Here is a 57,580-nt window from a genome sequence, read left to right on the forward strand (position 1 = left end):
GGGCATTTTTACTGGGATTAAATGTCAGGAAGTGTGAAAAACTGAGTTTAAATGTATTTGGCTAAGGGGTATGCATCTTCCTACTTCAACTGTATAGAGGTAGATATGTATTGGGCTATGGTGACTAGTCATCACGATATATGATAAACAGAGTAGCAGCATATACTGTATGTCTGTATGTGAGTGGGTGAGTAGAGTCAGTATAAATGTATATGCATATTATGTGTGTGTGTGAGGAAATGGAGTGACTGTGTGTAGGGCCCTGTGAGTGTGATTTTCTTTTTTACATATATAGGTCAACTCAGATAGTCCATGTAGCCATTTTGTTAGCTATATAGCAGTCTTATGGCTTGGGGATAGAAGCAGTTCAGGAGCTTGTTGGTGTCAGACTTGATGCACTGGTACCGCTTGCTGTGCAGAAGCAGAGAGAACAGTTTATGACTTGGGTGGTTGGAGTCTAACTTTTTTGGGCCTTCCTTTCACACTGCCTGATATAGAGGTCCTGGATGGCAGGAAGCTCAGCCCATGATGTTCTGGGCTGTCGCACCACCCTCTATAGCACCATGCGATCGAGGGCGGTGCTGTTGCCTTACCAAGCAGGGATGCAGCCAGTCAAGATGCTGTCAACGGTACAGCTGTAGAACTGTTTTTTAGGTTTGTCCCGAAAAGGCAGGTTTCAAACACAAACCTTCACAGTAAGGTACATTCCAGTTACCCTACACACCCTTGTATGTGTGCATCACTTTATGTGTGCCTCGTCTGCCGGGGCCATCCTTCCAAATATCGTCTCTTTAATTTCCCGAGGGTAAAGCATGACAAATATACATGCGGATCACTTAGAGGAACCGTTGACATAAAAACACAGCTAGATACTAAAAACAGGCTAGAGCCTTTATTGCAAAAGACATAAGATAGTAATTATACAGTGATAGTGTGATACAAAAATAGAACAACTTTTCACAATGATAAAGTGTAGCACCATGTGATGGAAATCCAACCCCTGGCATGGAGAAGATAGTCCATGTAGGATAATGTACATGTGGACCCATTAAAGTGAGACTCAGCCATATAACTTTTGCCATGAACCATGAACCTCAGATATTGCAGATAAGCGCATGTGCATGGGTGCATTTCACACTGCTGCAACGTGATAGCTGCGAGACCAAAACAGCGAGAAGTTTAGCCTCACACTGTTTGTTGTTGCGGAAGTTGGCCTTCAAAATACATATATTATTTTACAAACATGTAGAAACTTTTACGCCATATATACAAACATGTGTACCAGAACTAAAACATTCCTGGGTCTCATTTCATATTCACTCATGTCAGAGGAACAACCACTGCCCTCAGGTAGCTAAGTGACTACTAAGGGTTGTTATAGTATTGGGCAACTAGTCTCTTCTGAGAAGAGAAAATCAGTGGGGTTATCGCACGCGCTGAGACATGTGCAGTGGGGTTATCGCACGCGCTGAGACATGTGCAGTGGGGTTATCGCACGCGCTGAGACATGTGCAGTGGGGTTATCGCACGCGCTGAGACATGTGCAGTGGGGTTATCGCACGCGCTGAGACATGTGCAGTGGGGTTATCGCACGAGCTGAGACATGTGCAGTGGGGTTATCGCACGAGCTGAGACATGTGCAGTGGGGTTATCGCACGAGCTGAGACATGTGCAGTGGGGTTATCGCACGAGCTGAGACATGTGCAGTGGGGTTATCGTACGAGCTGAGACATGTGCAGTGGGGTTATCGTACACTCTGAGACATGTGCAGTGGGGTTATCGTACACTCTGAGACATGTGCAGTGGGGTTATCGTACACTCTGAGACATGTGCAGTGGGGTTATCGTACACTCTGAGACATGTGCAGTGGGGTTATCGTACACTCTGAGACATGTGCAGTGGGGCTATCGTACACTCTGAGACATGTGCAGTGGGGCTATCGTACACTCTGAGACATGTGCAGTGGGGCTATCGTACACTCTGAGACAATAACTTCCGGCGCCGACTGAGATGGCCGCCTCGCTTCGCGTTCCTAGGAAACTATGCAGTTTTTTTACGTGTTATTTCTTACATTAGTACCCCAGGTCATCTTAGGTTTCATTACATACAGTCGAGAAGAACTACTGAATATAAGATCAGCGTCAACTCACCATCAGTACGACCAAGAATATGTTTTCCGCGACGCGGATCCTGTGTTCTGCCTTACAAACAGGACAACGGAATGGATCGCTTGCAGCGACCCAAGGAAACGACTACGAAAAAGAGGGAAACGCGGCGGTGTTCTGGTCAGACTCCGAAAAAGGGCACATCGCGCACCACTTCCCAGTATTCTTCTTGCCAATGTCCAGTCTCTCGACAACAAGGTTGATGAAATCCGAGCAAGGGTGGCATTCCAGAGGGACATCAGAGACTGTAACGTTCTTTGCTTTACGGAAACATGGCTTACTGGGAAGACGCTATCCAGGGCGGTGCAGCCAACGGGTTTCTCCACGCATCGCGCGGACAGAAACAAACATCTCTCTGGTAAGAAGAGTGGCGGGGGCGTATGCCTCATGACTAACGGGACATGGTGTGATGAAGGAAACATACAGGAACTCAAATCCTTCTGTTCACCTGATTTAGAATTCCTCACAATCAAATGTAGACCGCATTATCTTTCAAGAGAATTCTCTTCGATTATAATCACAGCCGTATATATCCCCCCCAAGCAGACACATCGATGGCTCTGAACGAACTTTATTTAACTCTTTGCAAACTGGAAAACATTTATCCGGAGGCTGCATTCATTGTAGCTGGGGATTTTAACAAAGCCAATCTGAAAACAAGACTCCCTAAATTTTATCAGCATATCGATTGCGCAACCAGGGGTGGTAAAACCTTGGATCATTGTTACTCTAACTTCCGCAACGCATATAAGGCCCTGCCCCGCCCCTTTCGGAAAAGCTGACCACGACTCCATTTTGCTGATCCCTGCCTACAGGCAGAAATTAAAACAAGAGGCTCCCACGCTGAGGTCTGTCCAACGCTGGTCAGACCAAGCTGACTCTACACTCCAAGACTGCTTCCATCACGTGGACTGGGACATGTTTCGTATTGCGTCAGATGGGAATATTGACGAATACGCTGATTCGGTGTGCGAGTTCATTAGAACGTGCTGCCGAAGATGTCGTTCCCATAGCAACGATAAAAACATTCCCTAACCAGAAACCGTGGATTGATGGCAGCATTCGCGTGAAACTGAAAGCGCGAACCACTGCTTTTAATCAGGGCAAGGTGTCTGGCAACATGACTGAATACAAACAGTGCAGCTATTCCTCCGCAAGGCTATTAAACAAGCTAAGCGTCAGTACAGAGACAAAGTGGAATCTCAATTCAACGGCTCAGACACAAGAGGCATGTGGCAGGGTCTACAGTCAATCACGGACTACAAGATGAAATCCAGCCCAGTCACGGACCAGGATGTCTTGCTCCCAGGCAGACTAAATAACTTTTTTGCCCGCTTTGAGGACAATACAGTGCCACTGACACGGCCTGCAACGGAAACATGCGGTCTCTCCTTCACTGCAGCCGAGGTGAGTAAGACATTTAAACGTGTTAACCCTCGCAAGGCTGCAGGCCCAGACGGCATCCCCAGCCGCGCCTCAGAGCATGCGCAGACCAGCTGGCCGGTGTGTTTACGGACATATTCAATCAATCCCTATACCAGTCTGCTGTTCCCACATGCTTCAAGAGGGCCACCATTGTTCCTGTTCCCAAGAAAGCTAAGGTAACTGAGCTAAACGACTACCGCCCGTAGCACTCACTTCCGTCATCATGAAGTGCTTTGAGAGACTAGTCAAGGACCATATCACCTCCACCCTACCTGACACCCTAGACCCACTCCAATTTGCTTACCGCCCAAATAGGTCCACAGACGATGCAATCTCAACCACACTGCACACTGCCCTAACCCACCTGGACAAGAGGAATACCTATGTGAGAATGCTGTTCATCGACTACAGCTCGGCATTCAACACCATAGTACCCTCCAAGCTCGTCATCAAGCTCGAGACCCTGGGTCTCGACCCCGCCCTGTGCAACTGGGTACTGGACTTCCTGACGGGCCGCCCCCAGGTGGTGAGGGTAGGCAACAACATCTCCTCCCCGCTGATCCTCAACACGGGGGCCCCACAAGGGTGCGTTCTGAGCCCTCTCCTGTACTCCCTGTTCACCCACGACTGCGTGGCCACGCACGCTCCAACTCAATCATCAAGTTTGCGGACGACACAACAGTGGTAGGCTTGATTACCAACAACGACGAGACGGCCTACAGGGAGGAGGTGAGGGCCCTCGGAGTGTGGTGTCAGGAAAATAACCTCACACTCAACGTCAACAAAACTAAGGAGATGATTGTGGACTTCAGGAAACAGCAGAGGGAACACCCCCTATCCACATCGATGGAACAGTAGTGGAGAGGGTAGCTAGTTTTAAGTTCCTCGGCATACACATCACAGACAAACTGAATTGGTCCACTCACACTGACAGCGTCGTGAAGAAGGCGCAGCAGCGCCTATTCAACCTCAGGAGGCTGAAGAAATTCGGCTTGTCACCAAAAGCACTCACAAACTTCTACAGATGCACAATCGAGAGCATCCTGGCGGGCTGTATCACCGCCTGGTACGGCAACTGCTCCGCCTCAACCGTAAGGCTCTCCAGAGGGTAGTGAGGACTGCACAACGCATCACCGGGGGCAAACTACCTGCCCTCCAGGACACCTACACCACCCGTTGTTACAGGAAGGCCATAAAGATCATCAAGGACATCAACCACCCGAACCACTGCCTGTTCACCCCGCTATCATCCAGAAGGCGAGGTCAGTACAGGTGCATCAAAGCTGGGACCGAGAGACTGAAAAACAGCTTCTATCTCAAGGCCATCAGACTGTTAAACAGCCACCACTAACAGTGAGTGGCTGCTGCCAACACACTGTCATTGACACTGACCCAACTCCAGCCATTTTAATAATGGGAATTGATGGGAATTATGTAAATATATCACTAGCCACTTTAAACAATGCTACCTTATATAATGTTACTTACCCTACATTATTCATCTCATATGCATATGTATATACTGTACTCTACATCATCGACTGCATCCTTATGTAACACATGTATCACTAGCCACTTTAACTATGCCACTTTGTTTACTTTGTCTACACACTCATCTCATATGTATATACTGTACTCGATACCATCTACTGTATGCTGCTCTGTACCATCACTCATTCATATATCCTTATGTACATATTCCTTATCCCCTTACACTGTGTATAAGACAGTAGTTTTGGAATTGTTAGTTAGATTACTTGTTGGTTATCACTGCATTGTCGGAACTAGAAGCACAAGCATTTCGCTACACTCGCATTTAACATCTGCTAACCATGTGTATGTGACAAATAAAATTTGATTTGATTTGATTTGACATGTGCAGTGGGGCTATCGTACACTCTGAGACATGTGCAGTGGGGCTATCGTACACTCTGAGACATGTGCAGTGGAGTCAGCATCTCTTCAAAGATGGCTCCCTTCACGTTGGAGCCCCGAAGGTTAGCTTCCTGTAGATCACATCCAGACAGGTCACAGTTCTGAGAGAGAAGGGGAGAAAGAGAGGGAGGGAGCTATGTTTGAGAGGTGTTTTGTGTGTGTGTGTGTGTGTTTACCTCCAGGTCTGTGCCAGCCAGTGTAGCTCCTCTCAGGTTGCAGTTTTTCAGCTTGGCGTTCTTCAGTGTGGCAACTCGCAGGTTGATACCAGTCATCTGACTACCCTCCATGTCCACCCCCTTTAGGTTGGCACCTAACACACACACACACACACACACACATCAATACAAAGTATGACCAAAAAGGTATTGAACCTTGCAATCCAAGTGTGTGTGTGTTGAGTCAAATTTGTTTATAGGTGCGTGTTACCCTCCATGTTGGCTTTGACTCCAGCAGGGTCCTCAAAGTTACAGCCTCTCAGAGATGCACCCTCCGCATTAGAACACAGCATCTTAACACCCTGTAGGTTAGCTCCCTGTAACACACACACACATTAGAACACAGCATCTTAACACCCTGTAGGTTAGCTCCCTGTAACACACACACACATTAGAACACAGCATCTTAACACCCTGTAGGTTAGCTCCCTGTAACACACACACACACATTAGAACACAGCATCTTAACACCCTGTAGGTTAGCTCCCTGTAACACACACACACACATTAGAACACAGCATCTTAACACCCTGTAGGTTAGCTCCCTGTAACACACACACACATTAGAACACAGCATCTTAACACCCTGTAGGTTAGCTCCCTGTAACACACACACACACATTAGAACACAGCATCTTAACACCCTGTAGGTTAGCTCCCTGTAACACACACACACACATTAGAACACAGCATCTTAACACCCTGTAGGTTAGCTCCCTGTAACACACACACACACACAGCATCTTAACACCCTGTAGGTTAGCTCCCTGTACACAGCATCTTAACACCCTGTAGGTTAGCTCCCTGTAACACACACACACATTAGAACACAGCATCTTAACACCCTGTAGGTTAGCTCCCTGTAACACACACACACATTAGAACACAGCATCTTAACACCCTGTAGGTTAGCTCCTGTAACACACACACACATTAGAACACAGCATCTTAACACCCTGTAGGTTACAACAGAACACAGCATCTTAACACCCTGTAGGTTAGCTCCCTGTAACACACACACACACACATTAGAACACAGCATCTTAACACCCTGTAGGTTAGCTCCCTGTAACACACACACACACATTAGAACACAGCATCTTAACACCCTGTAGGTTAGCTCCCTGTAACACACACACACACATTAGAACACAGCATCTTAACACCCTGTAGGTTAGCTCCCTGTAACACACACACACACATTAGAACACAGCATCTTAACACCCTGTAGGTTAGCTCCCTGTAACACACACACACATTAGAACACAGCATCTTAACACCCTGTAGGTTAGCTCCCTGTAACACACACACACACACATTAGAACACAGCATCTTAACACCCTGTAGGTTAGCTCCCTGTAACACACACACACATTAGAACACAGCATCTTAACACCCTGTAGGTTAGCTCCCTGTAACACACACACACACATTAGAACACAGCATCTTAACACCCTGTAGGTTAGCTCCTGTAACACACACACACATTAGAACACAGCATCTTAACACCCTGTAGGTTAGCTCCTGTAACACACACACACATTAGAACACAGCATCTTAACACCCTGTAGGTTAGCTCCCTGTAACACACACACACATTAGAACACAGCATCTTAACACCCTGTAGGTTAGCTCCCTGTAACACACACACACACATTAGAACACAGCATCTTAACACCCTGTAGGTTAGCTCCCTGTAACACACACACACATTAGAACACAGCATCTTAACACCCTGTAGGTTAGCTCCCTGTAACACACACACACATTAGAACACAGCATCTTAACACCCTGTAGGTTAGCTCCCTGTAACACACACACACATTAGAACACAGCATCTTAACACCCTGTAGGTTAGCTCCCTGTAACACACACACACACACATTAGAACACAGCATCTTAACACCCTGTAGGTTAGCTCCCTGTAACACACACACACATTAGAACACAGCATCTTAACACCCTGTAGGTTAGCTCCCTGTAACACACACACACACACACACATTAGAACACAGCATCTTAACACCCTGTAACTCCACACACACACACATTAGAACACAGCATCTTAACACCCTGTAGGTTAGCTCCTGTAACACACACACACACATTAGAACACAGCATCTTAACACCCTGTAGGTTAGCTCCTGTAACACACACACACATTAGAACACAGCATCTTAACACCCTGTAGGTTAGCTCCTGTAACACACACACACACATTAGAACACAGCATCTTAACACCCTGTAGGTTAGCTCCCTGTAACACACACACACACATTAGAACACAGCATCTTAACACCCTGTAGGTTAGCTCCCTGTAACACACACACACACACATTAGAACACAGCATCTTAACACCCTGTAGGTTAGCTCCCTGTAACACACACACACATTAGAACACAGCATCTTAACACCCTGTAGGTTAGCTCCCTGTAACACACACACACATTAGAACACAGCATCTTAACACCCTGTAGGTTAGCTCCCTGTAACACACACACACATTAGAACACAGCATCTTAACACCCTGTAGGTTAGCTCCCTGTAACACACACACACATTAGAACACAGCATCTTAACACCCTGTAGGTTAGCTCCCTGTAACACACACACACATTAGAACACAGCATCTTAACACCCTGTAGGTTAGCTCCTGTAACACACACATTAGAACACAGCATCTTAACACCCTGTAGGTTAGCTCCCTGTAACACACACACACATTAGAACACAGCATCTTAACACCCTGTAGGTTAGCTCCCTGTAACACACACACACATTAGAACACAGCATCTTAACACCCTGTAGGTTAGCTCCCTGTAACACACACACACATTAGAACACAGCATCTTAACACCCTGTAGGTTAGCTCCCTGTAACACACACACATTAGAACACAGCATCTTAACACCCTGTAGGTTAGCTCCCTGTAACACACACACACACATTAGAACACAGCATCTTAACACCCTGTAGGTTAGCTCCCTGTAACACACACACAGTAACACACATCAAGGCAGGCTGAGGACAGGTCTGCCCGCTCCAGGTTGGCACCACTGAGGTTGGCGTGAGTGAGGTTGGCAGCTCTCAGGTTGGCCATCTTAAAGTTGATGTAGCGCAGGTCCAGGCGAGACAGGTCTGCACCGCTGAAGTTCAGACCCTGTATGTGTGTGTGTGTGTGAGAGAGAGATAGAGGGAGATCAAAGAGGACAGTGTCAGACAAGATGGAGCATAGCCACTGAAAACAGAAACATTTTGGTGAGTGTGTGCTACCTGACAGCGCAGCTCTGACTTGGTGGGTGTGGCCAACAGGAAACGTACAAACTCCTTCCTGGTTAGAGGGGAGTGGTCATCAGCAGGCTGGGAACTCTGGGAAGGAGAAAATATGGTGTAGTTAGGATAGACAAGCCTTATGCACACTTACATTATTCACACACACACCTTGATCAGGTTCTCCAGTTTCTCAGCCAGCTGCTCAATGCCGAAGAACCGAGCTTCCTCCAGGACCCCTGAGACAGAGAAAGAGATGAAGTAGCTATTAGTGTGTGTGTGTGTGTGTAAGTCCAGTGTGTACATTGTGAGTGTGTGGCATACCCAGTGGGTTGATGCCGTCATTGATGATGAGTTGGCCGTGTCTCAGGTAGTTGAGGATTGGTTCAAAGTAGCCTGGACTCCTGTCTATCAGGTAGGCACCCTGGGAGTCCTGTTTATTACCCCACACATCTACACACACACACACACACACACGGAATTCGGGACATGAAAATTGAGTGGAGGAGACAGGCAGTGAGTGGTGCATTGTGGGAGTGACATCATCACCTTTGTCTCGGAACATGTGGGCCAGCATGCTCGCTGGTTCTTTACTGACCAGAGTGCTCCTGAGGAGAAAACACACCACACAGGTTATGTGTATCAATAGAATGGAGTGGACAGACTGCAAGGTTGTCACGGTTACCGTGTGGTGGTGAAGCAGCAACCCCCAACGTTGAGCGTCAGCCAATCAGTGTGAGTTTGGAACCAGTCTGGACAATCAGGGTCATCCTGGGGGTCTGCACACTTTGTCTTACTCGCATCTGAGGGAAGTCATACAGATAGCAAGTACATCCCACCCAGATAGAAGCACAGAATATCCCACACTGATAGAGCTGTTGAGAGGTTGTAGTCAACTTACCATCAAAGGAGTCGCCCTCAGACACATACAGCACGTCATCATCCCTGCAGGACACACACACGGTGTTAGCAGTGAACAGAACTTTATCCTGCCTAGCTAGCTGATTAGTTCGGCTATGTCGCCAATTTTGAACTCACCTTATAAGCGTTATGTCGTCTATAAGACCACCTGTCCCGTTATAAACGCTGGAGGCTCGGATTCCCAGTTTACTGCTAGCGACGGACAGCAGGTCTGTCAGCGATCCATACAGCGCCACAACCTGCGGCAAAATACACACGAAGCCCACAGATACAACCCTGCGACAATATATATCTGGCGATGTACACTGACAAAAGACGAAACTGCTGGCAACCTAGCGTACCTACTGTGGTCAGATGAGATGTAGCTTGTAGCTAGCTACAGCAGTAGCTATGCAGTGATGTTATCTGTGCTGCCGTTGATATAGAAAGGGATCCGATAGGGTTCTCGGAAACTAGCTTACCTTGCCATTGGAAGACGTTCCGTTGACAAACAGAGTGACTCTCTTCATGATAGTCCTGGTTATTTAGCTGCTCGGCTTGAGTCAACTAGCTAAATACACCCGTTTCTGATTTTTTCGATTGGAACCAAAACATCCGCAATAAAATAAAAAGCTTGAAAAAGCGTTGCAACGATGTTGTCCAATCAACGATTAAAGAGTTAATGTTGTCCAATGGCGATGAACATGCAGTTACCGAGATGTCATTGGTCATAATTATTTTTTCTAAACAATTAATGCTTCCTTTCCTCGCTTCCTGTCCTTAAGCAGATGAATTGGCAACAAAAATGGCTAACAGACTACCAAGATACATCAGCAACCACTACGTTAACAGCATATATGGACTGACATCAATCAACAATAGGCAGTCAATCATTGGCCAGAAGTTCATCAACAGAGCCGCTCACAACCCATCATTGAAGGAAGCCATGGGAAAGGCCAAATGGACCACAGATACACCCATGTCCATAATGCTGAAGCTGACCTAGAAGAGAGGAAGAAAAAATACAAAAATGACCAAAAAACATGTGTGTATGAAAATGTGTAGATATATGTGAAAATGTGTAGATATATGTGAATGCACTCCTTAGCACCCCGACCCCTCTCCCCATGCACAACTGTGAGCTATAATTTTAATGACGTTCTTTTATCCCTAATTTTTTCTTTTTTCTTTTCTTTTTTACTTCTATTTTTAAAACAAAACACCACGAACTCATGTCAGGAAAAGCAAAAAGGCTAAACTAATCTACAACCGTTCTGATAAAAACCTTAGGGCATTCAGCCTCGGGGGATGCCTTGCTGACCACACCCTCCTTCCTTGCTCCTGGCCTGCCCTGCCTCTTCCACCAATCCAATTGTTTCTTATGGACAGAAAAGAGCAGAGGCTCTGAGCTGTCCGATCAGGTCCATTGTCTACTTGTGCGGAAAAATCATTGTTATCGAGCAATAATGACAAACCTGGCATTGACAACTTAGATGGAAAGCTACTGAGGATGGTAACTGACTCTATAGCCACTCTTATCTGTCATATATTTAATCTATATCAGCTTGCTGCCAACTCTAGGCAAACTGTTGGAAAAAAAGGTTTTACCAAATTTTTCTCTGTGAACAAATTAATACGACTTTCAGCAGGTATATAGAGATTGTCACCCAACATGTACAGCACTGACACATATGACAGATGATTGGTTGAAATAAATTGATAAGAAGATTGTGGGAGCTGTACTGTTCGATTTCAGTGCAGCCTTTGATATTATTGACCATAACCTGCTGTTGCGAACGTAGGTGTTATGGCTTTTCAACCTCTACCATATCGTGGAATCAGGGCTATCTATCTAATATAATTCAAAGGGTTTTCTTTAATGGAAGTTTCTCTAATGTCAAACATGTAAAGTGTGGTTCACTGCAGGGCAACTCTCTAGGCCCTCTACTCTTTTCACCAATGACCTGCCACTGGCATTAAACAAAGCATGTATAATGATCAACTATATTCACATCAGCAACCACAGCTAATGAAGTCACTGAAACCCTTAATAAAGAGTTGCAATCTGTTTTGGAATGGGTGGCCAGTAATAAACTGGTTGTGAACATCTCTAAAACTAAGAGATCTGTATTTGGCACAAATCGTTCCCTAAGTTCTAGAACTCAGCTGAATCAAATCAAATTGTATTTGTAACATGCACCAAATAAAACAGATGTACAGTGAAATGCTTACCTACAAGTCCTTGGCCAACAATGCAGTTTTAAGAAAAAATAAATAAAAGTAAGATAAGAGCTGTTGTTGTCTTACCAGTTGTTGCCTTAGCTAGCTCTCCCAATCAACACCAGTGATTGCTTTATGCCTCACTTTACCTCTCTCTCAAATGTCAATATGACTGTTGTTTAGGACAGTTATCATTGTTTTAGTTTACTGCGGAGCTCCTAGTCCCACTCAACATGCCTCAGATACCTCCTTTGTCCCACCTCCCACACATGCGGTGACCTCACCCAGCATAACTAGCCTGTCCAGAGATGCAACCTCTCTTATCATCACTCGGTGCCTGGGTTTACCTCCACTGTACCCGCACCCCACCATACCGTCTGTACATTATGCCCTGAATCTATTCTACCACACCCAGAAATCTGCTCCTTTTATTCTCTGTCCCCAACGCACTAGATGACCATTTATGATAGCCTTTAGCCGTACCCTCATCCTACCCCTCCTCTGTTCCTCAGGTGATGTGGAGGTTAACCCAGGCCCTGCGTATCCCCAGGCACTCTCATTTATCCCCAGGCACTCTCATTTGTTCAGAAGCCTCCTCACTAAGTTTGTTTTACTCACTGCTTTAGCACACTCTGCCAACCGTTATGTCCTTGCCGTGTCTGAATCCTGGCTTAGGAAGGCCACCAAAAATGCTGAGATTTCCAAACCCAAATACAACATTTTCCGTCAAGATAAAACTGCCAAAGGGGGAGGAGTTGCAATCTACTCCAGAGATAGCCTGCAAAGTTCTGTCATACTTTCCAGGTCTATGCCCAAACAGTTAGAGCATCTAATTTTAAATATTAATCTCTCCAGAAATAAGTCTCTCACTGTTGCCACCTGTTATAGACCCCCCTCAGCTCCCAGCTGTGCCCTGGACACCATATGTGAATTGATTGCCCCCCATCTATCTTCAGAGTTCGTTCTGTTAGGTGACCTAAACTGGGATATGCTTAACACCCCGGCAGTCCTACAATCTATGCTAGATGCCCTCAATCTATATAGCCCTTGGTTCACTCCAGAACTGACTGCCCTTGATCAGCACAAAAACATCCTGTGGCGGACTGCACTAGCATCGAATAGTCCCCGTGATATGCAACTTTTCAGGGAAGTCTGGAACCAATACACGCAGTCAGTCAGGAAAACAAAGGCTAGCTTTTTCAAACAGAAATTTGCATCCTGTAGCTCTAACTTCAAAACGTTTTGGGACACTGTAAAGTCCATAGAGAATAAGTGAACCTCCTCCCAGCTGCCCACTGCACTGAGGCTAGGTAACACTGTCACCATCGATAAATCCACGATAATCGAGAATTTCAATAAGCATTTCTATACGGCTGGCCAGTCTTTCCTCCTGGCTAACCCAACTCCGGCCAACAGCTCCGCTGTGTTGTTGTTTCTGTCGCACTGCTTTGCTTTATCTTGGCCAGGTCGCAGTTATAAATGAGAACTTGTTCTCAAATAGCTTACCTGGTTAAATAAAGATTAAAAAAATAAGAATAACAAATAATTAAAGGGCAGCAGTAAATAACAATAGCGGGGCTATACACAGTGGGTACCGGAACAGAGTCAATGTGCAAGTAGGTAGAGTTATTAAAGTGACTATGCATAGATCATAACAGAGAGTTGCAGCAGCATAGAAGGGGGGCTTAATGCAAATAGTCTAGGTAGCCATTTGACTAGATGTTCAGGAGTCTTATGGCTTAGGGGTAGAAGCTGTTTGGAAGCCTCTTGACCTAGACTTGGTGCTCCGGTACCTCTTGCCGTGCGGTAGCAGAGAGAACAGTCTATGTCTAGGGTGGCTGGAGTCTTTGACAATTTTTAGGGCCATTCCTCTGACAACGCCTGGTATAGAGGTCCTGGATGGCAGGAAGCTTGGCCCCGGTGATGTACTGGGCCGTACGCACTACCCTCTCTAGTGCCTTGTGGTCGGAGGCCGAACAGTTGCCATACCAGTGATGCAGCCCGTCAGAATGCTCTTGATGGTGCAGCTGTAAAACATTTTGAGGATCTGAGGACCCATGCCAAATCTTTTCAGTCTTCTGAGGGGGAATAGGTTTTGTCGTGCCCTCTTCACGACTGTCTTGGTGTGCTTGGACCATGTTAGTTTGTTAGTGATGTGGACACCAAGGAACTTGAAGCTCTCAACCTGCTCCACTACAGTCCAGTCGATGAGAATGGGAGTGTGCTCGGTCCTCCTTTTCCTGTAGTCCACAATCATCTCCTTTGTCTTGATCACGTTGAGGGAGAGGTTGTTGTCTTTGCACCACACGGTCAGGTCTCTGACCTCCTCCCTATAGGCTGTCAGTGATCAGGCCTACCACTGTTGTGTCATCGGCAAAATTAATGATGGTGTTGGAGTTGTACGCTGGCCGTGCAGTCATGAGTGAACAGGGAGTACAGGAGGGGACTGAGCACACACCCATGAGGGGCCCCCGTGTTGAGGATCAGCATGGCAGATGTGTTCTTACCTGCCCTTACCACCTGGGGGCGGTCCGTCAGGAAGTCCAAGATCCAGTTGCAGATGGTGGTGTTTAGTCCCAGGGTCCTTAATCTGGTAATGGATGGTGTTGCTGTTGAACAAGTAGAGGAGACTAAATTACTTGGTGTTACCTAAGATTGTGAACTGTCATGGTCAGAATATATAGATTCAATGGTTGTAAAGATGGGGAGAGGTCTATCCGTAATAAACATATGCTCTGCTTTTTTGACACCACACTCCACAAAGAAATTTCTGCAGGCTCTAGTTTTATCTTATTATTAAATGTTTTCATAGTCAACTTACACACAGCACTGACACACACACACTTACCCCACTAGACAAGTCCCCACAGGTCCAGAACAAATTCAAGGAAATGTAGAGTATTATACAGTCATGAGTTCTCCCTTCCATATTATATAGTGCAGGTGAACAGCAAACCTGGTTTAAAAATAATTATAATAAAGCAACACCTCAGGGCACAACGCCTCTCCCTCATGTGATCTCCTTGTTGTATGTACTGACATGTATGTGGAACTGTTAGAGGCACACATACACTACATGTTGTTTTTAAATGTATGCAAATTGAAAAGTATTTTGTGTCTTTGTTGCTTTATGTTGGACCCCAGTAAGATTAGCTGTCACCATAGGAGTTGACTAATGGGGATCCTAATCAATCACATCAAACAGAGAGAATGCAGAATGTAACAATCAAATCACTTTATTAGCCAATTCATTCATACAGGCAAATAAAATAGCATGGGCTCTACAGTGTACACACACGCTCACACATACAGTCATGGTTGGGTGGATATCTTACAATGCAAATAGAAGACCTGGGTCGCATTCAGGAGACAAATGGGAGAAAAAAAACTAACAATTGCATTCCTATTGGACAAGTTCTCTTTTTGGAAATGTAATGCACCTCCTAAACACACCCCTTGTCTGAGTAAAATAAAGCTACATTGCGATTGGGAACAGAGGATTCTGTTCCCAATCGGGGGTTAAGGTTGGGGAGGGGGAGTCTTGCATTCACTCATTTCCGCTGTCCTCTGTGTCGTCTCCTCCTCCCTCGATCCGTCCCTCCGTCTCTCCATCCCTCCCTCTCTCGGGGTAGTTGAGGATGTGGCGGTTGGCCTGAATGAGGTACTGCTGCTGTTTGAAATACACCTTCAACACTCCCTTCATCACCACAAATGCTATACCACCCTACAACACAGAGAAGGAGAGCGAGAGACAAACATAAAACAAATGCTACCCCAGCCTTGAGACAAACTGTACAAATACACTTTCCCCTCACCAGAACGGTGCGTTGCAGAGATGAGGGTACCCTGCCGAAGATCAGTTGTCCCACCAGGCTGGCTACAGAGGGGAAGATGAGAGCTCCACACAGAGTACGAGACACTGACAGGTGGTCCCCTCCATTACCCCCATCAGCTGGCACACGGGGCAACGGACGACCTATACCTGGGAGGGAGGGGAAGAGAGGAAGAGTTAAAAATTGTTTTGTAAATTCATTTCATTTGCAGAATGTACTATATGCTGTAACGTTTACTAAACCTCTGGAGTTAACCATACCTCAGACAGACAGACCCCAGGCAGACAACCTGTCTTCTCACTTTTGTATGCATGTATGTATGTATGTATGTATGTATGTATGTATGTATGTATGTATGTATGTATGTATGTATGTATGTACATACGTACGTACAGTGGGGCAAAAAAGTATTTAGTCAGCCACCAATTGTGCAAATTTTCCCACTTAAAAAGATGAGGCCTGTAATTTTCATCATAGGTACACTTCAACTATGACAGACAAAATGAGAAGAAAAAAATCCAGAAAATCACATTGTAGGATTTTTTTATGAATTTATTTGCAAGCAATGGTGGAAAATAAGTATTTGGTCACCTACAAACAAGCAAGATTTCTGGCTCTCACTGACCTGTAACTTCTTCTTTAAGAGGCTCCTCGGTCCTCCACTCGTTACCTGTATTAATGGCACCTGTTTGAACTTGTTATCAGTATAAAAGACACCTGTCCACAACCTCAAACAGTCACACTCCAAACTCCACTATGGCCAAGACCAAAGAGCTGTCAAAGGACACCAGAAACAACATTGTAGACCTGCACCAGGCTGGGAAGACTGAATCTGCAATAGGTAAGCAGCTTGGTTTGAAGAAATCAACTGTGGGAGCAATTATTAGGAAATTGAAGACATACAAGACCACTGATAATCTCCCTCGATCTAGGGCTCCACGCAAGATCTCACCCCGTGGGGTCAAAATGATCACAAGAACGGTGAGCAAAAATCCCAGAACCACACGGGGGGGACCTAGTGAATGACCTGCAGAGACCTGGGACCAAAGTAACAAAGCCTACCATCAGTACCACACTACGCCGCCAGGGACTCAAATCCTGCAGTGCCAGACGTGTCCCCCTGCTTAAGCCAGTACATGTCCAGGCCCGTCTGAAGTTTGCTAGAGAGCATTTGAATGATCCAGAAGAAGATTGGGAGAATGTCATATGGTCAGATGAAACCAAAATATAACTTTTTGGTAAAAACTCAACTCGTCGTGTTTGGAAGACAAAGACTGCTGAGTTGCATCCAAAGAACACCATACCTACTGTGAAGCATGGGGGTGAAACATCATGCTTTGGGGCTGTTTTTCTGCAAAGGGACCAGGACGACTGATCCGTGTAAAGGAAAGAATGAATGGGGCCATGTATCATGAGATTTTGAGTGAAAACCTCCTTCCATCAGCAAGGGCATTGAAGATGAAACGTGGCTGGGTCTTTCAGCATGAAAATGTTCCCAAACACACCGCCCGGGCAACGAAGGAATGGCTTCGTAAGAAGCATTTCAAGGTCCTGGAGTGGCCTAGCCAATCTCCAGAACTCAACCCCATAGAAAATCTTTGGAGGGAGTTGAAAGTCTGTTGCCCAGCAACAGCCCCAAAACATCACTGCTCTAGAGGAGATCTGCATGGAGGAATGGGCCAAAATACCAGCAACAGTGTGTGAAAACCTTGTGAAGACTTACAGAAAACGTTTGACCTCTGTCATTGCCAACAAATGGTATATAACAAAGTATTGATAAGAGCGTCTGCTAAACGACTTAAATGTAATGTAAATGTAAATGAGAAACTTTTGTTATTGACCAAATACTTATTTTCCACCATAATTTGCAAATAAATTCATTAAAAATCCTACAATGTGATTTTCTGGATTTTTTTTCTCTCTCATTTTGTCTGTCATAGGTGAAGTGTACCTATGATGACAATTACAGGCCTCTCATCTTTTTCAGTGGGAGAACTTGCACAATTGGTGGCTGACTAAATACTTTTTTGCCCCACTGTCTGTATGTATGCATGCATGTATACCTGGCAATAGCAGCTGTAGTTTAGAGGAGTGTCTCTGCCACAGCCTCAGTATGTAGTCCTCCCAGCGGATCATCTTGCCCAGGACAAGCATCACTGGGATGGTAGGTAGACCCATCAGGAGGAACAGAGGATCTGCTCTCTCCATCACATCCAAGCCCTTCTTATGGCCCACCACCTGGAGAAAGAGGGAGGGAAAGAGGTGATCTGGGACTCTTGTGTTTTGAGTTGCATTGTTGTTTGCAATGGATTCACTGAACTAGTTACTGAACTAGTGAGTAGTTAGTGTTAGTTATGGGTCAAAGGTTAGAGGGTATAACAGGTATGACAGGGTTAAGGTTCAGTGGTCAGAAGTCAAGAGGCATGTACCTGCATGACAGTCACAGCTCCATAGGTGACAGCTGACCAATAGACTGTCCCCACCACCACACCGGCAGCAGTGAATGGACTGGCCCGTGACAGCGCACTGTCCATCTGCTGGAGGAAGTATACCAACGGCCCTGGAGCGTGGGGGGGACAAACATATACAGACAGCCATGAACTAACTGACACACCTGGACATGAAAGCTACAGAATAGAGCTTTCATTGTGGTGTGTAGTGTGTTTGTTCTATATCACACCTTGGGTAATATGATGCAGTGTGTGTGTGTTAGTTACCGATTTTGGGAAAGACAATGCGGTACTCTGTGCCACACTGAGGGCAGCTGACAGCTCCTCCACTGTTTCCTTTCTGCTTCTCATCGAGCCAACGCTGCAGACAGGCCTGGTGGATCCACTTGGTACAGCCCTTACATCTGCAGGGGCTCACCCACTCTGCCACGCGATCCTCTCTCTCTGTCGCAAAACAGACCCAGCAATGCCTGGGAGACACAGGTTAATGCGTATGCATGCACACGCGCGCGCACACACACACACACACACACACACACACACACACACACACACACACACACACACACACACACATACTTCTCAGGGGGCTCCTCCACACAGGCCATCTTGTGTCTGTTCAGTTCCTCTAGGTCCCCGTCTCACCATGGGCCAGCCAGGCAAGACCTACAAACACATTATTTCACTTTCTCTACATCTGGCTAAAATATAGACAGCTTTTATTTACTAACTGCCTGTATTATCTTGCTTCTTCTACGTTCACAAACTCACTTCCGGTCAAATTTGTAACTGGCGACAAAGGCCTTGGCTAAATTACATGCCCCAGTGACCACTGCAAACTAATCTTAGCTATAGTTAATGCTGTGATGCATATTTTCTATGTTTTAGTTGGATCAGAAAATTACATGTCCATCCAGTTTGAATCGCTTTGTGATACTTGCTAACGGGCAAGTGTTAAGAGTAGCTCTACGAGCTACCTCCGGTACGTAACTACCTAGCTAGCTAACTATAGATTAGAAGAATTCATAACTTTAAGTTGTTGTTGAATAATGACAGTGGTTTCTTACCTCGACAATACCTCTATATAAAAATCCCGAAGTAGCTTTACAGTCAGTTTTTTAACTGGTTGGATGACAATAAAAGAGTTTGATTTATACAAAATATTCGAACTGCCTGTCCTACGGACAGACAAAAATACAAAACAGTCCTTCCGGTTACAGACACTTTTTCTTAAAGGCAAATACATGTTTTTCTCATACTTGAACATTTTTGGATGTTGTGGAATTTGTAGACAAATAAAACATACACAATTTCTGTTCACTAATAATTGCCCATGATTTCTCAAACATGCACATAATAATGTAATAGACATTATGTTTCCACCCTCTCTGATGCTCATCTATTCATCTTGTAAATGGGGAAAGTTTATTTAGCTGAAGGTACATTTATTCATAAAGATGGTGATGATGATAATAATGATTATGATGATGGAAAAACAAGCCGTCAAAAACAGTGCACAAGCTCACAACCCTAAATCTGGCGTTGACAGCGAGCACGTGGGCTCCAGCTGGCAGTATTGCCATTGGCTGTTGCCACTGTCAATCTACTCTAGAGACAACCGCATACCTACTGGGTTGGGTTGTGATCAACGCAAGCAGCAGCGACCAGTGAGTGGTCTGAGACCAGAGTGACAGGGCGTTATTTACATGATTAAAATATCAAATAGGCAAGATTGTATCAAAGGATTAATAGAATCATATCTTCAACAATTTGTTCGTCATGGAGTCCTATGACATTATAGCTAACCAGCCGGTTGTGATCGATAATGTAAGTATGATGTCACTCATCCACACCCTTGCCTAGCTAACGACTAGCCAGGGAGGTTAGCTAGCTAGTGTTGTGTTGGAGGTTTTGATCAAAGATTTTTATAACTAAACCAAGATAGGCCACAGCCTGTCGTTTCCAATGGAAACAAAGTCATAGTGGGCTGAACAAGGAAAGAGATGGGCAGAGCCGAGTACCAGCGAGCGAGATCCTATCGGCCTGTTCTAGCATACATCTGCATATTACCGTTAGGGAATGCCTATTCTGAAGTGCGCGTGTGCAATAACTCAATTCGCCTTTACACCCCTTCTAAATGCCACTTTTTTTTTACTTTGGCAAAGGGTTAGTCTACAACATATTCTAGTTTTGGGAAAAGAAAACTATTGAGATCAAATGTTTCATCTATGAGGACATTTGCATAATGTTGGCTTCTTCTCACTACCATATTCGGTAGTGAGTGGAAATGCAAAGCGGATGATTCACATTTATACATCCGGTGAAATATCTTCTTATTGTTCTAGCCGTGCTTTGATAGCTGACATTACTGAATACATTGTACTAGCTTATTAATCATAAATATATTCCACTTGCGCTTAGCTACCTCTTTCCACGTGCACCTCGTGTAGTAGAATGTCTCTTTGTCAAATATGTATGTTGCTGTGTGTGCTGCATGCAGAATCAGCTAACGTTGTTATTTTTCATCCAAACACTGGTTTGCCTGTATCGTCCTCATCATATATGTTCTGTTCTGGAAGAATAACAATCTAACTAGATTTATATGATACATTTACAGTTAACGTCAGGCACTAGCTTGGTAACTAGCTGCAACACCGGCTACATACACAGTTGTGTCGCCGGGAGACAAACCCCACCTTGCGAACGGCTAGCCATCTATGCGAAATGCGTTGGCCGAGAAAGAAGTTAGCGAGCAGCGTTCGCTATCGCCACCTGTCACTGATTATGCGCACCACACTAGAAATAAAAAACTTAATTCCAAAATGAGCTTATTTGCTAGATAATTGGACATGAGTGTACCGGACCTTGCAGGTGATAACTGTTGTGTTGTCAACATAATACTACCTGTGTCATCTGTTGCCCGGTCATGAGCCCAGAGGCCTTTCATGGGCTAATGTTTTACTTAAACCCTTATAGGAAGGAAACACTAGGCATGTTAAAGCCCAGTGATGCTGCCATAACCCAGAAGATAGGGGCTGTAATGTGTGTGATGTCTCAGACAGAGTGGGATAATGCCTTCTGCTGCTTCAGGCTGTGTCTTATGACACACACACACACACACACACACACACACACACACACACACACACACACACACAAGGAGTGTTAATTGTGGTGGGTTGGGACAGACAACTTAAGTAGTCATAGCTTGATATTAATAACTTTCTCTCCTGTCCTATCTCTCCTAATCTTCCCTCTACCTCTCCTACTCTTCCCTCTACCTCCATCTGTCTCTCCACAGGGTTCAGGTGTTGTCAAAGCTGGCTTTGCTGGAGACCAGATCCCCAAATACTGCTTCCCCAACTAGTAAGACGTCCTTTATTTGTACCTATCCTACATCAATAAGACACAGCTGTGATTCAGATCGATAACATCTGTGGGGTTGTTTCTAACTGTGTTGTGTTCTGCTGTGTGTGATCCAGTGTGGGCCGTCCCAAGCACGTGCGCGTGATGGCAGGAGCCCTGGAGGGGGACCTCTTCATTGGACCCAAAGCAGAGGTAGGCTTCATACCATAGCCTTACACACACACACACACACTATGAAGGGGCCAGTTTCAACAAGCCTCTAACCCTTCTCTTATCCCTCCCTCCCAGGAGCACAGAGGGTTGCTGTCAGTGAGGTATCCTATGGAGCATGGTATAGTGAAGGACTGGAACGATATGGAGAGGATCTGGCAGTACGTCTACTCTAAGGAACAGCTGCAGACCTTCTCAGAGGAGGTGCGCTCTCCTCTCATCTCCTTATTCTCCTCCTCCCCTTTTCCTGTCTCTAATCTCCTCAATGTGTGAACCGTTAACCATTGTTGTAAATGTTAGGCTTCTTGATTTATTGAATTGTATTAAAAATGATGGATGTTGTGAGTGTGTGAAAAGTATTTAACAGACAAGGGAGCTAGAATGACTAAGAAAGGGATTTTCAGCCTTCTGGCTCGCATGCTAACTAGATCTGTCTTCCCCTCTAGCACCCTGTCCTGCTGACTGAAGCCCCTCTGAACCCCAGTAAGAACAGGGAGAAGGCGGCCGAGGTGTTCTTTGAGACCTTCAACGTTCCCGCCCTCTTTATCTCCATGCAGGCAGTCCTCAGTCTGTGAGTACGCTACACTGTTTGTGTACATACCGTGTGTGTTAGTGTGTGCAGGCACGCTTCTGTGTGTTTGTTATACTCACGCCCCTTTCTCTGATCCAGCTATGCGACAGGGCGTACCACGGGTGTGGTGTTGGATGCGGGCGACGGGGTGACCCATGCGGTGCCCATCTACGAGGGCTTTGCCATTCCTCACTCCATCATGAGGGTGGACATCGCTGGAAGGGACGTGTCCCGTTACCTCCGGCTGCTGCTACGCAAGGAGGGCTATGACTTCCATACCTCCGCAGAGTTTGAGGTGGTCCGCACCATTAAAGAGGTAAGGGACGGACAGTGTGTGTGTGTGTGTGTGTGTGTGACCTAACTAGAAGAAAATGAAGGGTTCAATAGGAATTGCTGTCAATTAGGGCTGGGCGATATGGCCTAAAAATCACATCTCAATTTGTTTTCAAACTTATGGGTGATTCACAATATATATCTCTATTATAATATATATTTTTAAAGTTCTCTCTAAATAAGCATTGTTGTACAATTAAAGGTCAAATGCACTGCATTTCACACAGTCAGCAATAATCTAATGAATTCAGGGCTTGTGAAGTTATACCTAGGATAAATATAAGCCTTCCACAACCATAAGATACATTAATAATTATTTTATCAAAATAATTCAATCTGCTTTTTACATTTTTTATAATCGCTGATCCAAGCAGCTTTCAAGTCTGTCTATGAAATTGCCCTTTTTTGTTGCAAATGTACCCAGAACCATGCACATCCACTAATAATGACTAACTTCTTATAGCAGGCAGGCTATAGGACATTAACACAGGTCTCATCACCAATCTCTCCAGCCCACGTGCTAGTGATTAGCCAGCTAATTTTATATTTCAAGTTTAAGCCAACTTGGATGTATCTGCTAGCTAACAAGGCAAAACAGTTGAATAGTTATAAACACACCCTGCTGTCCGTCTCCAGCACTTTGAACAGCATGCTAGTCTGTCCACTTTATTCACATGTTGAAATCAAGTGGTCTACCTTATTTCTCAGAATGACAACGAGTTGACAATTCCTTATATAATTGCGTTTTATGCTTATTGCATATTTATAAAACACAGACTAGACCATATAAGTCGTTGGCTAAAATGCTGCGAGTGGTATGTGGTATGCGGTATGTGGTATGTGGTATGTGGTATGTGGTATGTGGTATGTGGTATGTGGTATGTGGTATGTGGTATGTGGTATGTGGTATGTGGTATGTGGTATGTGGTATGCGGTATGTGGTATGTGGTATGTGGTATGTGGTATGTGGTATGTGGTGGTATGTGGTGGTATGTGGTGGTATGTGGTATGTGGTATGTGGTGGTATGTGGTATGCGGTATGTGGTATGTGGTATGTGGTATGTGGTATGCGGTATGTGGTATGTGGTATGTGGTATGCGGTATGTGGTGGTATGTGGTATGTGGTGGTATGTGGTATGTGGTATGTGGTATGTGGTATGTGGTGGTATGTGGTATGTGGTGGTATGTGGTATGTGGTATGTGGTATGTGGTATGCGGTATGTGGTATGTGGTATGTGGTATGTGGTATGCGGTATGTGGTATGTGGTATGTGGTATGTGGTATGTGGTATGTGGTGGTATGTGGTATGTGGTATGCGGTATGTGGTGGTATGTGGTATGTGGTATGCGGTATGTGGTATGTGGTATGCGGTATGTGGTATGTGGTATGTGGTATGTGGTATGTGGTATGTGGTATGCGGTATGTGGTGGTATGTGGTATGTGGTATGTGGTATGTGGTGGTATGTGGTATGTGGTGGTATGTGGTATGTGGTATGTGGTATGTGGTATGTGGTATGTGGTGGTATGTGGTATGCGGTATGTGGTATGTGGTATGCGGTATGTGGTATGTGGTGGTATGTGGTATGTGGTGGTATGTGGTATGTGGTATGTGGTATGCGGTATGCGGTATGCGGTATGTGGTATGTGGTGGTATGTGGTATGTGGTATGTGGTATGCGGTATGCGGTATGTGGTGGTATGTGGTATGCGGTATGTGGTATGCGGTATGTGGTGATATGTGGTATGTGGCACGACAAACTTAGCCTTCTTTTTCCAGAATCAATGTTTATTGATACTCCTGTTTTAGTAACGTCTGCTCTGTACGCAATGTGAGGAGTTGAGACATACAAAGGGTATCGTCAGAAAGGTTAACTTGTCCTTTATTACAGTTAAATAATGTCTCAATGTGTTTGTCTCCATATGACTGATTCTGTTGACCTCAAATTCAAATAACGATTTGAAACCGCTTATTTTCTTTGGGCTTATTTTGGACCTAAGTTTGTCATCTGCCTTCCCGACTTTGGGACAACGACTCCCATTGTTAGGGGTGAGATGTGCATCTCATCATTACATACAGATCTCTGGTGTAAATGGGGAGGTGCACACAGCACAGAAGGAGCAAAAGAGACGGGACCAAAAATACAACACGAGAACAAGCAGACATAAACGCTCATAAAGACAAAATGCGATACAGGCATTTGGAATATCGTGGAAAAGCATATATTCAAATTAATCTAATTAATTCAATATATTGGACAGCCTTACTGTCAATAGGGATGTCTTGGTAATGTGTGTGTTTCTGTCCTCAGAGAGCCTGCTACCTGTCCCTGAACCCCCAGAAGGATGAGACTCTGGAGACCGAGAAGGCCCAGTACACCCTCCCCGACGGTAGCACGCTGGATGTGAGTCAAACATCACACACACCTTTGTTTTATTTTGAGGGACTACAAACATCAACATCACCTCAGTTGACCCAAACTCTGACCTTTGACCTCTGCCCCCTGTCCAGATTGGTCCAGCCAGGTTCCGCGCCCCAGAGCTGCTGTTCAGGCCAGACTTGATCGGAGACGAGAGCGAGGGGATCCACGAGGTGCTGGCCTTCGCTATCCAGAAATCTGACATGGACCTCCGACGCACACTCTTCTCCAACATCGTACTGTCTGGAGGATCCACACTGCTCAAAGGTTACACACACACACACACACACACACACACACTGACCAACAACAACTAATACTAGTGTGTTGTGAAAGTGGGTGTTTTCTCATGTGGTTGAAGGCTCCTTAGCTAACAGTCTTTTCTGTTGCAGGCTTCGGGGACAGGTTACTAAGCGAAGTGAAGAAGCTCGCTCCCAAAGACGTGAAGATCAAGGTATAGTAACTAAAGACCCAACTTTTCACCTCTTCTTGGCCAGAGCTCAGCATGTTGCTATATGAGTCTGTTTTTAGCATGTGTGGGCAGGATGTCTCCTTAGCATGTCCCTGCTGACTTTCTGTCTCTCTGTGTTTCCTGTCCAGATTTCCGCCCCTCAGGAGAGGCTCTACTCCACGTGGATCGGGTAAGAGATCAACACACACAGACTCAATCTCACATCTCTCTATTCCCTAATCCCTCTCTCCTCTCCTCCCTCTATTGTGTTCTGCGTAGTGGCTCCATCCTGGCGTCGTTGGACACCTTTAAGAAGATGTGGGTCAGCAAGAAGGAGTATGAGGAGGACAGAGCACGGGCCATCCACAGGAAGACCTTCTAACACCGCTGCCCTTAAACTGACCTCAACATGACCTATCTGCCCTGTGCTGCCCCAACCTGTCACGACACTACCCTCCAATGCTCCTGTATTTGCTCTGTTGCACCACATTACTGATTTGCCCCAACATCTGGAACTATCCCACAGCCCCATGTCTGCCCCTCCCCTTAAGGCCTCCCCATCCTCTGGCAAGGGGACTTTCCATATACACCCTCCCTCAATTCAGCATGCCTTCTGTTACCAGCCATGTGGGAGAGAGCAGGGTGGCCCTTCAGGCAAGCCTGTGGGCCTCTCACCTCCTCCCTCCTCACACACCCAGGGCTGCGTGGGCATTTGTCAATACTGTGGACTGTTCTTTCTGTTCTTAAAGGGGCAATGCTATACTCAACCCTGAAGTATTTATATTACTCTCCTATCTACCCTGCCCTGTACGATACCTTGCAATCATCCAATGACAAAGAAGGTGAATGTTTTTCGGTTCTGTAAGAATTCTATTCCAAACCGAAGAGATTGATTTAATTGTTTTGCGTTCTTTAAAAAAATATCTTGGTCGTCACAGTTACCAATCACCATGTTAATGTCAACGGTTGAATTCACCTTTGTTTTCTTAAATAGTTTTGTTTCCATTTGTTGAATGAGATTGTGTTGAGGGTCAGGGTTAGGATAGTCTGCTCTAGGAATAGGTCATGCTGTAGACGGGTAGAGAATACCACTGTGTTTTACATTGCCTCATCAAATATTCAAGGAATTAATTGGAAAACATTCAAAGAACTTCTCTTTCCACCAACCCTCCCACATGTGTTCTTCAACAACAACTAATGGACATGTTTAGACGACAGCGATGTTTAACCCTTCCTTATGATGTGTAAAGTATCTCCATTCAGTTAGCTGTGTTTTTTCTCTTTGTTTGAAAATGACATTAGTGGAAATGGTTTGATAACAAAGGACGGGTGAGATGTATCCTCCTCACTCGGTACCAAATCCAACGGGGCGATTTCAACTTTAAATAACCATTAGATGACTATTGCTATTTCTAAATGACCGTTTAAGATATGACAGTTAAACTTTGGGACCAGTTGAATGGGACCCTTGAATGCCTTGTAAAGATTAAACAGGACAAAGTGCTGTCCATAAAGCATGTTAGTGTTCTGTACTGCACAGAGACTGATCTGAGAGCTGTATGTCTGGACAGGATCATCTCTGAGGAGGTCCAAGTCTCCACTAACCATTGATACAATACAGGTTCATATTTAATAATCACCTTTCTGGTTAACCTTCAGATTGATCAAGGCTTATCTGATCCTAGATCTGTGGTTATGGGCAGCTACAACCTGGAGTGATCTCTGATCTCAGTGTTAGTCAAGGGTCAGGGACTAGCTGAATATTGGGTGAAAGGCCACAGAGATCAAACATTGTAATTTGATTTCTCGCCAAAGACTCCATATTTGGCTCCATTTAAAGGATGGTGGAAATCACCTGTTAAATGTTCCCTGTAAGTTCTTTTAAAACACCATACGTTTATGGGTTAGAAAAATTGAGAGAGAGCAATGTTTAGTTGCTATAGACTGTAGTAGGACCATTCACATAATAAGCATGTAGAAGCACAAGATGGTGGATTATTATCAGTTAGTTTTCTACCCTCTATCTCCCCTCATGTACAACTAGAAGTCTGGGTGTTATTATGGCTAAGCTGATTTCCCTACGTCTCAGTGGCAGTAAAGGGCTTGTGTCCAAAACTGTGTCCGCCTTACTCCTGTGCCCTGTCACCGGAAAGTCCACTTCAGATTCTGGGTGTTTTTTAAAAGGTTCTATACTTAAAAAGCCTTGTGTACAGTGGACCGCTTTTCAAAACGTCAAAAAATAAAATAAATGTACAATACTGTTTATTCAAGTGTTGCTTTTACTTTTCATTTTGTAAATTCAGTATAATAAATAAGTTAATGACAGCTGTTGGAGGTGTCTGGTCTTTAATGAATTCATCTTTATGATAATCATAACCAACAGGATGCTATGAATTGTTTCATACATTGTGACCCACTTCCGTTACACTCTGGTGACTTTGGTCACATATTAAACTAACTTCTAAAGGCTTTATAAGGCATTCATTCAGAAGTACTACACTTTACAATGAAAGTCATACCACATCCAGGAGCATGAGGTAGATATTAGAACACTCAGTGAAAGAACCACTGAACTGGAGAGACAGGTGAACGAAGAGAGGGATGAAGAGAATAAAATTTGGTATTTTATTAGGATCCCAATTAGCTGTTGCAAAAGCATTAGCTACTCTTCCTGGGGTCCACACAAAACATGAAACATTACATAATACAGAACATCAATAGACAACAGCTCAAGGACAGAACTACATACATTCAAAAGAGAACTGGAGAGGAAGCTGGAGAGAGAATCTGGCAGAAGGGAGGAGATGGAGAGAAAGCTAAAGAGACTGAGAGCGAAGAGAGAGAATGAGAGGAGGGAGAGGGAGGAGAGACACAGACAGGAGATGGAGAGGGAGTTAAGCAGACAGATGGAGAAGAAGAATAGACAGATGGAGGAGAAGAATAGACAGATGGAGGAGAAGGATAGACAGATGGAGGAGAAGGATAGAGAGATGGTGGAGAAGGATAGAGAGATGGAGGAGAAGGATAGAGAGATGGTGGAAAAGGATAGAGAGATGGAGAAGGATAGAGAGATGGAGGAGAAGGATAGAGAGATGGAGCAGAAGGATAGACAGATGGAGGAGAAGGATAGAGAGATGGAGGAGAAGGATAGAGAGATGGAGGAGAAGGATAGAGAGATGGAGGAGAAGGATAGACAGATGGTGGAAAAGGATAGAGAGATGGTGGAAAAGGATAGAGAGATGGAGGAGAAGGATAGAGATGGAGGAGAAGGATAGATGGTGGAAAAGGATAGAGAGATGGAGAAGAAGGATAGATGGTGGAAAAGGATAGAGAGATGGTGGAAAAGGATAGAGAGATGGAGGAGAAGGATAGAGAGATGGAGGAGAAGGATAGATGGTGGAAAAGGATAGAGAGATGGAGAAGAAGGATATCTCACAGACTAAGATGGAGAGGGAGTTAAGCAGACAGATGGAGAAGAAGAATAGACAGATGGAGGAGAAGAATAGACAGATGGAGGAGAAGGATAGACAGATGGAGGAGAAGGATAGAGAGATGGTGGAGAAGGATAGAGAGATGGAGGAGAAGGATAGAGAGATGGAGGAGAAGGATAGACAGATGGAGGAGAAGGATAGAGAGATGGAGGAGAAGGATAGGGAGATGGAGGAGAAGGATAGAGAGATGGTGGAAAAGGATAGAGAGATGGTGGAAAAGGATAGAGAGATGGAGAAGAAGGATATCTCACAGACTAAGATGAAGAGGGAGTTAAGCAGACAGATGGAGAAGAAGAATAGACAGATGGAGGAGAAGAATAGACAGATGGAGGAGAAGGATAGACAGATGGGGAGAAGGATAGAGAGATGGTGGAGAAGGATAGAGAGATGGAGGAGAAGGATAGAGATGGAGGAGAAGGATAGACAGATGGAGGAGAAGGATAGAGAGATGGAGGAGAAGGATGGAGAGATGGAGCAGAAGGATAGACAGATGGAGGAGAAGGATAGAGAGATGGAGGAGAAGGATAGAGAGATGGAGGAGAAGGATAGACAGATGGAGGAGAAGGATAGAGATGGAGGAGAAGGATAGGGAGATGGTGGAGAAGGATAGAGAGATGGAGGAGAAGGATAGAGAGATGGTGGAAAAGGATAGAGAGATGGAGAAGAAGGATATCTCACAGACTAAGATGAAGAGGGAGTTAAGCAGACAGATGGAGAAGAAGAATAGACAGATGGAGGAGAAGAATAGACAGATGGAGGAGAAGGATAGACAGATGGAGGAGAAGGATAGAGAGATGGTGGAGAAGGATAGAGAGATGGAGGAGAAGGATAGAGAGATGGAGGAGAAGGATAGACAGATGGAGGAGAAGGATAGAGAGATGGAGGAGAAGGATAGAGAGATGGAGCAGAAGGATAGACAGATGGAGGAGAAGGATAGAGAGATGGAGGAGAAGGATAGAGAGATGGTGGAAAAGGATTGAGAGATGGAGGAGAAGGATAGAGAGATGGAGGAGAAGGATAGAGAGATGGTGGAAAAGGATAGACAGATGGAGAAGGATAGAGAGATGGAGGAGAAGGATAGAGAGATGGAGGAGAAGGATAGAGAGATGGAGGAGAAGGATAGACAGATGGAGGAGAAGGATAGAGAGATGGTGGAAAATGATAGAGAGATGGAGGAGAAGGATAGAGAGATGGAGGAGAAGGATAGAGAGATGGAGGAGAAGGATAGAGAGATGGAGGAGAAGGATAGAGAGATGGAGGAGAAGGATAGAGAGATGGTGGAGAAGGATAGAGAGATGGAGGAGAAGGATAGAGAGATGGAGGAGAAGGATAGACAGATGGATGAGAAGGATAGAGAGATGGAGGAGAAGAATAGAGAGATGGAGGAGAAGGATAGGGAGATGGAGGAGAAGGATAGAGAGATGGTGGAAAAGGATAGAGAGATGGTGGAAAAGGATAGAGAGATGGAGGAGAAGGATAGAGAGATAGAGGAGAAGGATAGATGGTGGAAAAGGATAGAGAGATGGAGAAGAAGGATAGAGAGATGGAGGAGAAGGATAGAGAGATGGTGGAAAAGGATAGAGAGATGGAGAAGAAGGATAGAGAGATGGAGGAGAAGGATAGAGAGATGGTGGAGAAGGATAGACAGATGGAGGAGAAGGATAGAGAGATGGAGGAGAAGGATAGAGAGATGGAGGAGAAGGATAGAGAGATGGAGGAGAAGGATAGAGAGATAGAGGAGAAGGATAGATGGTGGAAAAGGATAGAGAGATGGAGGAGAAGGATAGAGAGATGGAGGAGAAGGATAGAGAGATGGAGGAGAAGGATAGATGGTGGAAAAGGATAGAGAGATGGAGGAGAAGGATAGAGAGATGGAGGAGAAGGATAGAGAGATGGAGGAGAAGGATAGATGGTGGAAAATGATAGAGAGATGGAGAAGAAGGATAGAGAGATGGAGGAAAAGGATAGAGAGATGGAGGAGAAGGATAGAGAGATGGAGGAGAAGGATAGAGAGATGGAGGAGAAGGATAGACAGATGGAGGAGAAGGATAGAGAGATGGAGGAGAAGGATAGAGAGATGATGGAGAAGGATAGAGAGATGGAGGAGAAGGATAGACAGATGGAGAAGGATAGACAGATGGAGGAGAAGGATAGAGAGATGGAGGAGAAGGATAGACAGATGGATGAGAAGGATAGAGAGATGGAGGAGAAGAATAGAGAGATGGAGGAGAAGGATAGGGAGATGGAGGAGAAGGATAGAGAGATGGTGGAAAAGGATAGAGAGATGGTGGAAAAGGATAGAGAGATGGAGGAGAAGGATAGAGAGATGGAGGAGAAGGATAGAGAGATAGAGGAGAAGGATAGATGGTGGAAAAGGATAGAGAGATGGAGAAGAAGGATAGAGAGATGGAGGAGAAGGATAGAGAGATGGAGGAGAAGGATAGATGGTGGAAAAGGATAGAGAGATGGAGAAGAAGGATAGAGAGATGGAGGAGACGGATAGAGAGATGGAGGAGAAGGATAGATGGTGGAAAATGATAGAGAGATGGAGAAGAAGGATAGAGAGATGGAGGAGAAGGATAGAGAGATAGAGGAGAAGGATAGATGGTGGAAAAGGATAGAGAGATGGAGAAGAAGGATAGAGAGATGGAGGAGAAGGATAGAGAGATGGAGGAGAAGGATAGATGGTGGAAAAGGATAGAGAGATGGAGAAGAAGGATAGAGAGATGGAGGAGACGGATAGAGAGATGGAGGAGAAGGATAGAGAGATGGTGGAAAAGGATAGAGAGATGGAGGAGAAGGATAGAGAGATGGAGGAGAAGGATAGAGAGATAGAGGAGAAGGATAGATGGTGGAAAAGGATAGAGAGATGGAGAAGAAGGATAGAGAGATGGAGGAGAAGGATAGACAGATGGAGGAGAAGGATAGATGGTGGAAAAGGATAGAGAGATGGAGAAGAAGGATAGAGAGATGGAGGAGAATGATAGAGAGATAGAGGAGAAGGATAGATGGTGGAAAAGGATAGAGAGATGGAGAAGAAGGATAGAGAGATGGAGGAGAAGGATATAGGGATGGAGGAGAAGGATAGATGGTGGAAAAGGATAGAGAGATGGAGAAGAAGGATAGAGAGATGGAGGAGACGGATAGAGAGATGGAGGAGAAGGATAGATGGTGGAAAATGATAGAGAGATGGAGAAGAAGGATAGAGAGATGGAGGAGAAGGATAGAGAGATGGAGGAGAAGGATAGATGGTGGAAAAGGATAGAGAGATGGAGAAGAAGGATATCTCACAGACTAAGATGGAGAGGGAGTTAAGCAGACAGATGGAGAAGAAGAATAGACAGATGGAGGGAGAAGAATAGACAGATGGAGGAGAAGGATAGACAGATGGAGGAGAAGGATAGAGAGATGGTGGAGAAGGATAGAGAGATGGAGGAGAAGGATAGAGAGATGGAGGAGAAGGATAGACAGATGGAGGAGAAGGATAGAGAGATGGAGGAGAAGGATAGAGAGATGGAGCAGAAGGATAGACAGATGGAGGAGAAGGATAGAGAGATGGAGAAGGATAGAGAGAAGGAGGAGAAGGATAGAGAGATGGAGAAGGGTAGACAGATGGAGGAGAAGGATAGAGAGATGGAGAAGGATAGAGAGATGGAGGAGAAGGATAGAGAGATGGAGAAGGATAGAGAGATGGAGGAGAAGGATAGAGAGATGGAGAAGGATAGAGAGATGGAGGAGAAGGATAGAGAGATGGAGAAGGGTAGACAGATGGAGCAGAAGGATAGACAGATGGAGGAGAAGGATAGAGAGATGGAGAAGGGTAGACAGATGGAGGAGAAGGATAGAGAGATGGAGGAGAAGGATAGAGAGATGGAGGAGAAGGATAGAGAGATGGTGGAAAAGGATAGAGAGATGGTGGAAAAGGATAGAGAGATGGAGGAGAAGGATAGAGAGATGGAGGAGAAGGATAGAGAGATGGAGGAGAAGGATAGAGAGATGGAGGAGAAGGATAGAGAGATGGAGGAGAAGAATAGACAGATGGAGGAGAAGGATAGAGAGATGGAGGAGAAGGATAGAGAGATGGAGGAGAAGGATAGAGAGATGGAGGAGAAGGATAGAGAGATGGAGGAGAAGGATAGACAGATGGAGGAGAAGGATAGAGAGATGGAGGAGAAGGATAGAGAGATGGAGGAGAAGGATAGAGAGATGGAGGAGAAGGATAGAGAGATGGAGGAGAAGGATAGAGAGATGGTGGAAAAGGATAGAGAGATGGAGGAGAAGGATAGAGAGATGGAGGAGAAGGATAGACAGATGGTGGAAAAGGATAGAGAGATGGAGGAGAAGGATAGAGAGATGGAGGAGAAGGATAGAGAGATGGAGGAGAAGGATAGAGAGATGGAGGAGAAGAATAGACAGATGGAGGAGAAGGATAGAGAGATGGTGGAAAAGGATAGACAGATGGAGGAGAAGAATAGACAGATGGAGGAGAAGGATAGAGAGATGGTGGAAAAGGATAGAGTACCTCCTGTATATAGCCTTGCTACTGTTATTTTACTGCTGCTCTTGAACTATTTAAAAAAACGTTTTTTTTTAAACTCATCTATTTTTTACTTAACACTTATTTTTCTAAAAACTGCGTTGTTGGTTAAGCGCCTGCAAGTAAGCATTTCACTGTAAGGTCTACCTACACCTGTTGTATTCGGTGCATGTGACAAATACAATCATTCACAATGTGAGATCAAAAGTGGTCGTCTTACTATTTCAGCAGTGTTACATGTTGAAACTTGAAATATAAGTATCTCCACAGTGAAGGATTTATTAGTAATTCATTTATTTTCATTGTCATGCATAGTTTATTAGTTCAAAGAAACCCTTTAATAATGAGTGATTTGAATGACACATCCATTGTGAATTTACTCCCACATTAACAATCAGACTCCCAATGACAACCACCACCTGAGATGGCTATTATTATGGCTATTATTATGGCTATTATTATGGCTATTATTATGGCTATTATTATGGCTATTATTGTGGCTATTATTATGGCTATTATTATGGCTATTATTATGGCTATTATTATGGCTATTATTATGGCTATTATTGTGGCTATTATTGTGGCTATTATTATGGCTTTTATTATTATGGCTATTATTATGGCTTTTATTATGGCTATTATTATTATTATATTTATTATGGCTATTATTATGGCTTTTATTATGGCTATTATTATGGCTTTTATTATGGCTATTATTATGGCTATTATTGTGGCTATTATTATGGCTATTATTATGGCTATTATTATGGCTATTATTATGGCTATTATTATGGCTATTATTATGGCTATTATTATGGCTATTATTATGGCTATTATTATGGCTATTATTGTGGCTATTATTATGGCTATTATTATGGCTATTATTATGGCTATTATTATGGCTATTATTATGGCTATTATTGTGGCTATTATTGTGGCTATTATTATGGCTATTATTATGGCTATTATTGTGGCTATTATTATGGCTATTATTATGGCTATTATTGTGGCTATTATTATGGCTATTATTGCAACAAAGAAAAAAAACTTAGTAAGGAGTCAGTGGGAATTTCTTGTCTTGAATGATTCAATCTCAGGAGACCAGAGGAAGTTATGGAGCATCAGTCTGAATGGAGGTGTCCATATGACTGACAGGCGAGGAGTTAAACAGACATGCAGTAACCTTCTCTGGCCACTCGATGTCTCCGTGGCACCACCAGAGGAGCAGGAGGAACCATGAGGAGTATAGGAGCAGGAGTAAGCTACAGATAACTGCGAAAAATAAAGGAAACACCAGCATAAAACATCTCAACAGGGTGTTGGGCCACCACGATCAAAGGACAGATTCAATGCATCTTGTCATAGATTCTACAAGTGTATGGAACGTGGAGGAATGCGACACCATTCTTCCACAAGAAATTCCATCATTTGATGTTTTGTTGATGGAAAACACTGTCTCAGTCGCCGCTCCAGAATCTCCCATAAGTGTTCAATTGGGTTGAGATCTGGTAACTGAGACGGCCATGGCATATGGTTTACATCATTTTCATGCTCATCAAACCATTCAGTGACCTCTCGTGCCCTGTGGATGGGGCCATTGTCATCCTATGGGGGCATAGCCATGGAGCCAAAATAATGACCTGCCCAGCATTTTTATACATGACCCTAAGCATGATGGGATGTTAATTGCTTAATTAACTCAGGAACCACACCTGTGTGGAATAACCTGCTTTCAATATACCTTGTATCCATCATTTCTCGTGTTTCCATTATTTTGGCAGTTACCTGTACACTTACTATGGCTGTTTCGCCTCTTCTATGAGGAAGAGAGACAGGAAACCCGCTTTCTTTATCTTCTATATGGTATGTTTGCTCTCAGCTCATTGATCCCAAAGGGACAGATATTAATTCACATCTCAGCCGAGGGACACCGTAGTGTAGGGACAGTTCGAGTGTTAGTGTGTATGTATCTGTATTGTGCTATGCAGTTATGCAGTTATCTGCTGTTGCATTGTGTGCAGTTATCTTTGCTGTGGCATTGTGTGCAGTTATCTTTGCTGTGGCATTGTGTGCAGTTATCTTTGCTGTGGCATTGTGTGCAGTTATCTTTGCTGTTGCATTGTGTGCAGTTATCTGCTGTGGCATTGTGTGCAGTTATCTTTGCTGTGGCATTGTCTTTGTGCAGTTATCAGTTATCTGCTGTTGCATTGTGTGCAGTTATCTTTGCTGTGGCATTGTGTGCAGTTATCTGCTGTTGCATTGTGTGCAGTTATCTTTGCTGTGTGCATTGTCTTTGCATTGTTATCTTTGCTGTGGCATTGTGTGCAGTTATCTTTGCTGTGGCATTGTGTGCAGTTATCTTTGCTGTTGCATTGTGTGCAGTTATCTTTGCTGTTGCATTGTGTGCAGTTATCTTTGCTGTGGCATTGTGTGCAGTTATCTTTGCTGTGGCATTGTGTGCAGTTATCTTTGCTGTGGCATTGTGTGCAGTTATCTTTGCTGTGGCATTGTGTGCAGTCTTTGCTGTTGCATTGTGTGCAGTTATCTTTGCTGTTGCATTGTGTGCAGTTATCTTTGCTGTGGCATTGTGTGCAGTTATCTTTGCTGTTGCATTGTGTGCAGTTATCTTTGCTGTTGCATTGTGTGCAGTTATCTTTGCTGTGGCATTGTGTACAGTTATCTTTGCTGTGGCATTGTGTGCAGTTATCTTTGCTGTGGCAATGTGTGCAGTTATCTTTGCTGTGGCATTGTGTGCAGTTATCTTTGCTGTTGCATTGTGTGCAGTTATCTTTGATGTGGCATTGTGTGCAGTTATCTTTGCTGTTGCATTGTGTGCAGTTATCTTTGCTGTTGCATTATCTGCTGTTGCATTGTGTGCAGTTATCTTTGCTGTGGCATTGTGTGCAGTTATCTTTGCTGTGTTGCATTGTGTGCAGTTATCTGCTGTTGCATTGTGTGCAGTTATCTTTGCTGTTGCATTGTGTGCAGTTATCTGCTGTTGCATTGTGTGCAGTTATCTTTGCTGTGGCATTGTGTGCAGTTATCTTTGCTGTGGCATTGTGTGCAGTTATCTTTGCTGTTGCATTGTGTGCAGTTATCTTTGCTGTTATCTTTGGTTGCATTGTGTGCAGTTATCTTTGCTGTGGCATTGTGTGCAGTTATCTTTGCTGTGGCATTGTGTGCAGTTATCTTTGCTGTGGCATTGTGTGCAGTTATCTTTGCTGTTGCATTGTGTGCAGTTATCTTTGCTGTGGCATTGTGTGCAGTTATCTTTGCTGTGGCATTGTGTGCAGTTATCTTTGCTGTGGCATTGTGTGCAGTTATCTTTGCTGTTATCCATTGTTGTGTGCAGTTATCTTTGCTGTTGCATTGTGTGCAGTTATCTTTGCTGTGGCATTGTGTGCAGTTATCTTTGCTGTGGCATTGTGTGCAGTTATCTTTGCTGTTGCATTGTGTGCAGTTATCTTTGCTGTGGCATTGTGTGCAGTTATCTTTGCTGTGGCATTGTGTGCAGTTATCTTTGCATGTGGCATCTGTGTGCAGTTATCTTTGCTGTGGCATTGTGTGCAGTTATCTTTGCTGTGGCATTGTGTGCAGTTATCTTTGCTGTGGCATTGTGTGCAGTTATCTTTGCTGTGGCATTGTGTGCAGTTATCTTTGCTGTTGCATTGTGTGCAGTTATCTTTGCTGTGGCATTGTGTGCAGTTATCTTTGCTGTGGCATTGTGTGCAGTTATCTTTGCTGTGGCATTATCTTTGCTGTGGCATTGTGCAGTTATCTTTGCTGTGGCATTGTGTGCATTATCTTTGTGTGCAGTTATCTTTGCTGTTGCATTGTGTGCAGTTATCTTTGCTGTTGCATTATCTTTGTGTGTGCAGTTATCTTTGCTGTGTGCATTATCTTTGCTGTGGCATTGTTATCTTTGCTGTGGCATTGTGTGCAGTTATCTTTGCTGTGGCATTGTGTGCAGTTATCTTTGCTGTGGCATTGTGTGCAGTTATCTTTGCTGTGGCATCTGTGTGCAGTTATCTTTTGCTGTGGCATTGTGTGCAGTTATCTTTGCTGTGGCATTGTGTGCAGTTATCTTTGCTGTTGCATTGTGTGCAGTTATCTTTGCTGTTGCATTGTGTGCAGTTATCTTTGCTGTGGCATTGTGTGCAGTTATCTTTGCTGTGGCATTGTGTGCAGTTATCTTTGCTGTGGCATTGTGTGCAGTTATCTTTGCTGTGGCATTGTGTGCAGTTATCTTTGCTGTTGCATTGTGTGCAGTTATCTTTGCTGTTGCATTGTGTGCAGTTATCTTTGCTGTTGCATTGTGTGCAGTTATCTTTGCTGTTGCATTGTGTGCAGTTATCTGCTGTTGCATTGTGTGCAGTTATCTTTGCTGTGGCATTGTGTGCAGTTATCTTTGCTGTTGCATTGTGTGCAGTTATCTTTGCTGTGGCATTGTGTGCAGTTATCTTTGCTGTGGCATTGTGTGCAGTTATCTTTGCTGTTGCATTGTGTGCAGTTATCTTTGCTGTGGCATTGTGTGCAGTTATCTTTGCTGTTGCATTGTGTGCAGTTATCTTTGCTGTGGCATTGTGTGCAGTTATCTTTGCTGTGGCATTGTGTGCAGTTATCTTTGCTGTGGCATTGTGTGCAGTTATCTTTGCTGTGGCATTGTGTGCAGTTATCTTTGCTGTGGCATTGTGTGCAGTTATCTTTGCTGTGGCATTGTGTGCAGTTATCTTTGCTGTTGCATTGTGTGCAGTTATCTGCTGTTGCATTGTGTGCAGTTATCTTTGCTGTGGCATTGTGTGCAGTTATCTTTGCTGTTGCATTGTGTGCAGTTATCTTTGCTGTGGCATTGTGTGCAGTTATCTTTGCTGTTGCATTGTGTGCAGTTATCTTTGCTGTGGCATTGTGTGCAGTTATCTTTGCTGTTGCATTGTGTGCAGTTATCTTTGCTGTGGCATTGTGTGCAGTTATCTTTGCTGTCTTTGGTTGCATTGTGTGCAGTTATCTTTGCTGTGGCATTGTGTGCAGTTATCTTTGCTGTGGCATTGTGTGCAGTTATCTTTGCTGTGGCATTGTGTGCAGTTATCTTTGCTGTGGCATTGTGTGCAGTTATCTTTGCTGTGGCATTGTGTGCAGTTATCTTTGCTGTGGCATTGTGTGCAGTTATCTTTTGCTGTTGCATTGCAGTGTGCAGTTATCTGCTGTTGCATTGTGTGCAGTTATCTTTGCTGTGGCATTGTGTGCAGTTATCTTTGCTGTTGCATTGTGTGCAGTTATCTTTGCTGTGGCATTGTGTGCAGTTATCTTTGCTGTTGCATTGTGTGCAGTTATCTTTGCTGTTGCATTGTGTGCAGTTATCTTTGCTGTTGCATTGTGTGCAGTTATCTTTGCTGTTGCATTGTGTGCAGTTATCTTTGCTGTGGCATTGTGTGCAGTTATCTTTGCTGTGGCATTGTGTGCAGTTATCTTTGCTGTGTGGTGTGCATTATCTTTGTGTTGTGTGCATTTATCTTTGCTGTGCAGTTATCTTTGCTGTGGCATTGTGTGCAGTTATCTTTGCTGTGGCATTGTGTGCAGTTATCTTTGCTGTGGCATTGTGTGCAGTTATCTTTGCTGTGGCATTGTGTGCAGTTATCTTTGCTGTGGCATTGTGTGCAGTTATCTTTGCTGTTGCATTGTGTGCAGTTATCTTTGCTGTGGCAGTTATCTTTGTGTTGCAGTTATCTTTGCTGTTGCATTGTGTGCAGTTATCTTTGCTGTGGCATTGTGTTATCTTTGCTGTTGCATTGTGTGCAGTTATCTTTGCTGTTGCATTGTGTGCAGTTATCTTTGCTGTTGCATTGTGTGCAGTTATCTTTGCTGTGGCATTGTGTGCAGTTATCTTTGCTGTGGCATTGTGTGCAGTTATCTTTGCTGTGGCATTGTGTGCAGTTATCTTTGCTGTGGCATTGTGTGCAGTTATCTTTGCTGTTGCATTGTGTGCAGTTATCTTTGCTGTGGCATTGTGTGCAGTTATCTTTGCTGTTGCATTGTGTGCAGTTATCTTTGCTGTTGCATTGTGTGCAGTTATCTTTGCTGTGGCATTGTGTGCAGTTATCTTTGCTGTGGCATTGTGTGCAGTTATCTTTGCTGTGGCATTGTGTGCAGTTATCTTTGCTGTGGCATTGTGTGCAGTTATCTTTGCTGTGGCATTGTGTGCAGTTATCTTTGCTGTTGCATTGTGTGCAGTTATCTTTGCTGTTGCATTGTGTGCAGTTATCTTTGCTGTGGCATTGTGTGCAGTTATCTTTGCTGTTGCATTGTGTGCAGTTATCTTTGCTGTGGCATTGTGTGCAGTTATTTTGCTGTGGCATTGTGTGCAGTTATCTTTGCTGTGGCATTGTGTGCAGTTATCTTTGCTGTTTGTGTGCAGTTATCTTTGCTGTGGCATTGTGTGCAGTTATTATCTTTGCTGTGGCATTGTGCAGTTATCTTTGCTGTTTGCATTGCATTGTTATTATCTTTGCTGTGGCATTGTGTGCAGTTATCTTTGCTGTGGCATTGTGTGCAGTTATCTTTGCTGTGGCATTGTGTGCAGTTATCTTTGCTGTTGCATTGTGTGCAGTTATCTTTGCTGTTGCATTGTGTGCAGTTATCTTTGCTGTGGCATTGTGTGCAGTTATCTTTGCTGTGGCATTGTGTGCAGTTATCTTTGCTGTGGCATTGTGTGCAGTTATCTTTGCTGTTGCATTGTGTGCAGTTATCTTTGCTGTTGCATTGTGTGCAGTTATCTTTGCTGTGGCATTGTGTGCAGTTATCTTTGCTGTTGCATTGTGTGCAGTTATCTTTGCTGTTTATCTTTGCATTGTGTGCAGTTATCTTTGCTGTGGCATTGTGTGCAGTTATCTTTGCTGTGGCATTGTGTGCAGTTATCTTTGCTGTTGCATTGTGTGCAGTTATCTTTGCTGTGGCATTGTTATTATCTTTGCTGTTGCATTGTGTGCAGTTATCTTTGCTGTGGCATTGTGTGCAGTTATCTTTGCTGTGGCATTGTGTGCAGTTATCTTTGCTGTTGTGCAGTTATCTTTGCTGTGGCATTGTGTGCAGTTATCTTTGCTGTGGCATTGTGTGCAGTTATCTTTGCTGTTGCATTGTGTGCAGTTATCTTGTTGCATTGTGCTGTTGCATTGTGTGCAGTTATCTTTGCAGTTATCTTTGCTGTTGCATTGTGTGCAGTTATCTTTGCTGTTGCATTGTGTGCAGTTATCTTTGCTGTGGCATTGTGTGCAGTTATCTTTGCTGTGGCATTGTGTGCAGTTATCTTTGCTGTGGCATTGTGTGCAGTTATCTTTGCTGTTGCATTGTGTGCAGTTATCTTTGCTGTGGCATTGTGTGCAGTTATCTTTGCTGTTGCATTGTGTGCAGTTATCTTTGCTGTTGCATTGTGTGCAGTTATCTTTGCTGTGGCATTGTGTGCAGTTATCTTTGCTGTGGCATTGTGTGCAGTTATCTTTGCTGTGGCATTGTGTGCAGTTATCTTTGCTGTGGCATTGTGTGCAGTTATCTTTGCTGTTGCATTGTGTGCAGTTATCTTTGCTGTTGCATTGTGTGCAGTTATCTTTGCTGTTGCATTGTGTGCAGTTATCTTTGCTGTTGCATTGTGTGCAGTTATCTTTGCATGTGGCATTGTGTGCATTGTGTGCAGTTATCTTTGCTGTTGCATTGTGTGCATTATCTTTGCTGTGGCATTGTGTGCAGTTATCTTTGCTGTGGCATTGTGTGCAGTTATCTTTGCTGTTGCATTGTGTGCAGTTATCTTTGCTGTTGCATTGTGTGCAGTTATCTTTGCTGTTGCATTGTGTGCAGTTATCTTTGCTGTTGCATTGTGTGCAGTTATCTTTGCTGTGGCATTGTGTGCAGTTATCTTTGCTGTTGCATTGTGTGCAGTTATCTTTGCTGTTGCATTGTGTGCAGTTATCTTTGCTGTGCATTGCATTGTGTGCAGTGTATCTTTGCTGTGGCATTGTGTGCAGTTATCTTTGCTGTGGCATTGTGTGCAGTTATCTTTGCTGTGGTGTGCATTTATCTTTGCTGTGCATTGTTATCTTTGCTGTGGCATTGTGTGCAGTTATCTTTGCTGTGGCATTGTGTGCAGTTATCTTTGCTGTGGCATTGTGTGCAGTTATCTTTGCTGTGGCATTGTGTGCAGTTATCTTTGCTGTTGCATTGTGTGCAGTTATCTTTGCTGTTGCATTGTGTGCAGTTATCTTTGCTGTGGCATTGTGTGCAGTTATCTTTGCTGTTGCATTGTGTGCAGTTATCTTTGCTGTTGCATTGTGTGCAGTTATCTTTGCTGTTGCATTGTGTGCAGTTATCTTTGCTGTGGCATTGTGTGCAGTTATCTTTGCTGTGGCATTGTGTGCAGTTATCTTTGCTGTTGCATTGTGTGCAGTTATCTTTGCTGTTGCATTGTGTGCAGTTATCTTTGCTGTGGCATTGTGTGCAGTTATCTTTGCTGTTGCATTGTGTGAATGTCTCCTGCCCAGATCCCCAGTCACCAACACACAGAGCACAGACAGAGAGAGAAAGTTATAAAAGAGATGTGATACTAGTGGTTGGCATATACACTTTCACCTGGCAGTGTGTGTGAGTTTGTGGGCATGCCTGTGTCTGCTTGTGCACATGGTTTTGTGTGTGTGTGTGTGTGTATGTGTGTGCATCACAGGAGGCTGAAAGGATGATGGCTCATAATAATGGCTGGTATGGCGTGAATGGAATGGTATCAAACCATGTGTTTGATACCATTCCATTAATTTAGTTCCAGCCATTACTACGACCTCATCATCCCCAATTAAGGTTCTACCAGCCAACTGTGGTGTGTATGATAGTGAGAGTGTAGGTGTGTCTCCCCATGGTGTTGCTATGGTATTTATGGAGCGAGAGAATATAAATAGAGAGTATAAATAAAGTACTAGTCTGGCGCATCTCTGATGTTTTCTGTCTTTTTTGGAAGGAAAATAAAATAATGAATAATGGATGAGTTATCAAGAGATAAATGAGGAGAGAGCAGGGGAAAGAGAAAGGAAAGAGGAGGTGAGGATAAGGGGAGGGGAAGAGGGAGGAAAGAGGAGGGGAATAGGACGGGAGGATAAGGGGAGGGGGAGAGGGAGGAAAGAGGAGGGGAGGATACGAGGAGGGGAAGAGGGAGGAAAGAGGAGGTGAAGAGGGAGGAAAGAGGATGGGAGGATAAGGGGAGGGGAAGAGCGAGGAAAGAGGAGGTGAGGGGGAGTAAAGAGGAGGGGAGGATAAGGGGAGGGAAGAGGGAGGAAAGAGGATGGAAGGGGGAGAGGGAGTAAGGAGGAGGGGAGGGTAAGGGGAGGGGGAGGTTAGGTTTCTCTCTCTCTCTCTCTCTCTCACTCTCCCACCACACGTGAGGTGGAAAGGACCACTGAAATGTATAGAAATATCAGGGACAGAACACACAAAGAGGACAGAGTAACACCCTAATACACACACACACACACACACACACACACACACACACACACACACACACACACACACACACACACACACACACACACACACACACACACACACACACACACACACACACACACACACACACACACACACACACACACACACACACTCACAGATTTACTCCACAGGCACTGTAATCTGCTCCCAGGAGTCTCTCAGATCTGCAGAAATTACATAAGAGAGGGAACAAAAACTAGCAGGTGGCAACAATCTCTCAGACATGATGATCTTGTTTCTCTAAGCCCTGACTCCTCTCTCCATCACTTCATCCCTCTCTCATCCTCCTCTGACCTTATGTGACATTACAGCAAAAAAAGCAACAGAGACAGAGAGGAGATGGGAAGAGGAGAGATGGGAGGATAGGAGATGAGAGAGTAGAGGGGAGAGAGGATAGGAGATGAGGAGAGAGGAGAGAAGAGGGGAGGGTAGGAGATGAGAGAGTAGTGTGGAGGGGAGAGAGGGGAGGATAGGAGATGAGGAGAGAGGAGAGGAGAGCAGAGGCGAGGAGAGGAGAGAGGGGAGCAGTGGATAGGAGATGGGAGAGGAGAGGGGAGGAGAGAGGAGAGGGGAGAGGATAGTAGATGAGAGAGGAGAGGATAGGAGATGAGAGAGGAGGGATAGGAGATGAAAGAGGAGAGGGGAGGAGAGGAGATGAGAGAGGATAGGAGACGAGAGAGGAGAGGATACGAGATGAGAGAGGAGAGGGGAGGAGAGGATAGGTGATGAGAGAGGAGAGCTCAAGTTTCTCTTGACTCATGTTGATCTATTAGTCCTAGAAAGAACAGACAACCACAGAGATACAGGTTGGACTCTTGTATTCAAACACATTTACAGAACATTACTGCCACATAAATATCAATATGGAAATTATAGTAGGAATCAATGAAGAGGTCACAGGCTACATCTGCTTGAGGCTTGCTACAGATCAGAGAAAAGAAGAAGAGACCGAAAAAAGAGAAAGATAAAAGGTTTAAAAAATAGAGCGTCTGGACTCGTTAGAGAAGTTCTAGAGGGCGATGCTTACAGGTTGTACTATCCACTGATTGGCCATCGGCTCAGAGACATGAATCACCTCACAACATCGCTAACGAGCTCCGGTAACGGTTACCCTGGAATCCAGAGACCATTCTGAACAATCATATTCCGGAGCAGACAGAAATAGTTCTCAAATAAAATATTTTCAGAATGAGAGAAATTATAACTCAGGTCAACAATCAGTTGAATCACAAATCACGGGTACAGACACACTGAAAAGCACGCCCCCCCACCACCTCCACACACAGACCAGATCCATTTTCCAGATGCCTTGTCCAGCACACTGTAGGGTCATTAGATGTCTGTGTGTGTTGTACCTGTACACACACACACACACACACACACACACACACACACACACACACACACACACACACACACACACACACACACATTCATAAATGCATGATGATAAGTGTTCAAACACACATTAGTTGATGATTTTGTATGTTATCACTCATACAGTCCTAACCACCTGTTTTCTATGTTTTGTGTGTGTGTGTGTGTGTGTGTGTGTGTGTGCATTTGTGTGCGTGTGTCAAATTGGCCAGCAACATGCATCAGCCTACTAAACACTCCTCTACAAGAGCACATCTACAACAGCACAGGGTGAAGGTATCATGGGGCACCGAGGCAACAGAAAGGAACGTCACAGACAGAAATACATGTAACATAACATCACAGTCACACTGCTAGTTTGCACCTCTTCTTTTCACATGAATAAAAATAAAAGGAAACTAAAACAAACCCTGATTCAGTCATCACCTAGCTGTAAAATGGCTGCATGTGTGTCAGTGTGACTATGTGACTGTGTGTCAGTGTGTGACTGTGTGTCAGATTGTGACTGTGTGTGTGTGTGTTTAGCCCTTGGAGTTTAGGGTTTAAACAGGATCTTCCTGGCAAGGAAATCATCCAGAGATGTCGAATCAAATTTGTCATGTCGGGTTGCTGTGATGTTTTGGGGCACTAAACACCCTCCCATGGGAGTTGAACAGCTGGTGAGAGCAGTCCTATAGCCTGTGTGTGTGTGTGTGTGTGTGTGTGTGTGTGTGTGTGTGTGTGTGTGTGTGTGTGTGTGTGTGTGTGTGTGTGTGTGTTTTCCCGTGTGTAGTGTTTACTCTGTGAAGTTTGTTGGAAGTGCATACACTATAATGATATCTATTCTGAACAATGAATTTCAATTCTGGATTTCTTATTTAGACATATGAACATAAACAACAACTATGATGCCGGGGCATTACCAGCACGTCAGTTTTAAGCATGTGCCGTTTCTCAGTACCATATTTCTCACCACAGTATTTCTAGGTAGTATTTAGGTAATTATTTTTTAACAGCTGTACAGTAATTTGTCAGAAGACAGTAAGCCTGAGTAAAGCCTGCAGGTACAGCGAACTGGAGGGTAATGTCATTTGTAATTTATGAAATGTCTATATTTTTCAGTTTTAGAAAGAGTTGCTTATTAGGCAATATATGGATGTGTGCCCGATGTCGCCCCTCATTTCTGATTCTCCGCTGGGCGTGCAATATCAAGTGCGTCTAAAGGCCATTTAGTGCGGTCTCTATTAAATAATCCACAGCCTATAGGCTTTAGGCTACGAAGTGCATGCTCGGAGAAGCACAGAGCACAGTTATATTTATAAGATAGCTGCTGAGACGGTGTAAATACATTACACATGCAACTTTTTTTGTGTGCAGCCTAACTAATGGCTGTGTTGTGTATGACTACGCTGTCAGTTCAGGAGTCAAAGGTTTCTTCCAAATAGCCTATAGCTTATGTTCTGTTCAGTTTGAGGAGAAGGCGCAGGTGATAAGGAGGACCGGTCAACTTTGATAGCTTGCTACTACTATAATGGATTTGATTAAAAACAATGTTTCTTACCCATGATGGTATTTATCACAGTTATTGACCTCACAATAAGCCCGTTTTTAGAAACTTACATTGTGGTGCTGAAACTTGAAGCAGCAGTCGTGTCACAATGAATCGGAAATGGACAGCTCCTGGTGCTGAAAGTAGGCACATTCGAGTAGGAATAATTCATTTCAAGAGAGCTTCGTGTTGGAGCCTATTTCTTCTAATTAAAGAAATAATAGGTAGGCCTATCGGTTTGACAGATGAAATTAGGCTATAGCCCGCTATATCCATTGATTTTGTCAGTCAATTCCTCCACCCACCATGTACTCTTTAAAAACAGCCAACCTTCATGTCAGTGAAGAGCTGTTAAGTTAGAACCAAGACTGGAATTGGGGGGGGTATGAGAGGGTATAACATAGTGATATATATATAGTTTATATAAACTCATCCGATTATATAAAGTAATCTATAACAACGCTTTTGTCCGCGATACTAGAAACAAGCTGTAAAATAGCAGAGAAAAATGTGGCAATATCATTGTTTCAATTCTTTGACATTCAGAGGCTGAGCTACAACCTGCTGTAGTCAAGGAGACAAAAAAATTGACTTTGCTTGGGAAGTAATCTAATTCTGTCACTATCAATTGATTAAGCTATTCACTTTCTGTACAATAGAAGATGTTTAAACCCAGGCAGTTTTTAGGTTAGCACTTGTGTTGTGACCTTCTCTCATTGTGGTTTCCACTCGGGGGGAAAGGTAGGCCTAACTTGAAAATACCATGCTCAGATTCCAAATGAAGTCTCAGATTTAATTATTTGCATACAGGGCCAGTTTTGTTGCAAACAAGACAAACATGATTTGGCATTGGAGGAATATAAGATGATCACATAGGCCTATCTCTCTATCCATTATTAGCCTGTCAGAGGAACACATAGGCCTATCTCTCTGTCCATGATTAGCCTGTCAGATGAACACATAGGCCTATCTCTCTGTCCATGATTAGCCTGTCAGATGAACACATAGGCCTATCTCTCTGTCCATGATTAGCCTGTCAGATGAACACATAGGTCTATCTCTCTGTCCATGATTAGCCTGTCAGATGAACACATAGGCCTATCTCTCTGTCCATTATTAGCCTGTCAGATGAACACATAGACCTATCTCTCTGTCCATGATTAGCCTGTCAGATGAACACATAGGCCTATCTCTCTGTCCATGATTAGCCTGTCAGATGAACACATAGGCCTATCTCTCTGTCCATTATTAGCCTGTCAGATGAACACATAGACCTATCTCTGTCCATGATTAGCCTGTCAGATGAACACATAGGCCTATCTCTCTGTCCATGATTAGCCTGTCAGATGAACACATAGACCTATCTCTGTCCATTATTAGCCTGTCAGATGAACACATAGGCCTATCTCTCTGTCCATGATTAGCCTGTCAGATGAACACATAGGCCTATCTCTCTGTCCATTATTAGCCTGTCAGATGAACACATAGACCTATCTCTCTGTCCATGATTAGCCTGTCAGATGAACACATAGGCCTATCTCTCTGTCCATGATTAGCCTGTCAGATGAACACATAGACCTATCTCTGTCCATTATTAGCCTGTCAGATGAACACATAGGCCTATCTCTCTGTCCATTATTAGCCTGTCAGATGAACACATAGGCCTATCTCTGTCCATTATTAGCCTGTCAGATGAACACATAGGCCTATCTCTGTCCATTATTAGCCTGTCAGATGAACACATAGGCCTATCTCTGTCCATTATTAGCCTGTCAGATGAACACATAGGCCTATCTCTCTGTCCATGATTAGCCTGTCAGATGAACACATAGGTCTATCTCTCTGTCCATTATTAGCCTGTCAGATGAACACATAGGCCTATCTCTGTCCATGATTAGCCTGTCAGATGAACACATAGGCCTATCTCTCTGTCCATTATTAGCCTGTCAGATGAACACATAGGCCTATCTCTCTGTCCATTATTAGCCTGTCAGATGAACACATAGGCCTATCTCTGTCCATGATTAGCCTGTCAGATGAACACATAGGCCTATCTCTCTGTCCATTATTAGCCTGTCAGATGAACACATAGGTCTATCTCTCTGTCCATGATTAGCCTGTCAGATGAACACATAGGCCTATCTCTCTGTCCATGATTAGCCTGTCAGATGAACACATAGGCCTATCTCTCTGTCCATGATTAGCCTGTCAGATGAACACATAGGCCTATCTCTGTCCATTATTAGCCTGTCAGATGAACACATAGACCTATCTCTCTGTCCATGATTAGCCTGTCAGATGAACACATAGGCCTATCTCTCTGTCCATGATTAGCCTGTCAGATGAACACATAGGCCTATCTCTGTCCATTATTAGCCTGTCAGATGAACACATAGGCCTATCTCTCTGTCCATGATTAGCCTGTCAGATGAACACATAGGCCTATCTCTCTGTCCATTATTAGCCTGTCAGATGAACACATAGGCCTATCTGGCATTACAAAACTAAAATCCTCAAATTAATATTACAGTATTTGGTAGACATGAAGTACAATATTGTAAAATGAAATATAAAGTATGCAGTTCAGCTGTGCTTGTTACTTTGGTAGATGCACAATATGGATGATACCAAAATAAAGATTAAAAAATATATCATAGGCCTATCTCTCTGTCCATTATTAGCCTGTCAGATGAACACATAGGCCTATCTGGCATTCAAAAAATACTCTGCTAATATGTAAAATTTTGTAGAATTGCATGAACTGTTTATAAAATGTATTTCTTTCTTGGACCTGCAAATACGATGATAGATTCATGCAATGCTTTTACTATAAAGGAGATCTTTCCACCTCTACTCTTGTCCATGGATGTCTGCAAACCCACAACCTTCTGGCCCGCAGCCTTATACGCTATAAACACCTCTTCATGGCAATTTAATACTTACAAGACGAAAACTGAAAACCTAAAACTGCATATCTAAGGCTCTGGTCTGTCCATGAAGTGAGGGTAAAAGGTAGACATGTTCTCTGCTATCCACATTGTTTAATTCTTATTTTGGGTATAGGGGAGGGTCACTTTTTATTTCAACCATTCAGGGAGAATTTAGGTCAAATATATTTTGCTGAAGGGAGAGGCATCCATTTTCATTTCAGAAGTCAGATTATCTCCATGTAACCATTATTATAAATAACGTTCCCTCCCTTACATTTAGACTGCTCAGGCAGGACAGAAATATGGTCCAATTCACACACCTACCAATATAACCCATTGTCATCCCTACTGCCTCGGATCTCTCGGACTCACTGTACACAAATACTGCATTTATAAATGTCTGTTTTGGAGTGTGCCCATCTGTCTGTATAAAAAAAGGAAAGAAAAAAGAAAACTGTGTTGTCTGGTTTGCTTCATAAAATGAATTTGATGTATAGCATCTACTTGAACTTTTTACTCAAGTATGACAAATTAGTTATTTTTCTACCACTGTACTTAAGTACATTTAAAACCAGATACATACATACTTTTACTCAAGTAGTGTTTTACTTGGTGACTTTCACTTTTACTTGAGTCATTTTATATTAAGGTATCTTTAGTTTTACTCAAGTATGACCATAGCATACTTTTTCCACTACTGATTTACGGTTGTAGAGTTTGTTCATCATTATAACTATCTGTGAACATTTAGACTCTCTACACACATTCAGATTCTTATATGTTATCCTGAAAGCCCAATCACTATGTGTCACATTCTGACCTTTATTTCCTTTGTTTTGTCTTTATTTAGTATGGTCAGGGTGTGAGTTGGGGTGGGCAGTCTGTTTGTTTTTCTATGTTTGGTTTCTGTTTCGGCCTAGTATGGTTCTCAATCAGAGGCAGGTGTCGTTAGTTGTCTCTGAGAATCATACTTCGGTAGCCTGGGTTTCACTGTTGGTTTGTGGGTGTTTGTTTCCTGTGTCAGTGTTTGTGCCACACGGGACTGTTTCGGTTTGTTTACATTCACTTTATTGTTTTTGTATTTCATAGTGTTCAGTCTTTTCTATTAAAACATGGACACTTACCATGCTGCGTATTTATCCGATCCTTGCTACACCTCTTCAGACGAAGAGGTGGAAATCTGCCGTTACAGAAACACCCACCAACAGAGGACCAAGTGGCGTGGTAACGGGCGGCAGACGCAGCAGCAGCAGCAGCAGCAGCAGCAGCAGCAGCAGCAGCAGCAGCAAACCCAAGACTCGTGGACAAGGGAGGAAATTCTAGACGGGAGACGACCTTGGGCACAGCCAGGGGAATATCGCCGCCCCAAAGCAGAGCTGGAGGCAGCGAAGGCAGAGAGGCGCTGGTATGAGGAGTCAGCACGGCGGCGCGGTTGGAAGCCTCAAACATTTATTGGGGGAGGCACACAGGGAGTGTGGCGAAGCCAGGTAGGAGACCTGCGCCAACTTCCTGTGCTTACCGGAGAGCGAGAGGGACCGGGCAGGCACCGTGTTATGCGGTGGAGTGCACAGTTTCCCCAGTGCGTGTGCATAGCCCGGTGCGGTACATTCCAGCTCCTCGTATCAGCCGGGCTAGAGTGGGCATCGAGCCAGGTGCCATGAAGCCGGCTTTGTGCATCTGGTCTCCAGTGCGTCTCCTCGGGAAGGCATACATGGCACCAGCCTTACGCATGGTGTCCCCGGTTCGCCAGCACAGCCCAGTGCGGCCTATTCCACATCGCCGCACTGGTCGGGCTACGGGGAGCATTCAACCAGGTAAGGTTGGGCAGGCTCGGTGCTCAAGAGCTCCAGTGCGCCTGCATGGTCCGGTCTATCCAGTGCCACCTCCATGCACCAGCCCTCCGGTGGCAACCCCCCGCACCAGGCTGTCACACCGTCTTCTCCCTACAGGTGCTCCCGCCTGTCCAGCGCCGCCAGAGCCTCCCTCCTGCCCTGAGCCGCCAGAGTCTCCCGTCTGTCCTGAGCCGCCAGAGTCTCCCGCCAGCCAGCAGCCGCCAGAGCTGTCAGCCAGACAGCCAGGAGCCGCCAGCCAGGAGCCACCAGAGCCGTCAGCCAGCCAGGCGATGCCAGAATCGCCCTTCACTCCGGAGCTGCTGGAGTCTCCCACCTGTCCGGCGCTGTCTGAGTCTCCCGTCCGTCTGGCGCTGCCGAAATCTCCTGTCCATTTGGGACCCATGGTTAGGGTCCCCAGAAGTAGGTCGGCGGCGAGGGTCGCCGCTCATAAGAGGCCACGGGGACGGTTGAGGAGGCGGACAAAAACTGTGGTGAAGTGGGGTCCACGTCCAGTGCCAGAGCCGCCACCGCGGACAGACCCCCACCCAGACCCTCCTCTATAGGTTCAGGTTTTGCAGCCGGAGTCCGCACCTTTGGGGGGGTACTGTCACGTTCTGAACTTTATTTCCTTTGTTTTGTCTTTATTTAGTATGGTCATGGCGTGAGCAGTCTGTTTGTTTTTCTATGTTTGGTTTCTGTTTCGGCCTAGTATGGTTCTCAATCAGAGGCAGGTGTCGTTAGTTGTCTCTGATTGAGAATCATACTTAGGTAGCCTGGGTTTTACTGTTGGTTTGTGGGTGTTTGTTTCCTGTGTCAGTGCCACACGGGACTGTTTCAGTTTGTTTATATTGACTTTATTGTTTTTGTACTTCATAGTACTCAGTCTTTTCTATTTACCACGCTGCGTATTTATCCGATCCTTCCTACACCTCTTCAGACAAAGAGGAGGAAATCTGCCGTTTACACCATGACATTAACGAGTATTGGAGCTATGTGAGTATGTGATCTAGGAGTATTGAGCATCAATAGCATGACCAGATACTAAAATAGTCAACATGATGTGAGCCTCTGTGTATCACTCTTACTTCAGTGGTGAGTTCATATATGCTCTAGTCTACTGTTGTAGTTCAGCACTCAGGGCCCAGAGTTGTTTCTGAACATACCCTAGCTAACACATTAATATGTAGCAGCATACATTTTGACACATGATTGGCTCTAGTTAAGCAGGAAACTGCCTGGGGCTAAGAGCCAATCACGCCTCACTGCCTAGGGGCAGGAGCCAATGAGAAGGGGCTGAGGTGATTATATTGTGGACACACAGCTAAGAGGGTCTGCACACACACACCAAAACACAACACAGCTAATTAGCTAATGATAATTTCACACACGAGGGATTTGTAATTTTTATTAGGATCCCCATTAGCTAACGCCATAATGCTAGCTTATATTCCTGGGGTCCAACACCAATTAACAAGACATTACAAACAATAGGGTTGGGAACATTAAAACTAGCTAAATTTAAAACAAAACACTCCATATCTGAAATTACAGATGCACAAAATCAAGTGGGATGTCAGTGTCTTTGTAGTTTCAACAAAAAACGGAACAGAAGAAGAATCTGCCTCAGGAACCACAATGAAAATATACTTTTAAAATATAAAATCAGATAAGATGTGTATATATATTATTTGTTTTACATCATTTCTACAGTTTTGTACAATCATAAAGTTGATGTGGATTCATGATGAAGCTTTACAGTAGGCCAGCCAGACAGATATACAGTAGATCAGCCAGCCAGATAGCAAACCAGGCAGCCAGCCAGTCAGCCACAGACAGATACAGTAAACATTAGACCAGCCAGCCAGACAGCCAACATGCAGTAGACCAGCCATCCCTCAGCCAGTAGACCAGACAACCAGTCCAGTCAGCCTGCTCTGTGTGCCTGTGATCTGTCTGCAATGCGTCAGCAGCACCAGGGACTCCCTCTCCAGCCAGACACAGCTGCCAGTCACCGTCTAGCCCCTGGCTCACTGCTGGACACCCAGCACCCACCTGCACTGCATGGTGTCCTTATTCCTCTCTCTCTCTCTGTCTGTCTCTCTCACTTGGTCTCAATCTACCCCCCCCGCCCCCTCTCTCTTTCTGTGTCATTCTCTGTCTCTTGCTCTTTGTCTGTCTCTCAAGCTCTCTCTCTCTCCCTCTCTCTCGCTCGGCCTCAATCTATCCCCCCCCCCTCTCTCTCTCGCTCTGATTCTCTCACTCGGTCTCAATCTATCCCCTTCTCTCTCTTTCTTCTCACTTCTCTCTCTCTCTCTCTGACAGAAGTATCAGCGTATTTCAGACTGATCTCTGATTGGTGAATAGCTTATAGATTTTTCTACTGTTGTCACAGAGAGACAGGGCTGTCAGTGCCAACAGGGTTATTCTGACGTTAGAGAGACAGCTGTCATATAAGCTTCAAGTTGAATTGCATGCACATCCCTGACAACCTGAAATGGTCCCTTCACACAGACAGTGTGGTGAAACAGAGCCTCTTCAACCTCAGGAGGCTGAATGAATTTGTCTTGGCCTTTAAGACCTTCACAAACTTCTACAGATACTCAATTGAGAGCCACCAGGTTGTCTACCCTGCACTTTAGAGACTGCTGCCCTATGTATATAGTCACTGAACACTGGTCACTTTAACAATGTTTACATAATGTTTTACACACTTCATATGTATATTGTATTCCTGTCAAGGCTCATTCTATATAACTACTGCTGTACATACCTTTTCTATTCATATACTGTCCATACTGCCTATACACACCACTTTATATATATACACACACAATATACAGTACCAGTCAAAATGTTGACACACCTACCCATTCAAGGCTTTTTCTTAATTTTTTACTATTTTCTACATTGCAGAATAATAGTGAAGACATCAAAACTTTGAAATAACACATATGGAATCATGTAGTAACCCCAAAAAGTGTTAAACTAATCCAAATAAGTTTTATATTTGAGATTCTTCAAAGTAGCCACCGTTTGCCTTGATGACAGCTTTGCACACTCTTGGTATTCTCTCAACCAGCTCCATGAGGTAGTCACCTGGAATGCATTTCAATTACCAGGTTGCCTTGTTAAAAGTTCATTTGTGAAATGTCTTTCCTTCTTAATGTGTTTGAGCCAATCAGTTGTTGTGACATGGTAGGGGTGGTATACAGAAGACCGCCCTATTTGGTAAAATACCAAGTCCATATTATGGCAAGAACAGCTCAAATAAGCAAAGAGAAATGACAGTCCATCATTACTTTAAGACATGAAGGTCAGTCAATCCGGAAAATGTCAAGAACTTTGGAAGTTTCTTCAAGTGCAGTCGCAAAAACAAAGTCAGTCAAGAACAAATTCTTATTTACAATGACGGCCTACCCAGGCCAAATCCTAACACGGATGATGCTGGGCCAATTGTACACCGCCCTATCACGGCCGGTTGTGATATAGCCTGGACTCGAACCAGGGTCTGTAATGACGCCTCTAGCACTGAGATGCAGTGCCCTAGACCACTGTGCCACTCAGGAGCTTGGAACTTGGTACCATCAAGCGCTATGATGAAACTTGCTCTCTTGAGGACCGCCACAGGAAAGGAAGATCCAGAGTTACCCCTGCTGCAGAGGATACGTTCGTTAGAGTTACCAGTCTCAGAAATCGGCAAATAACTGCACCTCAGATTGCAGCTGGAATAAATGCTTCAAAGAGTTCAAGTAACAGACACATCTCAACATCAACTGTCCAGAGGGGACTGTGTGAATCTGGCCTTTATGGTTAAATTGCTGCAAGGAAACCACTACTAAAGGACACCAATAAGAAGAAGAAACTTGCTTTGGCCAAAACACAAGCAATGGACATTAGACCGGTGGAAATCTGTCTTTGACAGTCCAGCTCTGTCTTTGACAGTCAGTCCAGCTGCTTAGTTCCACTTTCTCTCTCTCTCTATTAGCGTTAGCGGCTCTCTATTAGTTCTGTCCATTGGGGCGTTCTGTCTGTTAGCTGCTTGCTTGATATGAACTTTACCCTTGTTGTTTACATCATGTCTGACAGCTGTACACACTACACAATGTCCATTAGCTCTTAGCCATTAGCATTAGCCACTAGCTCTGTCAGCTAGCTGTTAGCTGCATATGTTAACACTGGGCTCAGCCCGTGGGGGTGGAGCGATGCTCATTGACCCTGCCCGGTTCAGCATCGACATCTTGGTGATCCCCTCGCTGCCAACGGTGGAGAGTGGGAAATTCTCGTAGCTCTCTGGCGCCCCCAATCCACAGTGGCAGCGCTGCAGCTGGGCCTTCAACTCCCTCTGGAAGTTACTGTTCAGGAAACCATACACCTGTGTGTGTGTAGACAAAGTTTAAATGCAGAGCACCAACACCTTAATATGTTTGTAATGACATTTACATTTCCAATATTTTATTCAATACAGTTGAGTTGAGTTGAGTTCAGTTAAGTTAATTTAAATTCAGTTCAGTTAAGTTAAATTAGATTTGATTTAATTTCATTCAATTCCACCCCTCTCTACCCCACTCAACCCTTTCAGGCTTTTCTTGAGGAATTCTCCCAGTGCCTCTCTGTAAATCTTGCACCACTATACCAATTTTGCCAATTGGACTTGGACCCCTCTGCTACTTGGAACCCTACTAATTCCACGACTGGTCTATCAACGTCACCTCACGAGGCAAAAACAAACGTCCATCTAAGGCCCTTATGCTAGCCCCGGCCTGCTAACTGTCTGAATCGCCATGTCCCCAGCCAGCCCAACCACCCACTGGACCCATACGATCACTTGGCTATCCATGCCTCTCCCTAATCTCCCTAATAAGCCTTGTCCATTACTGTCTTATTTAACTGTAAAGCCTCTAGCCCTGCTCAATATGCCTTAACCAACCATGTTGTCCCACCTCCTACATATGCGATGACATCACCTGGTTTAAACGTCTCTGGAGACTATATCTCTCATCATTACTCAATGCCTAGGTTTATCTCCAATGTACTCTCTTCCTACCATACCTTTGTCTGTACATTATGTCTTGAATCTATTCTATCGTGCCCAGAAACCTGCTCCCTTTACTCTCTGTTCCGAACGTGCTCGACTGCCAGTTCTTATAGCCTTTAGCCGTACCCTTATCATACTTCTACTCTGTTCCTCTGGTGATGTAGAGGTTAACCCAGGCCCTGCAGTGTCTAGCTCCACTCCTACTCCCCAGGTGCTCTCATTTGTTGACTTCTGGAACCGTAAAAGCCTTGGTTTCATGCATGTTAACATTAGAAGCCTACTTCTTAAGTTTGCTTTATTCACTGCTTTAGCACATTCTGCCAACCCGGATGTCTTAGCCGTGTCTGGATCCCGGCTCAGGAAAACCACCAAAACCCCTGAAATTTCCATCCCTAACTATAACATTTTCGCCAAGATAGAACTGCCAAAGGGGGTGGTGTTGCAATCTACTGCAGAGATAGCCTGCAGCGTTCCATCTTACTATCCAGGTCTGTACCAAAACAATTTGAGCTTCTACTTCTAAAAATGAACCTTTCCAGAAACAAGTCTCTCACCGTTGCCACGTTCTATAGACCACCCTCTGCCCCCAGCTGTGTCCTGGACACCATATGTGAATTGATTGCCCCCCATCTATCTCCTGAGCCCGTGCTGCTAGGTAACCTAAACTGGGACATGCTTAACACCCCGGTCATTCTACAATCTAAGCTTGATGCCCTCAATCTCACACAAATTATCTATGAACCTACCAGGTACAACCCCAAATCCATAAACACGGGCACCCTCATAGATATCATCCGAACTAACTCGCCCTCCAAATACACCTCTGCTGTTTTCAACCAAGATCTCAGCGATCACTGCCTCATTGCCTGCATCCGTAATGGATATGCGGTCAAACGACCACCCCTCATCACTGTCAAACTCTTCCTAAAACACTTCAGCTAACAGGCCTTTCTAATCGATCTGGCCGGGGTATCCTGGAATGACATTGACCTCATCCCGTCAGTAGAGGATGCCTGGTTATTCTTTAAAAGTGCCTTCCTCACCATCTTAAATAAGCATGCTCCGTTCAAAAAATTTAGAACCAGGAATAGACATAGCCCTTGGTTCACTGCAGACCTGTCTGCCCTTGACCAGCACAAAAACATTCTGTGGCGTTCTGCATTATCATCGAATAGCCCCAGTGAAATAAAACCTTTCAGGGAAGTTAGGAACCTATATACACAGGCAGATAGGAAAGCTAAGGAAAGCTTTTTCAAACAGAAATTTGCATCCTGTAGTACAAACTCAAAAATGTTCTGGAACACTGTAAAGTCCATGGAGAATAAGAGCACCTCCCAGCTGCCCACTGCACTGAGGCTAGGAAACACTGTCACCACCGATAAATCCACAATAATTGATAATTTCAAGAAGCATTTTTCTACGGCGGGCCATGCTTTCCAACAAACCACTCCACTTCTCCTTCACCCAAATCCAGATAACTGATGTTCTGAAAAAGCTGCAAAATCTGGACCTCTACAAATCAGCCGGGCTAGACAATCTGGACCCTCTCTTTCTATAATGATCTGCCAAA

At 44.4% G+C, this 57,580-nt stretch overlaps 4 protein-coding genes and 1 long non-coding RNA gene across 63 annotated transcripts in view; 2 read left to right on the top strand and 3 right to left on the bottom strand.

Annotated features, from left to right (window-relative positions):
• Positions 1 to 870: 870 nt before the first annotated feature.
• On the bottom strand, positions 871 to 11,014 carry LOC118387413 (BTB/POZ domain-containing protein KCTD9-like). Of its 3 annotated transcripts, XM_052525548.1 has the most exons (13): positions 10,394 to 10,999; positions 10,050 to 10,171; positions 9,913 to 9,956; positions 9,697 to 9,814; positions 9,561 to 9,619; positions 9,336 to 9,464; positions 9,183 to 9,250; positions 9,015 to 9,110; positions 8,752 to 8,901; positions 5,952 to 6,057; positions 5,702 to 5,835; positions 5,462 to 5,626; positions 871 to 1,920 (listed from the first exon to the last, which is right to left on the bottom strand). In XM_052525548.1, exons 1-12 carry the CDS (start codon positions 10,439 to 10,441, stop codon positions 5,510 to 5,512), a joined length of 1,191 nt encoding a protein of 396 aa, XP_052381508.1. In that variant the 5' UTR covers positions 10,442 to 10,999; the 3' UTR covers positions 871 to 1,920; positions 5,462 to 5,509. The 3 variants fall into 3 exon arrangements, with proteins under 3 accessions (XP_052381508.1, XP_052381509.1, XP_052381511.1); XM_052525549.1 differs by lacking the exons at positions 871 to 1,920; positions 5,462 to 5,626; positions 5,702 to 5,835; positions 5,952 to 6,057 and adding an exon at positions 8,108 to 8,227 and having other exon boundaries at positions 10,394 to 11,014; XM_052525551.1 differs by lacking the exons at positions 871 to 1,920; positions 5,462 to 5,626; positions 5,702 to 5,835; positions 5,952 to 6,057 and adding an exon at positions 8,438 to 8,558 and having other exon boundaries at positions 10,394 to 11,014.
• Positions 5,959 to 8,725, top strand: LOC127931818 (uncharacterized). Of its 50 annotated transcripts, none has more exons than XR_008143146.1 (10): positions 5,980 to 6,104; positions 6,219 to 6,332; positions 6,536 to 6,647; positions 6,738 to 6,913; positions 7,028 to 7,201; positions 7,312 to 7,367; positions 7,426 to 7,593; positions 8,107 to 8,386; positions 8,438 to 8,605; positions 8,660 to 8,725. It is a non-coding gene; the product is annotated as an uncharacterized LOC127931818 (long non-coding RNA). The 50 variants fall into 50 exon arrangements; XR_008143165.1 differs by having other exon boundaries at positions 6,738 to 6,855; positions 7,088 to 7,201; XR_008143145.1 differs by having other exon boundaries at positions 6,798 to 6,913.
• Positions 11,015 to 15,344: 4,330 nt separating the features above from the next.
• LOC118387414 (E3 ubiquitin-protein ligase MARCHF5) lies at positions 15,345 to 19,696 on the bottom strand. Of its 2 annotated transcripts, XM_035775746.2 has the most exons (7): positions 19,482 to 19,629; positions 18,994 to 19,080; positions 18,682 to 18,884; positions 18,394 to 18,524; positions 18,028 to 18,202; positions 15,947 to 16,113; positions 15,345 to 15,855 (listed from the first exon to the last, which is right to left on the bottom strand). In XM_035775746.2, the coding sequence occupies exons 2-7, from the start codon at positions 19,020 to 19,022 to the stop codon at positions 15,679 to 15,681; spliced, it is 882 nt and encodes a 293-aa protein (XP_035631639.1). In that variant the 5' UTR covers positions 19,023 to 19,080; positions 19,482 to 19,629; the 3' UTR covers positions 15,345 to 15,678. The 2 variants fall into 2 exon arrangements, with proteins under 2 accessions (XP_035631639.1, XP_035631638.1); XM_035775745.1 differs by lacking the exon at positions 18,994 to 19,080 and having other exon boundaries at positions 19,482 to 19,696.
• A 334-nt stretch (positions 19,697 to 20,030) lies between these two features.
• On the top strand, positions 20,031 to 28,086 carry LOC118387415 (beta-centractin). The gene is made up of 11 exons (XM_035775747.2): positions 20,031 to 20,241; positions 21,716 to 21,780; positions 21,897 to 21,972; positions 22,069 to 22,194; positions 22,437 to 22,561; positions 22,661 to 22,877; positions 25,203 to 25,295; positions 25,403 to 25,577; positions 25,703 to 25,764; positions 25,911 to 25,951; positions 26,041 to 28,086. The coding sequence occupies exons 1-11, from the start codon at positions 20,194 to 20,196 to the stop codon at positions 26,141 to 26,143; spliced, it is 1,131 nt and encodes a 376-aa protein (XP_035631640.1). The 5' UTR covers positions 20,031 to 20,193; the 3' UTR covers positions 26,144 to 28,086.
• A 24,280-nt stretch (positions 28,087 to 52,366) lies between these two features.
• The window catches only part of LOC118387416 (neuropeptide Y receptor type 1-like), a 44,663-nt gene continuing 39,449 nt past the window's right edge, over positions 52,367 to 57,580 (bottom strand). For 6 of the 7 annotated variants that reach the window (XM_052525556.1, XM_052525555.1, XM_052525558.1 and 3 more), the window contains one exon: positions 55,217 to 55,347. Coding sequence is in view for 1 of the 7 variants with exons in the window: in XM_052525559.1 (XP_052381519.1) it covers positions 55,132 to 55,347 (216 nt within the window). In the remaining 6 variants the exon portion in view is untranslated. Of the gene's footprint in view, positions 55,348 to 57,580 lie in introns of all 7 variants that reach the window. The other variant, XM_052525559.1, reaches the window with a different exon arrangement.

Source organism: Oncorhynchus keta, chromosome 9, assembly GCF_023373465.1.
Source record: "Oncorhynchus keta strain PuntledgeMale-10-30-2019 chromosome 9, Oket_V2, whole genome shotgun sequence".
Classification (NCBI taxonomy): Eukaryota; Metazoa; Chordata; class Actinopteri; order Salmoniformes; family Salmonidae; genus Oncorhynchus; species Oncorhynchus keta.

Bases quoted from the DNA above. Each gene is read 5' to 3' on its own strand.
- LOC118387415 (XM_035775747.2), top strand. From the start codon at position 20,194: ATGGAGTCCTATGACATTATAGCTAACCAGCCGGTTGTGATCGATAAT. The intron at 21,781-21,896 runs GTAAGACGTCCT...TGTGTGATCCAG, and splicing joins AAATACTGCTTCCCCAACTA to TGTGGGCCGTCCCAAGCACG. The intron at 21,973-22,068 runs GTAGGCTTCATA...CCTCCCTCCCAG, and splicing joins TCATTGGACCCAAAGCAGAG to GAGCACAGAGGGTTGCTGTC.
- LOC118387413 (XM_052525548.1), bottom strand. From the start codon at position 10,441: ATGAAGAGAGTCACTCTGTTTGTCAACGGAACGTCTTCCAATGGCAAG. The intron at 9,957-10,049 runs GTGAGTTCAAAA...TGTGTCCTGCAG, and splicing joins GACGACATAACGCTTATAAG to GGATGATGACGTGCTGTATG. The intron at 8,902-9,014 runs GTAGCACACACT...ACACACATACAG, and splicing joins AGTCAGAGCTGCGCTGTCAG to GGTCTGAACTTCAGCGGTGC.
- LOC118387414 (XM_035775745.1), bottom strand. From the start codon at position 19,681: ATGTTCAAGTATGAGAAAAACATGTATTTGCCTTTAAGAAAAAGTGTC. The intron at 18,203-18,393 runs GTACATGCCTCT...CTCTTTCTCCAG, and splicing joins GAGCTGTGACTGTCATGCAG to GTGGTGGGCCATAAGAAGGG. The intron at 16,114-18,027 runs GTATACATGCAT...CCTCCCTCCCAG, and splicing joins ACTACAGCTGCTATTGCCAG to GTATAGGTCGTCCGTTGCCC.